General features: G+C 43.3%; 2 long non-coding RNA genes across 2 annotated transcripts; both read left to right on the forward strand.

Moving 5' to 3' along the window:
- The first annotated feature begins 12670 nt into the window (after positions 1-12670).
- Positions 12671-13280, forward strand: LOC144093908 (uncharacterized). Its single transcript, XR_013306347.1, has 3 exons — positions 12671-12828; positions 12934-13095; positions 13202-13280. It is a non-coding gene; the product is annotated as an uncharacterized LOC144093908 (long non-coding RNA).
- Positions 13281-24987: 11707 nt separating this feature from the next.
- Positions 24988-25599, forward strand: LOC144093915 (uncharacterized). The gene is made up of 3 exons (XR_013306352.1): positions 24988-25145; positions 25253-25414; positions 25521-25599. It is a non-coding gene; the product is annotated as an uncharacterized LOC144093915 (long non-coding RNA).
- The last annotated feature ends 46490 nt before the right edge of the window (positions 25600-72089 follow it).

Genomic DNA, 72089 nt, shown 5'->3' on the forward strand with positions numbered 1-72089 from the left:
GCCGTTGGCCAAAGACTCCCAGTTGTCCTTGCGAAAGCGCGTGACTTCTGGCACAGTTTTTGGCGTGCCGCTCGGATAGCGAGGGCCTCTCCTGAGCTTTCCTTCATGCAGGCCTTCGCCGCGCCACCTGCGCGGAAGCGCACTTTTTTTCGCGCTTTGAAGCGCATTAAATTAGCTTGCAGCAGCTTTTCTTAGCGGTATTTAACGCATTTTGTTAAAGGAACCCGATGCAGGTGCACATCTAAGAGGGCAGCAGCTGTTGCGACGCGGGGAGGTGGTGCCCGCAGTGGGGTCGCTGCACTTGTCTGCTTGAATAGGTGCAGTGGTGTTCAAAACGCGCTTGTCCCACATTAACGTGATATACCAGAAGAAAATTCCTGCGCATGCCGATACAAGCATTTTAACCTGTTCAGGAGATGTACATGTGTCTGGCCACTGGATTTACCGGTAATTTTCCAAGTGTCAATCCAGCGGCCATGTCAACAAAAGGTTTTTTTACTTTTTTGTTCGTGCTTCATTATTCAAAAAGTAAATGTAAGACACATGGTTTTAGTTTTCGTTTTAGCGACAGCCATATCACTCTTAATAACCAGGGTTTTAACGCCATGTTTTTCTGAGTTCTGTCATACTGTGCAAAACGAGTCAGCACTGAAGCAGAACGGGTATAATTATGCGCGATTAGTCACTTGTAATTTCGCAACTCTAAATGAGAGTGGACAACATTTATGCTTTACATTTGTTTTACTCTGCATTAGTCTCACAATACCGCAATTGAATCGGTCTGCGCTGTTTTGAGACGAGAAGTTCAACATTTACCACATGCATTTTAGCTGCGTTTTGCAATGAGGCGCAAAAGGTTGATGTTCCATTTTTAAGCTCATCAAAAGTTCAGGCTCATCTGTCTATTTTAGGCGAGGTTTCAAAATACGCGTAGAGTACATAAATAAAAATATTAAAAATATCGTGGCCACCGTCTCTATTTTGCAGCCTAAGAGCAATAAACCTCGGCAGTACAAGGAAGTTATGCCGCTTTCTTTAAATAAATCCCTGAGAAGCGCGTATGACCTGCGTTAAACCAGAATATCATTAGAGGCTGGAGGTTTTGAGCGTGCTGCGTTTTCACTGAAAAGTGATGAGTAATCTTGCTTTTAGGTTCGTTTCATGAAGCTTCAAGAAGTAGCCCGAGGTTGAAACGGACCGCGACCTTTCCTACAAATTAAGCTCCTTCAGCAGAACTTGATGGCAACTAAAAGGCGCTTCTGCATGGAGCGCCACGCTTAGTCTATGAAAATTTACGCGATGACAACTTACACTGACCTACAACGACAAGAAGCTAAATGCCGGCTGCCTCTCTAACCGGCTTCTACACGGTCCTTGTGTGGACCATTATACTTTTCCTGGTTTAGCGAAAATCGGCGCCATCTATTCGATGCACCTTCCACGGCATATGCGGTAATAAGAGAAAGCCCATCCGTACTATAAAACCTGAATACGTGAAGCGAAGAGCCGTGTGGCGATGCAAACAGCACCGCAAGCCGCGCACAGTCAACGCGTTGCGTCACCGCGCTCGCCAGCTGGAATACTACTACTCCCAGGGTGCATCGCGGCGGCGGTGGCGTAGCGAAACAGCATGTGTGAAATCGGTACAGTCCGACCAATCCGTTTTTCTGTATTCTTTGCAGCGATGGAGGAGCTGCAGCGCACCTCGCTTCGACAGGCAGAAGAAATGGAATATTTTTGTTTTAAAAATTCAATGCCCACTAAGGGCGCCACTTCTACTCTTCATGCGATGGCTCAAGGCATTGGGCACACATTGCATTTTCTAGTGCCCATAGGGAAATTTCGAAAACCAATTCCTTCAGGAAAACCTTGGGCAGAAGAACGGTAAGAGATTCCCTTTGCTATACTTTCCAACATTGCATTTACATGTGTCCAAAGACATTGCAAAAGTCAATCTGAACCATCCGGTTTTTGTATTGTTTACAGAGACGCAGGAGCAGCAAGGCGGCTAGCTTCGGCAGACAGAAGACATGCAATATTTTTGTTTAAAAATTCTTCGACCTCTTGAGAGTCGAGACTTCTGTTCTTCATGCGACGCATCATGGCGTCAAGCATACTCAGGAAAATCCTGAGTTCGAACAATGGTAATAGATTCGCGTTGCTTTATGTTGCAACATTGCATTTTACAGTGCAATTAGAGAGGTTTCAAAACACAATTCTGAAGCATACGTTTTTCTGTACTGTTTGCAGAGACATCGGAGCTGCGAGGTGGCTAGCTTCGCAGAGAGAAGGCATGGAATAATTTTCTTTAAAAAAATTCAACGACCAGTTGACAGTCGGCACTTCTGTTGTTCTTCATGAGACGCGTCATGGCGTGAAGCAGACCCAGGAAAAACCTTAGTCCGAACAATGGTAATAGATTCGCGTTGCTTTCTTTTGTAACAATGCATTTTCCATTGCCCTTAGAGACATTCCAAAACACTATTCTTAACCATACGTTTTTGTGTATTGTTTGCAGAGACGAAGGAGCTGCAAGACGGCTAGCTTCGGCAGAGAGAAGACAAGGAATATTTTTCTTTTAAAAATTCAGCGACCTCTTGAGAGTCGGCACTTCTGTTGTTCTTCATGCGACGGATCATGACGTCAAGAAGATCCAGGAAAATCATGGTCCCGATGAGTGGTAATTGATTCCTTTTGCTATATTTGCCAACATTGTATTTACTAGTGCCCTTAGAGATTATTCCAAAACACAACACTGAACCATTTGTTTTTCTACATTGTTTGCAGAGACGCAGGGGCTGCAAGGCGGCACTTCGGCAGACAGAAGACATGAAATATTTTTGTTTAAAAAATTCAATGAGCACATGAGAGTCGGCACTTCGGTTGTTCTTCATGCGATGCATCATAATGTCACACACCCAGGAAAACCTGGGCCAGAAGAACGGTAATAGATTCGCGTTGCTTTATTTTCAACATTGCACTTTCCAGTGCCCTTAGAGACATTTCAAAACACATTTCTGAACCATACGTTTTTCTGTAATATTTGCAGAGACGAAGGAGCTGCTGGCCGGCTAGCTTCGGCAGACAGAAGTCATGGAATATTTTTGTTTAAAAAATAATGCGATAACTTGAGAGGTGGCACTTCTGTTGTTCTTCATACGACGCATCGTGGCGTCAAAGACACCAAGGAAAACCTGGGCCAAAAGAACGGTAATAGATTCCTTTTGCTATATTTTCAAACATTGCATTTACATGTGTCCAAAGAGACATTCCAAAACACAATCGGAACCATCCGTTTTTCTGTACTGTTTGCAGAGACGCAGGAGCTGCAAGGCGGCTAGCTTCGGCAGACAGAAGACATGGAATAATTTTGTTTAAAAAAATTCAACAACCAGTTGACAGTCGGCACTTCAGTTGTTCTTCATGCGACGCATCATGGCGTCAAGCAGACACAGGAAAAACCTGAGTCCGAACAATGGTAATAGATTCGCGTTCCTTTATTTTGCAACATGGCATTTTCCAGTGCCCTTTGAGACGTTCCAAAACACAATTCTGAAACATACATTTTTCTGTATTGTTTGCAGAGACGCCGGATCTGCGAGGCGGCTAGCTTCGGAAGAAAGGTAACATGGAATAATTATGTTTAAAAAAATTCAACATCCCGTTGATAGTCGGCACTTCTGTTGTTCTTCATGCGACGCATCATGGTGTCAAGCAGACCCAGATAAAACTCCAGTCCGAACAATGGTATTAGATTCGCGTTGCTTTCTTTTGCAGCATTGCATTTTCCAGTGCCCTTAGAGACATTCGAAAACACAATTCTTTACCATCCGTATGTCTGTATTTTTTTGCAGAGACGAAGGAGCTGCAAGACGGCTAGCTTCGGCAGAGAGAAGACATAGAATATTTTTGTTCTAAAAATTCAGAGAGCACTTGAATGTTGCCACTTCTGTTGTTCTTCATGCGACGCATCATGGCGTCAAAGACACCCCGGAAAACCTGGGCCAGATGAAAGGTAATAGATTCTCTTTGCTATATTTCCCAGCATAGCATTTACGTGTGTCCTAATAGATATTCCAAAACACAATCCGAGCCACACGATTTTTCTGTTTTGTTTGCAGAGACGAAGGAGCTGCTGGCCGGCCTGCTGCGACAGACCGAACACATGGAATATTTTTGTTTAAAAATACAGCGACCACTTGAGAGTCGGGACTTCTGTTGTTCTTCATGCGACGCATCATGGCTTCAAAGACACCAAGGAAAACCTGTGCCAGAAGAACGGTAATAGATTTTCTTTGCTATATTTTCCAACGTTGAATTTACATGTGTCCAAAGAGACATTTGAGAACAAGATCTGAACCATCCGATTTTCTGTATTGTTTGCAGAGACGTAGGAGCAGCAAGGCAGCTAGCTTCGGCAGAAAGAAGACATGGATTAACTTTGTTTAAAAAATTCAACAACCAGTTTTTAGTCGGCACTTCTGTTGTTCTTCATGCGACGCATCATGGCATCAAGCAGACACAGGAAAAACCTGGGTCCGAACAATGGTAATAGATTCGCGTTCCTTTCTTTTGCAACATTGCATATACCAGTGCCGTTAGAGACGTTCCAAAACACAATTCTGAACCATACGTTTTTCTGTATTGTTTGCAGAGACGCTGGAGCTGCGAGGCGGCTTGCTTCGGAAGACAGAAGACATGGAATTATTTTGTTTAAAAAAATTCAACAACCACTTGACTGTCGGCACTTCTGTTCTTCATGCGACGCATCATAGCGTAAAGCAGACCCAGGAAAATCCTGAGCCCGAACAATGGTAATAGATTCGCGGTGCTTTATTTTGAAACCTTGTACTTTCAAGTGCCCTTAGAGACATTCCAAAACACAATTCTTTACCATCCGTATTTCTGTATTTTTTCAGACGAAGGAGCTGCAAGACGGCTAGCTTCGGCAGAGAGAAGACAAGGAATATTTTTGTTTTAAAAATTCAGCGACCACTTGAGAGTCGCCACTTCTGTTGCTGTTCATACGACGCATCGTGGCGTCAAAGACACCAAGGAAAACCTGGGCCAGAAGAACGGTAATAGATTCCCATTGCTATATTTTCCAACATTGCATTTTCATGTGTCCAAAGAGAGATTTCAAAACAATCTGAACCATCCGTTTTTCTGTATTGTTTGCAGAGACGAAGGAGCTGCTGGCCGGCCAGCTGCGGGAGACAGAAGACGTGCAATATTTTTGTTTAAAACTTCTTCGACCACTTGAGAGTCGGCACTTCTGTTGTTCTTCATAGGACGCATCATGGCGTCAAAGACACCCAGGAAATCCTGGGCCGGAAAAAAGGTAAGAGATTCCATTTGCTACATTTTTCAACATTGCATTTACATGTGTCCTAAGAGACATTCCAAAACACAATCGGAACCAACCGTTTTTCTCTACTGTTTGCAGAGACGCAGGAGCTGCAAGGCGGCTAGCTTCGGCAGAGAGAAGACATAGAATATTTTTGTTCTAAAAATTCAGAGAGCACTTGAAAGTTGCCACTTCTGTTGTTCTTCATGCGACGCATCATGGCGTCAAAGACACCCGGGAAAAGCTGGGCCAGAAGAACGGTAATAGATTCTCTTTTCTATATTTCCCAGCATTGCATTTACATGTGTCCTAATAGACATTCCAAAACACAATCTGAGCCACCCGTTTTTCTGTATTGTTTGCAGAGACGAAGGAGCTGCAAGGCAGCTAGCTTCGGCAGAAAGAAGACATGGATTAACTTTGTTTAAAAAAATTCAACAACCAGTTTACAGTCGGCACTTCTGTTCTTCATGCGACGCATCATGGCGTCAAGCAGACACAGGAAAAACCGGAGTCCGAACAATGGTAATAGATTCGCATTCCTTTCTTTTGCAACATTTCATATACCAGTGCCCTTAGAGACGTTCCAAAACACAATTCTGAATCATACGTTTTTCTAAATTGTTTGCAGAGACGCTGGAGCTGCGAGGCGGCTAGCTTCCAAAACACAATTCTGAATCATACGTTTTTCTGTATTGTTTGCAGAGACGCTGGAGCTGCGAGGCGGCTAGCTTCGGCAGAGAGAAGACATCGAATATTTTTGTTCTAAAAATTCAGAGAGCACTTGAATGTTGCCACTTCTGTTGTTCTTCATGCGACGAATCATGGCGTCAAAGACGCCCCGGAAAACCTGGGCCAGAAGAAAGGTAATAGATTCTCTTTGCTATATTTCCCAGCATTGCATTTACGTGTGTCCTAATAGACATTCCAAAACACAATCCGAACCACCCGTTTTTCTGTATTGTTTGCAGAGACGAAGGAGCTGCAAGGCAGCTAGCATCGGCAGAAAGAAGACATGGATTAACTTTGTTTAAAAAAATTCAACAACCAGTTTACAGTCGGCACTACTGTTGTTCTTCATGCGACGCATCATGGCGTCAAGCAGACACAGGAAAAACCTGGGTCCGAACAATGGTAATAGATTCGCGTTCTTTTCTTTTGCAACATTGCATATACCAGTGCCGTTAGAGACGTTCCAAAACACAATTCTGAACCATACGTTTTTCTGTATTGTTTGCAGAGACGCTGGAGCTGCGAGGCGGCTAGCTTCGGAAGACAGAAGACATGGAATTATTTTGTTTAAAAAGATTCAACAACCACTTGATTGTCGGCACTTCTGTTGTTCTTCATGCGACGCATCATAGCGTCAAGCAGACCCAGGAAAATCCTGAGCCCGAACAATGGTAATAGATTCGCGGTGCTTTATTTTGAAACCTTGCACTTTCAAGTGCCCTTAGAGACATTCCAAAACACAATTCTTTACCATCCGTATTTCTGTATTTTTTCAGACGATGGAGCTGCAAGACGGCTAGCTTCGGCAGAGAGAAGACAAGGAATATTTTTGTTTCAAAAATTCAGCGACCACTTGAGAGTCGCCACTTCTGTTGCTCTTCATACGACGCATCGTGGCGTCAGACACCAAGGAAAACCTGGGCCAGAAGAACGGTAATAGATTCCCATTGCTATATTTTCCAACATTGCATTTTGATGTGTCCAAAGAGAGATTTCAAAACAATCTGAAACATCCGTTTTTCTGTATTGTTTGCAGAGATGAAGGAGCTGCTGGCCGGCCAGCTGCGGCAGACAGAAGACGTGCAATATTTTTGTTTAAAAATTCTTCGACCACTTGAGAGTCGGCACTTCTGTCGTTCTTCATAGGACGCATCATGGCGTCAAAGACACCCAGGAAATCCTGGGCCGGATAAAAGGTAAGAGATTCCCTTTGCTACATTTTTCAACATTGCATTTACATGTGTCCTAAGAGACATTCCAAAACACAATCGGAACCATCCGTCTTTCTGTACTGTTTGCAGAGGCGCAGGAGCTGCAAGGCGGCTAGCTTCGGCATACAGAAGACATCGAATAATTTTGTTTAAAAATTTAAGCAACCCTTTGACAGTCGGCACTTGTGTTGTTCTTCATGCGACGCATCATGGTGTCAAGCAGCCCCAGGAAAAACCCCAGTCCGAACAATGGTATTAGTCTTCGCGTTGCTTTCTTTTGCAGCATTGCATTTTCCAGTGCCCTTAGAGACATTCGAAAACACAATTCTTTACCATCCGTATGTCTGTATTTTTTGCAGAGACCAAGGAGCTGCAAGATGGCTAGCTTCGGCAGAGAGAAGACAAGGAATATTTTTGTTTAAAAAATTCAGCGACCACTTGAGAGCCGGCACTTCTGTTGTTCTTCATGGGACGCATCATGGCGTCAAGCAGACACAGGAAAAACCTGAGTCCGAACAATGGTAATAGATTCGCATTCCTTTCTTTTGCAACATTGCATATACCAGTGCCCTTAGAGACGTTCCAAAACACAATTCTGAATCATACGTTTTTCTGAATTGTTTGCAGAGACGCTGGAGCTGCGAGGCGGCTAGCTTCCAAAACACAATTCTGAATCATACGTTTTTCTGTATTGTTTGCAGAGACGCTGGAGCTGCGAGGCGGCTAGCTTCGGCAGAGCGAATACATAGAATATTTTTGTTCTAAAAAATCAGAGAGCACTTGAATGTTGCCACTTCTGTTGTTCTTCATGCGACGCATCATGGCGTCAAAGACGCCCCGGAAAACCTGGGCCAGATGAAAGGTAATAGATTCTCTTTGCTATATTTCCCAGCATTGCATTTACGTGTGTCCTAATAGACATTCCAAAACACAATCTGAGCCACACGTTTTTCTGTTTTGTTTGCAGAGACGAAGGAGCTGCTGGATGGCCAGCTGCGACAGACAGAACACATGGGATATTTTTGTTTAAAAATACAGCGACCACTTGAGAGTCGGGACTTCTGTTGTTTTTCATGCGACGCATCATGGCGTCAAAGACACCAAGGAAAACCTGTGCCAGAAGAACGGTAATAGATTTTCTTTGCTATATTTTCCAACGTAAAATTTACATGTGTCCAAAGATACATTCCAAAACAAGATCTGAACCATCCGATTTTCTGTATTGTTTGCAGAGACGTAGGAGCAGCAAGGCAGCTAGCTTCGACAGAAAGAAGACATGGATTAACTTTGTTTAAAAAAATTCAACAACCAGTTTACAGTCGGCACTACTGTTGTTCTTCATGCGACGCATCATGGCGTCAAGCAGACAGGAAAAACCTGGGTCCGAACAATGGTAATAGATTCGCGTTCTTTTCTTTTGCAACATTGCATATACCAGTGCCGTTAGAGACGTTCCAAAACACAATTCTGAACCATACGTTTTTCTGTATTGTTTGCAGAGACGTTGGAGCTGCGAGGCGGCTAGCTTCGGAAGACAGAAGACATGGAATTATTTTGTTTAAAAAGATTCAACAACCACTTGATTGTCGGCACTTCTGTTGTTCTTCATGCGACGCATCATAGCGTCAAGCAGACCCAGGAAAATCCTGAGCCCGAACAATGGTAATCGATTCGCGGTGCTTTATTTTGAAACCTTGCACTTTCAAGTGCCCTTAGAGACATTCCAAAACACAATTCTTTACCATCCGTATTTCTGTATTTTTTTCAGACGAAGGAGCTGCTGGCCGGCCAGCTGCGGCAGACAGAAGACGTGCAATATTTTTGTTTAAAAATTCTTCGACCACTTGAGAGTCGGCACTTCTGTCGTTCTTCATAGGACGCATCATGGCGTCAAAGACACCCAGGAAATCCTGGGCCGGATGAAAGGTAAGAGATTCCCTTTGCTACATTTTTCAACATTGCATTTACATGTGTCCTAAGAGACATTCCGAAACACAATCGGAACCATCCGTCTTTCTGTACTGTTTGCAGAGGCGCAGGAGCTGCAAGGCGGCTAGCTTCGGCATACAAAAGACATGGAATAATTTTGTTTAAAAATTTAAGCAACCCTTTGACAGTCGGCACTTGTGTTGTTCCTCATGCGACGCATCATGGTGTCAAGCGGCCCCAGGAAAAACCCCAGTCCGAACAATGGTATTAGATTCGCGTTGCTTTCTTTTGCAGCATTGCATTTTCCAGTGCCCTTAGAGACATTCGAAAACGCAATTCTTTACCATCCGTATGTCTGTATTTTTTGCAGAGACCAAGGAGCTGCAAGATGGCTAGCTTCGGCAGAGAGAAGACAAGGAATATTTTTGTTTAAAAAATTCAGCGACCACTTGAGAGTCGGCACTTCTGTTGTTCTTCTTGGGACGCATCATGGCGTCAAGCAGACACAGGAAAAACCCGAGTCCGAACAATGGTAATAGATTCGCATTCCTTTCTTTTGCAACATTGCATATACCAGTGCCCTTAGAGACGTTCCAAAACACAATTCTGAATCATACGTTTTTCTGAATTGTTTGCAGAGACGCTGGAGCTGCGAGGCGGCTAGCTTCCAAAACACAATTCTGAATCATACGTTTTTCTGTATTGTTTGCAGAGACGCTGGAGCTGCGAGGCGGCTAGCTTCGGCAGAGAGAAGACATAGAATATTTTTGTTCTAAAAATTCAGAGAGCACTTGAATGTTGCCACTTCTGTTGTTCTTCATGCGACGCATCATGGCGTCAAAGACGCCCCGGAAAACCTGGGCCAGAAGAAAGGTAATAGATTCTCTTTGCTATATTTCCCAGCATTGCATTTACGTGTGTCCTAATAGACATTCCAAAACACAATCTGAGCCACACGTTTTTCTGTTTTGTTTGCAGAGACGAAGGAGCTGCTGGATGGCCAGCTGCGACAGACAGAACACATGGGATATTTTTGTTTAAAAATACAGCGACCACTTGAGAGTCGGGACTTCTGTTGTTTTTCATGCGACGCATCATGGCGTCAAAGACACCAAGGAAAACCTGTGCCAGAAGAACGGTAATAGATTTTCTTTGCTATATTTTCCAACGTAAAATTTACATGTGTCCAAAGATACATTCCAAAACAAGATCTGAACCATCCGATTTTCTGTATTGTTTGCAGAGACGTAGGAGCAGCAAGGCAGCTAGCTTCGACAGAAAGAAGACATGGATTAACTTTGTTTAAAAAAATTCAACAACCAGTTTACAGTCGGCACTACTGTTGTTCTTCATGCGACGCATCATGGCGTCAAGCAGACAGGAAAAACCTGGGTCCGAACAATGGTAATAGATTCGCGTTCTTTTCTTTTGCAACATTGCATATACCAGTGCCGTTAGAGACGTTCCAAAACACAATTCTGAACCATACGTTTTTCTGTATTGTTTGCAGAGACGTTGGAGCTGCGAGGCGGCTAGCTTCGGAAGACAGAAGACATGGAATTATTTTGTTTAAAAAGATTCAACAACCACTTGATTGTCGGCACTTCTGTTGTTCTTCATGCGACGCATCATAGCGTCAAGCAGACCCAGGAAAATCCTGAGCCCGAACAATGGTAATAGATTCGCGGTGCTTTATTTTGAAACCTTGCACTTTCAAGTGCCCTTAGAGACATTCCAAAACACAATTCTTTACCATCCGTATTTCTGTATTTTTTTCAGACGAAGGAGCTGCTGGCCGGCCAGCTGCGGCAGACAGAAGACGTGCAATATTTTTGTTTAAAAATTCTTCGACCACTTGAGAGTCGGCACTTCTGTCGTTCTTCATAGGACGCATCATGGCGTCAAAGACACCCAGGAAATCCTGGGCCGGATGAAAGGTAAGAGATTCCCTTTGCTACATTTTTCAACATTGCATTTACATGTGTCCTAAGAGACATTCCGAAACACAATCGGAACCATCCGTCTTTCTGTACTGTTTGCAGAGGCGCAGGAGCTGCAAGGCGGCTAGCTTCGGCATACAAAAGACATGGAATAATTTTGTTTAAAAATTTAAGCAACCCTTTGACAGTCGGCACTTGTGTTGTTCCTCATGCGACGCATCATGGTGTCAAGCAGCCCCAGGAAAAACCCCAGTCCGAACAATGGTATTAGATTCGCGTTGCTTTCTTTTGCAGCATTGCATTTTCCAGTGCCCTTAGAGACATTCGAAAACACAATTCTTTACCATCCGTATGTCTGTATTTTTTGCAGAGACCAAGGAGCTGCAAGATGGCTAGCTTCGGCAGAGAGAAGACAAGGAATATTTTTGTTTAAAAAATTCAGCGACCACTTGAGAGTCGGCACTTCTGTTGTTCTTCTTGGGACGCATCATGGCGTCAAGCAGACACAGGAAAAACCCGAGTCCGAACAATGGTAATAGATTCGCATTCCTTTCTTTTGCAACATTGCATATACCAGTGCCCTTAGAGACGTTCCAAAACACAATTCTGAATCATACGATTTTCTGAATTGTTTGCAGAGACGCTGGAGCTGCGAGGCGGCTAGCTTCCAAAACACAATTCTGAATCATACGTTTTTCTGTATTGTTTGCAGAGACGCTGGAGCTGCGAGGCGGCTAGCTTCGGAAGACAGAAGACATGGAATTATTTTGTTTAAAAAAATTCAACAACCAGTTGATAGTCGGCACTTCTGTTGTTCTTCATGCGACGCATCATGGCGTCAAGCAGACACAGAAAAATCCTGAGCCCGGACAATGGTAATAGATCCGCGGTGCTTTATTTTGAAACCTTGCACTTTCAAGTGCGCTTAGAGACATTTCAAAACACAATTCTTTACCATCCGTATTTCTGTATTTTTTCAGACGAAGCAGCTGCAAGGCGGCTAGCTTCGACAGAGAGAAGACAAGGAATATTTTTGTTTTAAAAATTCAGCGACCACTTGAGAGTCGGCACTTCTCTTATTCTTCATACGATGCATCGTGGCGTCAAAGACACCATGGAAAACCTGGGCCAGAAGAACGGTAATAGATTCCCTTTGCTATATTTTCCAACATTGCATTTACATGTGTCCAAAGAGATTTCAAAACACAATCTGAACCATCCGTTTTTCTGTATTGTTTGCAGAGACGAAGGAGCTGCTGGCCGGCCAGCTGCGGCAGACAGAAGACGTGCAATATTTTTGTTTAAAAATTCTTCGACCACTTGAAAGTCGGCACTTCTGTTGTTCTTCATAGGACGCATCATGGCGTCAAAGACACCCAGGAAAACCTGGGCCAGAAAAAAGGTAAGAGATTCCCTTTGCTATATTTTTCAACACTGCATTTACATGTGTCCTAAGAGACATTCCAAAACACAATCGGAACCATCCGTTTTTCTGTACTGTTTGCAGAGGCGCAGGAGCTGCAAGGCGGCTAGCTTCGGCAGACAGAAGACATGGAATAATTCTGTTTAAAAAATTCAGCAACCAGTTGACAGTCGGCACTTCTGTTGTTCTTCATGCGACGCATCATGGCGTCAAGCAGACAACGGAAAATTCTTAGTCCGAACAATGGTATTAGATTCGCGTTGCTTTCTTTTGCAGCATTGCATATACCAGTGCCCTTAAAGACATTCCAAAACACAATTCTTTACCATCCGTATTTCTATTTTTTTGCAGAGACCAAGGAGCTGCGAGACGGCTAGCTTCGGCAGAGAGAAGACAAGGAATATTTTTGTTTTAAAAACTCAGCGACCATTTGAGAATCGGCACTTCTGTTGTTCTTCATGCGACGGATGATGGCGTCAAGCAGACCCAGGAAAATCATGGTCCCGAAGAATGGTAATTCATTCCTTTTGCTATATTTTCCAACATTGCATTTACTAGTGCCCTAGAGATTATTCCAAAACACAACACTGAACCATTTGTTTTTCTACATTGTTTGCAGACACGCAGGGGCTGCAAGGCGGCACTTCGGCAGATAGAAGACATGAAATATTTTTGTTAAAAAAATTCAATGAATAAACCCTGTTGAATGTGTAGTGCTCGTCCTGTTCCCTTCCTCGTCCGTGTTGCCAGTTTGCGCACTTATGTATTTCACGAATATGCACCAACAAGCACAGTTGCAAGTACTTCTGAGCACTTGGAAGTCGGCACTTCGGTTGTTCTTCATGCGACGCATCATAATCTTAAACACACCCAGGAAAACCTGGGCCAGAAGAATGGTACTTGATTCCTTTTGCTTTATTTTCCAACATTGCATTTACCACTGCCCTTAGAGAATATTTCAAAACACAACACTGAACCATTTGTTTTTCTTCATTGTTTGCAGAGACGCAGGGGCTGCAAGGCGGCCAGCTTCAGCAGACAGAAGACATGAAGTATTTTGGTTTAAAAAATTCAGTGAGCACTTGAGAGTCGGCACTTCTGTTGTTCTTCATGCGACGCATCATGGCGTCAAAGACACCCAGGAAAACCTGGGCCAGATGACAGGTAAGGGATTCTCTTTGCTATATTTTTCAAGATTGCATTTACATGTGTCCTAAAAGACATTCCAAAACACAATCGGAACCATCCGTTTTTCTGTACTGTTTGCAGAAATGCAGGAGCTGCAAGGCGGCTAGCTTCGGCAGAGAGAAGAGAATGAATATTTTTGTTCCAAAAATTCAGTGAGCACTTGAGAGTCGGCACTTCTGTTGCCCTTCATGCAACGCATCATGGCGTCAAGCAGACCCAGGAAAATCCTGAGCCCGAACAATGGTAATAGATTCGCGGTGCTTTATTTTGCAACATTGCACTTTCCAGTGCCCTTAGAGACATTCCGAAACAATTCTTTACCATTAGTATTTCTGTATTTTTTTGCAGAGACGAAGGAGCTGCAAGACGGCTAGCGTCGGCAGAGAGAAGGCAAGGAATATTTTTGCTTTAAAAATTCAGTCACCACTTGAGAGTCGGCACTTCTTTTGTTCTTCATGAAACAGATCATGGCGTCAAAGACATCAAGGAAAATCTGTGCCAGAAGAACGGTAATAGATTCCCTTTGCTATATTTTCCAACGTTGAATTTACATGTGTCCAAAGAGACATTCCAAAATACGATCTGAACCATCCGATTTTCTGTATTGTTTGCAGAGACGTAGGAGCAGCAAAGCGGTTAGCTTCGGCAGAGAGAAGATAAGGAATATTTTTGGTTTAAAAATTCAGCGGCCACTTGAGAGTCGGCACTTCTGTTGTTTTTGATACGACGCATCGTGGCGTCAAAGACACCAAGGAAAACATGGGCCAGAAGAACGGTAATCGGTTCGTGTTGCTTTATTTTGACACATTGCTTTTCCAATGCCTTTAGGTGCATTCCAAAACACAATTTTGAACTAACCGCTTTTCTGTATTTTTTGCAGAGACGAAGGAGCTGCAAGGCGGCTAGCTTCGGCAGATACAAGACATGGAATATTTTTGTTTAAAAAATTCAGCGACCACTTGAGAGTCGGCACTTCTGTTGTTCTTCATGGGACGCATCATGGCGTCAAAGACACCCAGGAAAACCTGGGCCAGAAAAAGGTAAGAGATTCCCTTTGCTATATTTTTCAACATTGCTTTTACATGTGTCCTAAGAGACATTCGAAAACATAATCGGAACCATCCGTTTTTCTGTACTGTTTGCAGAGACGCAGGAGCTGCAAGGCGCCTAGCTTCGGCAGAGAGAAGACATAGGATATTTTTGTTCTAAAAATTCAGAGCGCACTTGAAAGTTGCCACTTCTGTTGTTCTTCATGCGACGCATAATGGCGTCAAAGACACCCAGGAAAACCTGGGCCAGAAGAACGGTAATAGATTCTGTTTGCTATATTCCCAGCATTGCATTTACATGTGTCCTAATAGACATTCCAAAACAGAATCTGAGCCACCCGTTTTTCTGTATTGTTTGCAGAGACGAAGGGGCTGCTGGCCGGCTAGCTGCGAGAGACAGAAGACATGGAATATTTTTGTTTAAAAACACAGCGACCACATGAGAGTCGGGACTTCTGTTGTTCTACATGCCACGCATCATGGCGTCAAAGACAATAAGGAAAACCTGTGCCAGAAGAACGGTAATAGATTTTCTTTGCTATATTTTCCAACATTGAATTTACATGTGTCCAAAGAGACATTTGAGAACAAGATCTGAACCATCCGATTTTCTGTATTGTTTGCAGAGACGTAGGAGCAGCAAGGCAGCTAGCTTCGGCAGAAAGAAGACATGGATTAACTTTGTTTAAAAAATTCAACAACCAGTTTACAGTCGGCACTTCTGTTGTTCTTCATGCGACGCATCATGGCATCAAGCAGACACAGGAAAAACCTGGGTCCGAACAATGGTAATAGATTCGCGTTCCTTTCTTTTGCAACATTGCATATACCAGTGCCGTTAGAGACGTTCCAAAACACAATTCTGAACCATACGTTTTTCTGTATTGTTTGCAGAGACGCTGGAGCTGCGAGGCGGCTTGCTTCGGAAGACAGAAGACATGGAATTATTTTGTTTAAAAAAATTCAACAACCACTTGACTGTCGGCACTTCTGTTCTTCATGCGACGCATCATAGCGTAAAGCAGACCCAGGAAAATCCTGAGCCCGAACAATGGTAATAGATTCGCGGTGCTTTATTTTGAAACCTTGTACTTTCAAGTGCCCTTAGAGACATTCCAAAACACAATTCTTTACCATCCGTATTTCTGTATTTTTTCAGACGAAGGAGCTGCAAGACGGCTAGCTTCGGCAGAGAGAAGACAAGGAATATTTTTGTTTTAAAAATTCAGCGACCACTTGAGAGTCGCCACTTCTGTTGCTGTTCATACGACGCATCGTGGCGTCAAAGACACCAAGGAAAACCTGGGCCAGAAGAACGGTAATAGATTCCCATTGCTATATTTTCCAACATTGCATTTTCATGTGTCCAAAGAGAGATTTCAAAACAATCTGAACCATCCGTTTTTCTGTATTGTTTGCAGAGACGAAGGAGCTGCTGGCCGGCCAGCTGCGGGAGACAGAAGACGTGCAATATTTTTGTTTAAAACTTCTTCGACCACTTGAGAGTCGGCACTTCTGTTGTTCTTCATAGGACGCATCATGGCGTCAAAGACACCCAGGAAATCCTGGGCCGGAAAAAAGGTAAGAGATTCCATTTGCTACATTTTTCAACATTGCATTTACATGTGTCCTAAGAGACATTCCAAAACACAATCGGAACCAACCGTTTTTCTCTACTGTCTGCAGAGACGCAGGAGCTGCAAGGCGGCTAGCATCGGCAGAGAGAAGACATCGAATATTTTTGTTCTAAAAATTCAGAGAGCACTTGAATGTTGCCACTTCTGTTGTTCTTCATGCGACGAATCATGGCGTCAAAGACGCCCCGGAAAACCTGGGCCAGAAGAAAGGTAATAGATTCTCTTTGCTATATTTCCCAGCATTGCATTTACGTGTGTCCTAATAGACATTCCAAAACACAATCCGAACCACCCGTTTTTCTGTATTGTTTGCAGAGACGAAGGAGCTGCAAGGCAGCTAGCATCGGCAGAAAGAAGACATGGATTAACTTTGTTTAAAAAAATTCAACAACCAGTTTACAGTCGGCACTACTGTTGTTCTTCATGCGACGCATCATGGCGTCAAGCAGACACAGGAAAAACCTGGGTCCGAACAATGGTAATAGATTCGCGTTCTTTTCTTTTGCAACATTGCATATACCAGTGCCGTTAGAGACGTTCCAAAACACAATTCTGAACCATACGTTTTTCTGTATTGTTTGCAGAGACGCTGGAGCTGCGAGGCGGCTAGCTTCGGAAGACAGAAGACATGGAATTATTTTGTTTAAAAAGATTCAACAACCACTTGATTGTCGGCACTTCTGTTGTTCTTCATGCGACGCATCATAGCGTCAAGCAGACCCAGGAAAATCCTGAGCCCGAACAATGGTAATAGATTCGCGGTGCTTTATTTTGAAACCTTGCACTTTCAAGTGCCCTTAGAGACATTCCAAAACACAATTCTTTACCATCCGTATTTCTGTATTTTTCAGACGATGGAGCTGCAAGACGGCTAGCTTCGGCAGAGAGAAGACAAGGAATATTTTTGTTTCAAAAATTCAGCGACCACTTGAGAGTCGCCACTTCTGTTGCTCTTCATACGACGCATCGTGGCGTCAGACACCAAGGAAAACCTGGGCCAGAAGAACGGTAATAGATTCCCATTGCTATATTTTCCAACATTGCATTTTGATGTGTCCAAAGAGAGATTTCAAAACAATCTGAAACATCCGTTTTTCTGTATTGTTTGCAGAGATGAAGGAGCTGCTGGCCGGCCAGCAGCGGCAGACAGAAGACGTGCAATATTTTTGTTTAAAAATTCTTCGACCACTTGAGAGTCGGCACTTCTGTCGTTCTTCATAGGACGCATCATGGCGTCAAAGACACCCAGGAAATCCTGGGCCGGATAAAAGGTAAGAGATTCCCTTTGCTACATTTTTCAACATTGCATTTACATGTGTCCTAAGAGACATTCCAAAACACAATCGGAACCATCCGTCTTTCTGTACTGTTTGCAGAGGCGCAGGAGCTGCAAGGCGGCTAGCTTCGGCATACAGAAGACATCGAATAATTTTGTTTAAAAATTTAAGCAACCCTTTGACAGTCGGCACTTGTGTTGTTCTTCATGCGACGCATCATGGTGTCAAGCAGCCCCAGGAAAAACCCCAGTCCGAACAATGGTATTAGTCTTCGCGTTGCTTTCTTTTGCAGCATTGCATTTTCCAGTGCCCTTAGAGACATTCGAAAACACAATTCTTTACCATCCGCATGTCTGTATTTTTTGCAGAGACCAAGGAGCTGCAAGATGGCTAGCTTCGGCAGAGAGAAGACAAGGAATATTTTTGTTTAAAAAATTCAGCGACCACTTGAGAGCCGGCACTTCTGTTGTTCTTCATGGGACGCATCATGGCGTCAAGCAGACACAGGAAAAACCTGAGTCCGAACAATGGTAATAGATTCGCATTCCTTTCTTTTGCAACATTGCATATACCAGTGCCCTTAGAGACGTTCCAAAACACAATTCTGAATCATACGTTTTTCTGAATTGTTTGCAGAGACGCTGGAGCTGCGAGGCGGCTAGCTTCGGCAGAGAGAAGACATAGAATATTTTTGTTCTAAAAATTCAGAGAGCACTTGAATGTTGCCACTTCTGTTGTTCTTCATGCGACGCATCATGGCGTCAAAGACGCCCCGGAAAACCTGGGCCAGAAGAAAGGTAATAGATTCTCTTTGCTATATTTCCCAGCATTGCATTTACGTGTGTCCTAATAGACATTCCAAAACACAATCTGAGCCACACGTTTTTCTGTTTTGTTTGCAGAGACGAAGGAGCTGCTGGATGGCCAGCTGCGACAGACAGAACACATGGGATATTTTTGTTTAAAAATACAGCGACCACTTGAGAGTCGGGACTTCTGTTGTTTTTCATGCGACGCATCATGGCGTCAAAGACACCAAGGAAAACCTGTGCCAGAAGAACGGTAATAGATTTTCTTTGCTATATTTTCCAACGTAAAATTTACATGTGTCCAAAGATACATTCCAAAACAAGATCTGAACCATCCGATTTTCTGTATTGTTTGCAGAGACGTAGGAGCAGCAAGGCAGCTAGCGTCGACAGAAAGAAGACATGGATTAACTTTGTTTAAAAAAATTCAACAACCAGTTTACAGTCGGCACTACTGTTGTTCTTCATGCGACGCATCATGGCGTCAAGCAGACAGGAAAAACCTGGGTCCGAACAATGGTAATAGATTCGCGTTCTTTTCTTTTGCAACATTGCATATACCAGTGCCGTTAGAGACGTTCCAAAACACAACTCTGAACCATACGTTTTTCTGTATTGTTTGCAGAGACGTTGGAGCTGCGAGGCGGCTAGCTTCGGAAGACAGAAGACATGGAATTATTTTGTTTAAAAAGATTCAACAACCACTTGATTGTCGGCACTTCTGTTGTTCTTCATGCGACGCATCATAGCGTCAAGCAGACCCAGGAAAATCCTGAGCCCGAACAATGGTAATAGATTCGCGGTGCTTTATTTTGAAACCTTGCACTTTCAAGTGCCCTTAGAGACATTCCAAAACACAATTCTTTACCATCCGTATTTCTGTATTTTTTTCAGACGAAGGAGCTGCTGGCCGGCCAGCTGCGGCAGACAGAAGACGTGCAATATTTTTGTTTAAAAATTCTTCGACCACTTGAGAGTCGGCACTTCTGTCGTTCTTCATAGGACGCATCATGGCGTCAAAGACACCCAGGAAATCCTGGGCCGGATGAAAGGTAAGAGATTCCCTTTGCTACATTTTTCAACATTGCATTTACATGTGTCCTAAGAGACATTCCGAAACACAATCGGAACCATCCGTCTTTCTGTACTGTTTGCAGAGGCGCAGGAGCTGCAAGGCGGCTAGCTTCGGCATACAAAAGACATGGAATAATTTTGTTTAAAAATTTAAGCAACCCTTTGACAGTCGGCACTTGTGTTGTTCCTCATGCGACGCATCATGGTGTCAAGCAGCCCCAGGAAAAACCCCAGTCCGAACAATGGTATTAGATTCGCGTTGCTTTCTTTTGCAGCATTGCATTTTCCAGTGCCCTTGGAGACATTCGAAAACACAATTCTTTACCATCCGTATGTCTGTATTTTTTGCAGAGACCAAGGAGCTGCAAGATGGCTAGCTTCGGCAGAGAGAAGACAAGGAATATTTTTGTTTAAAAAATTCAGCGACCACTTGAGAGTCGGCACTTCTGTTGTTCTTCTTGGGACGCATCATGGCGTCAAGCAGACACAGGAAAAACCCGAGTCCGAACAATGGTAATAGATTCGCATTCCTTTCTTTTGCAACATTGCATATACCAGTGCCCTTAGAGACGTTCCAAAACACAATTCCGAATCATACGTTTTTCTGAATTGTTTGCAGAGACGCTGGAGCTGCGAGGCGGCTAGCTTCCAAAACACAATTCTGAATCATACGTTTTTCTGTATTGTTTGCAGAGACGCTGGAGCTGCGAGGCGGCTAGCTTCGGCAGAGAGAAGACATAGAATATTTTTGTTCTAAAAATTCAGAGAGCACTTGAATGTTGCCACTTCTGTTGTTCTTCATGCGACGCATCATGGCGTCAAATACGCCCCGGAAAACCTGGGCCAGAAGAAAGGTAATAGATTCTCTTTGCTATATTTCCCAGCATTGCATTTACGTGTGTCCTAATAGACATTCCAAAACACAATCTGAGCCACACGTTTTTCTGTTTTGTTTGCAGAGACGAAGGAGCTGCTGGATGGCCAGCTGCGACAGACAGAACACATGGGATATTTTTGTTTAAAAATACAGCGACCACTTGAGAGTCGGGACTTCTGTTGTTTTTCATGCGACGCATCATGGCGTCAAAGACACCAAGGAAAACTTGTGCCAGAAGAACGGTAATAGATTTTCTTTGCTATATTTTCCAACGTAAAATTTACATGTTTCCAAAGATACATTCCAAAACAAGATCTGAACCATCCGATTTTCTGTATTGTTTGCAGAGACGTAGGAGCAGCAAGGCAGCTAGCTTCGACAGAAAGAAGACATGGATTAACTTTGTTTAAAAAAATTCAACAACCAGTTTACAGTCGGCACTACTGTTGTTCTTCATGCGACGCATCGTGGCGTCAAGCAGACAGGAAAAACCTGGGTCCGAACAATGGTAATAGATTCGCGTTCTTTTCTTTTGCAACATTGCATATACCAGTGCCGTTAGAGACGTTCCAAAACACAATTCTGAACCATACGTTTTTCTGTATTGTTTGCAGAGACGTTGGAGCTGCGAGGCGGCTAGCTTCGGAAGACAGAAGACATGGAATTATTTTGTTTAAAAAGATTCAACAACCACTTGATTGTCGGCACTTCTGTTGTTCTTCATGCGACGCATCATAGCGTCAAGCAGACCCAGGAAAATCCTGAGCCCGAACAATGGTAATAGATTCGCGGTGCTTTATTTTGAAACCTTGCACTTTCAAGTGCCCTTAGAGACATTCCAAAACACAATTCTTTACCATCCGTATTTCTGTATTTTTTTCAGACGAAGGAGCTGCTGGCCGGCCAGCTGCGGCAGACAGAAGACGTGCAATATTTTTGTTTAAAAATTCTTCGACCACTTGAGAGTCGGCACTTCTGTCGTTCTTCATAGGACGCATCATGGCGTCAAAGACACCCAGGAAATCCTGGGCCGGATGAAAGGTAAGAGATTCCCTTTGCTACATTTTTCAACATTGCATTTACATGTGTCCTAAGAGACATTCCGAAACACAATCGGAACCATCCGTCTTTCTGTACTGTTTGCAGAGGCGCAGGAGCTGCAAGGCGGCTAGCTTCGGCATACAAAAGACATGGAATAATTTTGTTTAAAAATTTAAGCAACCCTTTGACAGTCGGCACTTGTGTTGTTCCTCATGCGACGCATCATGGTGTCAAGCAGCCCCAGGAAAAACCCCAGTCCGAACAATGGTATTAGATTCGCGTTGCTTTCTTTTGCAGCATTGCATTTTCCAGTGCCCTTAGAGACATTCGAAAACACAATTCTTTACCATCCGTATGTCTGTATTTTTTGCAGAGACCAAGGAGCTGCAAGATGGCTAGCTTCGGCAGAGAGAAGACAAGGAATATTTTTGTTTAAAAAATTCAGCGACCACTTGAGAGTCGGCACTTCTGTTGTTCTTCTTGGGACGCATCATGGCGTCAAGCAGACACAGGAAAAACCCGAGTCCGAACAATGGTAATAGATTCGCATTCCTTTCTTTTGCAACATTGCATATACCAGTGCCCTTAGAGACGTTCCAAAACACAATTCTGAATCATACGTTTTTCTGAATTGTTTGCAGAGACGCTGGAGCTGCGAGGCGGCTAGCTTCCAAAACACAATTCTGAATCATACGTTTTTCTGTATTGTTTGCAGAGACGCTGGAGCTGCGAGGCGGCTAGCTTCGGCAGAGAGAAGACATAGAATATTTTTGTTCTAAAAATTCAGAGAGCACTTGAATGTTGCCACTTCTGTTGTTCTTCATGCGACGCATCATGGCGTCAAAGACGCCCCGGAAAACCTGGGCCAGAAGAAAGGTAATAGATTCTCTTTGCTATATTTCCCAGCATTGCATTTACGTGTGTCCTAATAGACATTCCAAAACACAATCTGAGCCACACGTTTTTCTGTTTTGTTTGCAGAGACGAAGGAGCTGCTGGATGGCCAGCTGCGACAGACAGAACACATGGGATATTTTTGTTTAAAAATACAGCGACCACTTGAGAGTCGGGACTTCTGTTGTTTTTCATGCGACGCATCATGGCGTCAAAGACACCAAGGAAAACCTGTGCCAGAAGAACGGTAATAGATTTTCTTTGCTATAATTTCCAACGTAAAATTTACATGTGTCCAAAGATACATTCCAAAACAAGATCTGAACCATCCGATTTTCTGTATTGTTTGCAGAGACGTAGGAGCAGCAAGGCAGCTAGCTTCGACAGAAAGAAGACATGGATTAACTTTGTTTAAAAAAATTCAACAACCAGTTTACAGTCGGCACTACTGTTGTTCTTCATGCGACGCATCATGGCGTCAAGCAGACAGGAAAAACCTGGGTCCGAACAATGGTAATAGATTCGCGTTCTTTTCTTTTGCAACATTGCATATACCAGTGCCGTTAGAGACGTTCCAAAACACAATTCTGAACCATACGTTTTTCTGTATTGTTTGCAGAGACGTTGGAGCTGCGAGGCGGCTAGCTTCGGAAGACAGAAGACATGGAATTATTTTGTTTAAAAAGATTCAACAACCACTTGATTGTCGGCACTTCTGTTGTTCTTCATGCGACGCATCATAGCGTCAAGCAGACCCAGGAAAATCCTGAGCCCGAACAATGGTAATAGATTCGCGGTGCTTTATTTTGAAACCTTGCACTTTCAAGTGCCCTTAGAGACATTCCAAAACACAATTCTTTACCATCCGTATTTCTGTATTTTTTTCAGACGAAGGAGCTGCTGGCCGGCCAGCTGCGGCAGACAGAAGACGTGCAATATTTTTGTTTAAAAATTCTTCGACCACTTGAGAGTCGGCACTTCTGTCGTTCTTCATAGGACGCATCATGGCGTCAAAGACACCCAGGAAATCCTGGGCCGGATGAAAGGTAAGAGATTCCCTTTGCTACATTTTTCAACATTGCATTTACATGTGTCCTAAGAGACATTCCGAAACACAATCGGAACCATCCGTCTTTCTGTACTGTTTGCAGAGGCGCAGGAGCTGCAAGGCGGCTAGCTTCGGCATACAAAAGACATGGAATAATTTTGTTTAAAAATTTAAGCAACCCTTTGACAGTCGGCACTTGTGTTGTTCCTCATGCGACGCATCATGGTGTCAAGCAGCCCCAGGAAAAACCCCAGTCCGAACAATGGTATTAGATTCGCGTTGCTTTCTTTTGCAGCATTGCATTTTCCAGTGCCCTTAGAGACATTCGAAAACACAATTCTTTACCATCCGTATGTCTGTATTTTTTGCAGAGACCAAGGAGCTGCAAGATGGCTAGCTTCGGCAGAGAGAAGACAAGGAATATTTTTGTTTAAAAAATTCAGCGACCACTTGAGAGTCGGCACTTCTGTTGTTCTTCTTGGGACGCATCATGGCGTCAAGCAGACACAGGAAAAACCCGAGTCCGAACAATGGTAATAGATTCGCATTCCTTTCTTTTGCAACATTGCATATACCAGTGCCCTTAGAGACGTTCCAAAACACAATTCTGAATCATACGTTTTTCTGAATTGTTTGCAGAGACGCTGGAGCTGCGAGGCGGCTAGCTTCCAAAACACAATTCTGAATCATACGTTTTTCTGTATTGTTTGCAGAGACGCTGGAGCTGCGAGGCGGCTAGCTTCGGAAGACAGAAGACATGGAATTATTTTGTTTAAAAAATTCAACAACCAGTTGATAGTCGGCACTTCTGTTGTTCTTCATGCGACGCATCATGGCGTCAAGCAGACACAGAAAAATCCTGAGCCCGGACAATGGTAATAGATCCGCGGTGCTTTATTTTGAAACCTTGCACTTTCAAGTGCGCTTAGAGACATTTCAAAACACAATTCTTTACCATCCGTATTTCTGTATTTTTTCAGACGAAGGAGCTGCAAGGCGGCTAGCTTCGACAGAGAGAAGACAAGGAATATTTTTGTTTTAAAAATTCAGCGACCACTTGAGAGTCGGCACTTCTCTTATTCTTCATACGATGCATCGTGGCGTCAAAGACACCATGGAAAACCTGGGCCAGAAGAACGGTAATAGATTCCCTTTGCTATATTTTCCAACATTGCATTTACATGTGTCCAAAGAGATTTCAAAACACAATCTGAACCATCCGTTTTTCTGTATTGTTTGCAGAGACGAAGGAGCTGCTGGCCGGCCAGCTGCGGCAGACAGAAGACGTGCAATATTTTTGTTTAAAAATTCTTCGACCACTTGAAAGTCGGTACTTCTGTTGTTCTTCATAGGACGCATCATGGCGTCAAAGACACCCAGGAAAACCTGGGCCAGAAAAAAGGTAAGAGATTCTCTTTGCTATATTTTTCAACACTGCATTTACATGTGTCCTAAGAGACATTCCAAAACACAATCGGAACCATCCGTTTTTCTGTACTGTTTGCAGAGGCGCAGGAGCTGCAAGGCGGCTAGCTTCGGCAGACAGAAGACATGGAATAATTCTGTTTAAAAAATTCAGCAACCAGTTGACAGTCGGCACTTCTGTTGTTCTTCATGCGACGCATCATGGCGTCAAGCAGACAACGGAAAATTCTTAGTCCGAACAATGGTATTAGATTCGCGTTGCTTTCTTTTGCAGCATTGCATATACCAGTGCCCTTAAAGACATTCCAAAACACAATTCTTTACCATCCGTATTTCTGTATTTTTTTGCAGAGACCAAGGAGCTGCGAGACGGCTAGCTTCGGCAGAGAGAAGACAAGGAATATTTTTGTTTTAAAAACTCAGCGACCATTTGAGAATCGGCACTTCTGTTGTTCTTCATGCGACGGATGATGGCGTCAAGCAGACCCAGGAAAATCATGGTCCCGAAGAATGGTAATTCATTCCTTTTGCTATATTTTCCAACATTGCATTTACTAGTGCCCTAGAGATTATTCCAAAACACAACACTGAACCATTTGTTTTTCTACATTGTTTGCAGACACGCAGGGGCTGCAAGGCGGCACTTCGGCAGATAGAAGACATGAAATATTTTTGTTAAAAAAATTCAATGAATAAACCCTGTTGAATGTGTAGTGCTCGTCCTGTTCCCTTCCTCGTCCGTGTTGCCAGTTTGCGCACTTATGTATTTCACGAATATGCACCAACAAGCACAGTTGCAAGTACTTCTGAGCACTTGGAAGTCGGCACTTCGGTTGTTCTTCATGCGACGCATCATAATCTTAAACACACCCAGGAAAACCTGGGCCAGAAGAATGGTACTTGATTCCTTTTGCTTTATTTTCCAACATTGCATTTACCACTGCCCTTAGAGAATATTTCAAAACACAACACTGAACCATTTGTTTTTCTTCATTGTTTGCAGAGACGCAGGGGCTGCAAGGCGGCCAGCTTCAGCAGACAGAAGACATGAAGTATTTTGGTTTAAAAAATTCAGTGAGCACTTGAGAGTCGGCACTTCTGTTGTTCTTCATGCGACGCATCATGGCGTCAAAGACACCCAGGAAAACCTGGGCCAGATGACAGGTAAGGGATTCTCTTTGCTATATTTTTCAAGATTGCATTTACATGTGTCCTAAAAGACATTCCAAAACACAATCGGAACCATCCGTTTTTCTGTACTGTTTGCAGAAATGCAGGAGCTGCAAGGCGGCTAGCTTCGGCAGAGAGAAGAGAATGAATATTTTTGTTCCAAAAATTCAGTGAGCACTTGAGAGTCGGCACTTCTGTTGCCCTTCATGCAACGCATCATGGCGTCAAGCAGACCCAGGAAAATCCTGAGCCCGAACAATGGTAATAGATTCGCGGTGCTTTATTTTGCAACATTGCACTTTCCAGTGCCCTTAGTGACATTCCGAAACAATTCTTTACCATTAGTATTTCTGTATTTTTTTGCAGAGACGAAGGAGCTGCAAGACGGCTAGCGTCGGCAGAGAGAAGGCAAGGAATATTTTTGCTTTAAAAATTCAGTCACCACTTGAGAGTCGGCACTTCTTTTGTTCTTCATGAAACAGATCATGGCGTCAAAGACATCAAGGAAAATTTGTGCCAGAAGAACGGTAATAGATTCCCTTTGCTATATTTTCCAACGTTGAATTTACATGTGTCCAAAGAGACATTCCAAAATACGATCTGAACCATCCGATTTTCTGTATTGTTTGCAGAGACGTAGGAGCAGCAAAGCGGTTAGCTTCGGCAGAGAGAAGATAAGGAATATTTTTGGTTTAAAAATTCAGCGGCCACTTGAGAGTCGGCACTTCTGTTGTTTTTGATACGACGCATCGTGGCGTCAAAGACACCAAGGAAAACATGGGCCAGAAGAACGGTAATCGGTTCGTGTTGCTTTATTTTGACACATTGCTTTTCCAATGCCTTTAGGTGCATTCCAAAACACAATTTTGAACTAACCGCTTTTCTGTATTTTTTGCAGAGACGAAGGAGCTGCAAGGCGGCTAGCTTCGGCAGATACAAGACATGGAATATTTTTGTTTAAAAAATTCAGCGACCACTTGAGAGTCGGCACTTCTGTTGTTCTTCATGGGACGCATCATGGCGTCAAAGACACCCAGGAAAACCTGGGCCAGAAAAAGGTAAGAGATTCCCTTTGCTATATTTTTCAACATTGCTTTTACATGTGTCCTAAGAGACATTCCAAAACATAATCGGAACCATCCGTTTTTCTGTACTGTTTGCAGAGACGCAGGAGCTGCAAGGCGCCTAGCTTCGGCAGAGAGAAGACATAGGATATTTTTGTTCTAAAAATTCAGAGAGCACTTGAAAGTTGCCACTTCTGTTGTTCTTCATGCGACGCATAATGGCGTCAAAGACACCCAGGAAAACCTGGGCCAGAAGAACGGTAATAGATTCTGTTTGCTATATTCCCAGCATTGCATTTACATGTGTCCTAATAGACATTCCAAAACAGAATCTGAGCCACCCGTTTTTCTGTATTGTTTGCAGAGACGAAGGGGCTGCTGGCCGGCTAGCTGCGAGAGACAGAAGACATGGAATATTTTTGTTTAAAAACACAGCGACCACTTGAGAGTCGGGACTTCTGTTGTTCTACATGCCACGCATCATGGCGTCAAAGACAATAAGGAAAACCTGTGCCAGAAGAACGGTAATAGATTTTCTTTGCTATATTTTCCAACATTGAATTTACATGTGTCCAAAGAGACATTTGAGAACAAGATCTGAACCATCCGATTTTCTGTATTGTTTGCAGAGACGTAGGAGCAGCAAGGCAGCTAGCTTCGGCAGAAAGAAGACATGGATTAACTTTGTTTAAAAAATTCAACAACCAGTTTACAGTCGGCACTTCTGTTGTTCTTCATGCGACGCATCATGGCATCAAGCAGACACAGGAAAAACCTGGGTCCGAACAATGGTAATAGATTCGCGTTCCTTTCTTTTGCAACATTGCATATACCAGTGCCGTTAGAGACGTTCCAAAACACAATTCTGAACCATACGTTTTTCTGTATTGTTTGCAGAGACGCTGGAGCTGCGAGGCGGCTTGCTTCGGAACACAGAAGACATGGAATTATTTTGTTTAAAAAAATTCAACAACCACTTGACTGTCGGCACTTCTGTTCTTCATGCGACGCATCATAGCGTAAAGCAGACCCAGGAAAATCCTGAGCCCGAACAATGGTAATAGATTCGCGGTGCTTTATTTTGAAACCTTGTACTTTCAAGTGCCCTTAGAGACATTCCAAAACACAATTCTTTACCATCCGTATTTCTGTATTTTTTCAGACGAAGGAGCTGCAAGACGGCTAGCTTCGGCAGAGAGAAGACAAGGAATATTTTTGTTTTAAAAATTCAGCGACCACTTGAGAGTCGCCACTTCTGTTGCTGTTCATACGACGCATCGTGGCGTCAAAGACACCAAGGAAAACCTGGGGCAGAAGAACGGTAATAGATTCCCATTGCTATATTTTCCAACATTGCATTTTCATGTGTCCAAAGAGAGATTTCAAAACAATCTGAACCATCCGTTTTTCTGTATTGTTTGCAGAGACGAAGGAGCTGCTGGCCGGCCAGCTGCGGGAGACAGAAGACGTGCAATATTTTTGTTTAAAACTTCTTCGACCACTTGAGAGTCGGCACTTCTGTTGTTCTTCATAGGACGCATCATGGCGTCAAAGACACCCAGGAAATTCTGGGCCGGAAAAAAGGTAAGAGATTCCATTTGCTACATTTTTCAACATTGCATTTACATGTGTCCTAAGAGACATTCCAAAACACAATCGGAACCAACCGTTTTTCTCTACTGTTTGCAGAGACGCAGGAGCTGCAAGGCGGCTAGCTTCGGCAGAGAGAAGACATAGAATATTTTTGTTCTAAAAATTCAGAGAGCACTTGAAAGTTGCCACTTCTGTTGTTCTTCATGCGACGCATCATGGCGTCAAAGACACCCGGGAAAAGCTGGGCCAGAAGAACGGTAATAGATTCTCTTTTCTATATTTCCCAGCATTGCATTTACATGTGTCCTAATAGACATTCCAAAACACAATCTGAGCCACCCGTTTTTCTGTATTGTTTGCAGAGACGAAGGAGCTGCAAGGCAGCTAGCTTCGGCAGAAAGAAGACATGGATTAACTTTGTTTAAAAAATTCAACAACCAGTTTACAGTCGGCACTTCTGTTGTTCTTCATGCGACGCATCATGGCGTCAAGCAGACACAGGAAAAACCGGAGTCCGAACAATGGTAATAGATTCGCATTCCTTTCTTTTGCAACATTTCATATACCAGTGCCCTTAGAGACGTTCCAAAACACAATTCTGAATCATACGTTTTTCTGAATTGTTTGCAGAGACGCTGGAGCTGCGAGGCGGCTAGCTTCCAAAACACAATTCTGAATCATACGTTTTTCTGTATTGTTTGCAGAGACGCTGGAGCTGCGAGGCGGCTAGCTTCGGCAGAGAGAAGACATCGAATATTTTTGTTCTAAAAATTCAGAGAGCACTTGAATGTTGCCACTTCTGTTGTTCTTCATGCGACGAATCATGGCGTCAAAGACGCCCCGGAAAACCTGGGCCAGAAGAAAGGTAATAGATTCTCTTTGCTATATTTCCCAGCATTGCATTTACGTGTGTCCTAATAGACATTCCAAAACACAATCCGAACCACCCGTTTTTCTGTATTGTTTGCAGAGACGAAGGAGCTGCAAGGCAGCTAGCATCGGCAGAAAGAAGACATGGATTAACTTTGTTTAAAAAAATTCAACAACCAGTTTACAGTCGGCACTACTGTTGTTCTTCATGCGACGCATCATGGCGTCAAGCAGACACAGGAAAAACCTGGGTCCGAACAATGGTAATAGATTCGCGTTCTTTTCTTTTGCAACATTGCATATACCAGTGCCGTTAGAGACGTTCCAAAACACAATTCTGAACCATACGTTTTTCTGTATTGTTTGCAGAGACGCTGGAGCTGCGAGGCGGCTAGCTTCGGAAGACAGAAGACATGGAATTATTTTGTTTAAAAAGATTCAACAACCACTTGATTGTCGGCACTTCTGTTGTTCTTCATGCGACGCATCATAGCGTCAAGCAGACCCAGGAAAATCCTGAGCCCGAACAATGGTAATAGATTCGCGGTGCTTTATTTTGAAACCTTGCACTTTCAAGTGCCCTTAGAGACATTCCAAAACACAATTCTTTACCATCCGTATTTCTGTATTTTTTCAGACGATGAAGCTGCAAGACGGCTAGCTTCGGCAGAGAGAAGACAAGGAATATTTTTGTTTCAAAAATTCAGCGACCACTTGAGAGTCGCCACTTCTGTTGCTCTTCATACGACGCATCGTGGCGTCAGACACCAAGGAAAACCTGGGCCAGAAGAACGGTAATAGATTCCCATTGCTATATTTTCCAACATTGCATTTTGATGTGTCCAAAGAGAGATTTCAAAACAATCTGAAACATCCGTTTTTCTGTATTGTTTGCAGAGATGAAGGAGCTGCTGGCCGGCCAGCTGCGGCAGACAGAAGACGTGGAATATTTTTGTTTAAAAATTCTTCGACCACTTGAGAGTCGGCACTTCTGTCGTTCTTCATAGGACGCATCATGGCGTCAAAGACACCCAGGAAATCCTGGGCCGGATAAAAGGTAAGAGATTCCCTTTGCTACAGTTTTCAACATTGCATTTACATGAGTCCTAAGAGACATTCCAAAACACAATCGGAACCATCCGTCTTTCTGTACTGTTTGCAGAGGCGCAGGAGCTGCAAGGCGGCTAGCTTCGGCATACAGAAGACATCGAATAATTTTGTTTAAAAATTTAAGCAACCCTTTGACAGTCGGCACTTGTGTTGTTCTTCATGCGACGCATCATGGTGTCAAGCAGCCCCAGGAAAAACCCCAGTCCGAACAATGGTATTAGTCTTCGCGTTGCTTTCTTCTGCAGCATTGCATTTTCCAGTGCCCTTAGAGACATTCGAAAACACAATTCTTTACCATCCGTATGTCTGTATTTTTTGCAGAGACCAAGGAGCTGCAAGATGGCTAGCTTCGGCAGAGAGAAGACAAGGAATATTTTTGTTTAAAAAATTCAGCGACCACTTGAGAGCCGGCACTTCTGTTGTTCTTCATGGGACGCATCATGGCGTCAAGCAGACACAGGAAAAACCTGAGTCCGAACAATGGTAATAGATTCGCATTCCTTTCTTTTGCAACATTGCATATACCAGTGCCCTTAGAGACGTTCCAAAACACAATTCTGAATCATACGTTTTTCTGAATTGTTTGCAGAGACGCTGGAGCTGCGAGGCGGCTAGCTTCCAAAACACAATTCTGAATCATACGTTTTTCTGTATTGTTTGCAGAGACGCTGGAGCTGCGAGGCGGCTAGCTTCGGCAGAGAGAAGACATAGAATATTTTTGTTCTAAAAATTCAGAGAGCACTTGAATGTTGCCACTTCTGTTGTTCTTCATGCGACGCATCATGGCGTCAAAGACGCCCCGGAAAACCTGGGCCAGAAGAAAGGTAATAGATTCTCTTTGCTATATTTCCCAGCATTGCATTTACGTGTGTCCTAATAGACATTCCAAAACACAATCTGAGCCACACGTTTTTCTGTTTTGTTTGCAGAGACGAAGGAGCTGCTGGATGGCCAGCTGCGACAGACAGAACACATGGGATATTTTTGTTTAAAAATACAGCGACCACTTGAGAGTCGGGACTTCTGTTGTTTTTCATGCGACGCATCATGGCGTCAAAGACACCAAGGAAAACCTGTGCCAGAAGAACGGTAATAGATTTTCTTTGCTATATTTTCCAACGTAAAATTTACATGTGTCCAAAGATACATTCCAAAACAAGATCTGAACCATCCGATTTTCTGTATTGTTTGCAGAGACGTAGGAGCAGCAAGGCAGCTAGCTTCGACAGAAAGAAGACATGGATTAACTTTGTTTAAAAAAATTCAACAACCAGTTTACAGTCGGCACTACTGTTGTTCTTCATGCGACGCATCATGGCGTCAAGCAGACAGGAAAAACCTGGGTCCGAACAATGGTAATAGATTCGCGTTCTTTTCTTTTGCAACATTGCATATACCAGTGCCGTTAGAGACGTTCCAAAACACAATTCTGAACCATACGTTTTTCTGTATTGTTTGCAGAGACGTTGGAGCTGCGAGGCGGCTAGCTTCGGAAGACAGAAGACATGGAATTATTTTGTTTAAAAAGATTCAACAACCACTTGATTGTCGGCACTTCTGTTGTTCTTCATGCGACGCATCATAGCGTCAAGCAGACCCAGGAAAATCCTGAGCCCGAACAATGGTAATAGATTCGCGGTGCTTTATTTTTAAACCTTGCACTTTCAAGTGCCCTTAGAGACATTCCAAAACACAATTCTTTACCATCCGTATTTCTGTATTTTTTTCAGACGAAGGAGCTGCTGGCCGGCCAGCTGCGGCAGACAGAAGACGTGCAATATTTTTGTTTAAAAATTCTTCGACCACTTGAGAGTCGGCACTTCTGTCGTTCTTCATAGGACGCATCATGGCGTCAAAGACACCCAGGAAATCCTGGGCCGGATGAAAGGTAAGAGATTCCCTTTGCTACATTTTTCAACATTGCATTTACATGTGTCCTAAGAGACATTCCGAAACACAATCGGAACCATCCGTCTTTCTGTACTGTTTGCAGAGGCGCAGGAGCTGCAAGGCGGCTAGCTTCGGCATACAAAAGACATGGAATAATTTTGTTTAAAAATTTAAGCAACCCTTTGACAGTCGGCACTTGTGTTGTTCCTCATGCGACGCATCATGGTGTCAAGCAGCCCCAGGAAAAACCCCAGTCCGAACAATGGTATTAGATTCGCGTTGCTTTCTTTTGCAGCATTGCATTTTCCAGTGCCCTTAGAGACATTCGAAAACACAATTCTTTACCATCCGTATGTCTGTATTTTTTGCAGAGACCAAGGAGCTGCAAGATGGCTAGCTTCGGCAGAGAGAAGACAAGGAATATTTTTGTTTAAAAAATTCAGCGACCACTTGAGAGTCGGCACTTCTGTTGTTCTTCTTGGGACGCATCATGGCGTCAAGCAGACACAGGAAAAACCCGAGTCCGAACAATGGTAATAGATTCGCATTCCTTTCTTTTGCAACATTGCATATACCAGTGCCCTTAGAGACGTTCCAAAACACAATTCTGAATCATACGTTTTTCTGAATTGTTTGCAGAGACGCTGGAGCTGCGAGGCGGCTAGCTTCCAAAACACAATTCTGAATCATACGTTTTTCTGTATTGTTTGCAGAGACGCTGGAGCTGCGAGGCGGCTAGCTTCGGCAGAGAGAAGACATAGAATATTTTTGTTCTAAAAATTCAGAGAGCACTTGAATGTTGCCACTTCTGTTGTTCTTCATGCGACGCATCATGGCGTCAAAGACGCCCCGGAAAACCTGGGCCAGAAGAAAGGTAATAGATTCTCTTTGCTATATTTCCCAGCATTGCATTTACGTGTGTCCTAATAGACATTCCAAAACACAATCTGAGCCACACGTTTTTCTGTTTTGTTTGCAGAGACGAAGGAGCTGCTGGATGGCCAGCTGCGACAGACAGAACACATGGGATATTTTTGTTTAAAAATACAGCGACCACTTGAGAGTCGGGACTTCTGTTGTTTTTCATGCGACGCATCATGGCGTCAAAGACACCAAGGAAAACTTGTGCCAGAAGAACGGTAATAGATTTTCTTTGCTATATTTTCCAACGTAAAATTTACATGTGTCCAAAGATACATTCCAAAACAAGATCTGAACCATCCGATTTTCTGTATTGTTTGCAGAGACGTAGGAGCAGCAAGGCAGCTAGCTTCGACAGAAAGAAGACATGGATTAACTTTGTTTAAAAAAATTCAACAACCAGTTTACATTCGGCACTACTGTTGTTCTTCATGCGACGCATCATGGCGTCAAGCAGACAGGAAAAACCTGGGTCCGAACAATGGTAATAGATTCGCGTTCTTTTCTTTTGCAACATTGCATATACCAGTGCCGTTAGAGACGTTCCAAAACACAATTCTGAACCATACGTTTTTCTGTATTGTTTGCAGAGACGTTGGAGCTGCAAGGCGGCTAGCTTCGGAAGACAGAAGACATGGAATTATTTTGTTTAAAAAGATTCAACAACCACTTGATTGTCGGCACTTCTGTTGTTCTTCATGCGACGCATCATAGCGTCAAGCAGACCCAGGAAAATCCTGAGCCCGAACAATGGTAATAGATTCGCGGTGCTTTATTTTGAAACCTTGCACTTTCAAGTGCCCTTAGAGACATTCCAAAACACAATTCTTTACCATCCGTATTTCTGTATTTTTTTCAGACGAAGGAGCTGCTGGCCGGCCAGCTGCGGCAGACAGAAGACGTGCAATATTTTTGTTTAAAAATTCTTCGACCACTTGAGAGTCGGCACTTCTGTCGTTCTTCATAGGACGCATCATGGCGTCAAAGACACCCAGGAAATCCTGGGCCGGATGAAAGGTAAGAGATTCCCTTTGCTACATTTTTCAACATTGCATTTACATGTGTCCTAAGAGACATTCCGAAACACAATCGGAACCATCCGTCTTTCTGTACTGTTTGCAGAGGCGCAGGAGCTGCAAGGCGGCTAGCTTCGGCATACAAAAGACATGGAATAATTTTGTTTAAAAATTTAAGCAACCCTTTGACAGTCGGCACTTGTGTTGTTCCTCATGCGACGCATCATGGTGTCAAGCAGCCCCAGGAAAAACCCCAGTCCGAACAATGGTATTAGATTCGCGTTGCTTTCTTTTGCAGCATTGCATTTTCCAGTGCCCTTAGAGACATTCGAAAACACAATTGTTTACCATCCGTATGTCTGTATTTTTTGCAGAGACCAAGGAGCTGCAAGATGGCTAGCTTCGGCAGAGAGAAGACAAGGAATATTTTTGTTTAAAAAATTCAGCGACCACTTGAGAGCCGGCACTTCTGTTGTTCTTCATGGGACGCATCATGGCGTCAAGCAGACACAGGAAAAACCTGAGTCCGAACAATGGTAATAGATTCGCATTCCTTTCTTTTGCAACATTGCATATACCAGTGCCCTTAGAGACGTTCCAAAACACAATTCTGAATCATACGTTTTTCTGAATTGTTTGCAGAGACGCTGGAGCTGCGAGGCGGCTAGCTTCCAAAACACAATTCTGAATCATACGTTTTTCTGTATTGTTTGCAGAGACGCTGGAGCTGCGAGGCGGCTAGCTTCGGCAGAGAGAAGACATAGAATATTTTTGTTCTAAAAATTCAGAGAGCACTTGAATGTTGCCACTTCTGTTGTTCTTCATGCGACGCATCATGGCGTCAAAGACGCCCCGGAAAACCTGGGCCAGAAGAAAGGTAATAGATTCTCTTTGCTATATTTCCCAGCATTGCATTTACGTGTGTCCTAATAGACATTCCAAAACACAATCTGAGCCACACGTTTTTCTGTTTTGTTTGCAGAGACGAAGGAGCTGCTGGATGGCCAGCTGCGACAGACAGAACACATGGGATATTTTTGTTTAAAAATACAGCGACCACTTGAGAGTCGGGACTTCTGTTGTTTTTCATGCGACGCATCATGGCGTCAAAGACACCAAGGAAAACCTGTGCCAGAAGAACGGTAATAGATTTTCTTTGCTATATTTTCCAACGTAAAATTTACATGTGTCCAAAGATACATTCCAAAACAAGATCTGAACCATCCGATTTTCTGTATTGTTTGCAGAGACGTAGGAGCAGCAAGGCAGCTAGCTTCGACAGAAAGAAGACATGGATTAACTTTGTTTAAAAAAATTCAACAACCAGTTTACAGTCGGCACTACTGTTGTTCTTCATGCGACGCATCATGGCGTCAAGCAGACAGGAAAAACCTGGGTCCGAACAATGGTAATAGATTCGCGTTCTTTTCTTTTGCAACATTGCATATACCAGTGCCGTTAGAGACGTTCCAAAACACAATTCTGAACCATACGTTTTTCTGTATTGTTTGCAGAGACGTTGGAGCTGCGAGGCGGCTAGCTTCGGAAGACAGAAGACATGGAATTATTTTGTTTAAAAAGATTCAACAACCACTTGATTGTCGGCACTTCTGTTGTTCTTCATGCGACGCATCATAGCGTCAAGCAGACCCAGGAAAATCCTGAGCCCGAACAATGGTAATCGATTCGCGGTGCTTTATTTTGAAACCTTGCACTTTCAAGTGCCCTTAGAGACATTCCAAAACACAATTCTTTACCATCCGTATTTCTGTATTTTTTTCAGACGAAGGAGCTGCTGGCCGGCCAGCTGCGGCAGACAGAAGACGTGCAATATTTTTGTTTAAAAATTCTTCGACCACTTGAGAGTCGGCACTTCTGTCGTTCTTCATAGGACGCATCATGGCGTCAAAGACACCCAGGAAATCCTGGGCCGGATGAAAGGTAAGAGATTCCCTTTGCTACATTTTTCAACATTGCATTTACATGTGTCCTAAGAGACATTCCGAAACACAATCGGAACCATCCGTCTTTCTGTACTGTTTGCAGAGGCGCAGGAGCTGCAAGGCGGCTAGCTTCGGCATACAAAAGACATGGAATAATTTTGTTTAAAAATTTAAGCAACCCTTTGACAGTCGGCACTTGTGTTGTTCCTCATGCGACGCATCATGGTGTCAAGCGGCCCCAGGAAAAACCCCAGTCCGAACAATGGTATTAGATTCGCGTTGCTTTCTTTTGCAGCATTGCATTTTCCAGTGCCCTTAGAGACATTCGAAAACACAATTCTTTACCATCCGTATGTCTGTATTTTTTGCAGAGACCAAGGAGCTGCAAGATGGCTAGCTTCGGCAGAGAGAAGACAAGGAATATTTTTGTTTAAAAAATTCAGCGACCACTTGAGAGTCGGCACTTCTGTTGTTCTTCTTGGGACGCATCATGGCGTCAAGCAGACACAGGAAAAACCCGAGTCCGAACAATGGTAATAGATTCGCATTCCTTTCTTTTGCAACATTGCATATACCAGTGCCCTTAGAGACGTTCCAAAACACAATTCTGAATCATACGTTTTTCTGAATTGTTTGCAGAGACGCTGGAGCTGCGAGGCGGCTAGCTTCCAAAACACAATTCTGAATCATACGTTTTTCTGTATTGTTTGCAGAGACGCTGGAGCTGCGAGGCGGCTAGCTTCGGCAGAGAGAAGACATAGAATATTTTTGTTCTAAAAATTCAGAGAGCACTTGAATGTTGCCACTTCTGTTGTTCTTCATGCGACGCATCATGGCGTCAAAGACGCCCCGGAAAACCTGGGCCAGAAGAAAGGTAATAGATTCTCTTTGCTATATTTCCCAGCATTGCATTTACGTGTGTCCTAATAGACATTCCAAAACACAATCTGAGCCACACGTTTTTCTGTTTTGTTTGCAGAGACGAAGGAGCTGCTGGATGGCCAGCTGCGACAGACAGAACACATGGGATATTTTTGTTTAAAAATACAGCGACCACTTGAGAGTCGGGACTTCTGTTGTTTTTCATGCGACGCATCATGGCGTCAAAGACACCAAGGAAAACCTGTGCCAGAAGAACGGTAATAGATTTTCTTTGCTATATTTTCCAACGTAAAATTTACATGTGTCCAAAGATACATTCCAAAACAAGATCTGAACCATCCGATTTTCTGTATTGTTTGCAGAGACGTAGGAGCAGCAAGGCAGCTAGCTTCGACAGAAAGAAGACATGGATTAACTTTGTTTAAAAAAATTCAACAACCAGTTTACAGTCGGCACTACTGTTGTTCTTCATGCGACGCATCATGGCGTCAAGCAGACAGGAAAAACCTGGGTCCGAACAATGGTAATAGATTCGCGTTCTTTTCTTTTGCAACATTGCATATACCAGTGCCGTTAGAGACGTTCCAAAACACAATTCTGAACCATACGTTTTTCTGTATTGTTTGCAGAGACGTTGGAGCTGCGAGGCGGCTAGCTTCGGAAGACAGAAGACATGGAATTATTTTGTTTAAAAAGATTCAACAACCACTTGATTGTCGGCACTTCTGTTGTTCTTCATGCGACGCATCATAGCGTCAAGCAGACCCAGGAAAATCCTGAGCCCGAACAATGGTAATAGATTCGCGGTGCTTTATTTTGAAACCTTGCACTTTCAAGTGCCCTTAGAGACATTCCAAAACACAATTCTTTACCATCCGTATTTCTGTATTTTTTTCAGACGAAGGAGCTGCTGGCCGGCCAGCTGCGGCAGACAGAAGACGTGCAATATTTTTGTTTAAAAATTCTTCGACCACTTGAGAGTCGGCACTTCTGTCGTTCTTCATAGGACGCATCATGGCGTCAAAGACACCCAGGAAATCCTGGGCCGGATGAAAGGTAAGAGATTCCCTTTGCTACATTTTTCAACATTGCATTTACATGTGTCCTAAGAGACATTCCGAAACACAATCGGAACCATCCGTCTTTCTGTACTGTTTGCAGAGGCGCAGGAGCTGCAAGGCGGCTAGCTTCGGCATACAAAAGACATGGAATAATTTTGTTTAAAAATTTAAGCAACCCTTTGACAGTCGGCACTTGTGTTGTTCCTCATGCGACGCATCATGGTGTCAAGCAGCCCCAGGAAAAACCCCAGTCCGAACAATGGTATTAGATTCGCGTTGCTTTCTTTTGCAGCATTGCATTTTCCAGTGCCCTTAGAGACATTCGAAAACACAATTCTTTACCATCCGTATGTCTGTATTTTTTGCAGAGACCAAGGAGCTGCAAGATGGCTAGCTTCGGCAGAGAGAAGACAAGGAATATTTTTGTTTAAAAAATTCAGCGACCACTTGAGAGTCGGCACTTCTGTTGTTCTTCTTGGGACGCATCATGGCGTCAAGCAGACACAGGAAAAACCCGAGTCCGAACAATGGTAATAGATTCGCATTCCTTTCTTTTGCAACATTGCATATACCAGTGCCCTTAGAGACGTTCCAAAACACAATTCTGAATCATACGTTTTTCTGAATTGTTTGCAGAGACGCTGGAGCTGCGAGGCGGCTAGCTTCCAAAACACAATTCTGAATCATACGTTTTTCTGTATTGTTTGCAGAGACGCTGGAGCTGCGAGGCGGCTAGCTTCGGCAGAGAGAAGACATAGAATATTTTTGTTCTAAAAATTCAGAGAGCACTTGAATGTTGCCACTTCTGTTGTTCTTCATGCGACGCATCATGGCGTCAAAGACGCCCCGGAAAACCTGGGCCAGAAGAAAGGTAATAGATTCTCTTTGCTATATTTCCCAGCATTGCATTTACGTGTGTCCTAATAGACATTCCAAAACACAATCTGAGCCACACGTTTTTCTGTTTTGTTTGCAGAGACGAAGGAGCTGCTGGATGGCCAGCTGCGACAGACAGAACACATGGGATATTTTTGTTTAAAAATACAGCGACCACTTGAGAGTCGGGACTTCTGTTGTTTTTCATGCGACGCATCATGGCGTCAAAGACACCAAGGAAAACTTGTGCCAGAAGAACGGTAATAGATTTTCTTTGCTATATTTTCCAACGTAAAATTTACATGTGTCCAAAGATACATTCCAAAACAAGATCTGAACCATCCGATTTTCTGTATTGTTTGCAGAGACGTAGGAGCAGCAAGGCAGCTAGCTTCGACAGAAAGAAGACATGGATTAACTTTGTTTAAAAAAATTCAACAACCAGTTTACATTCGGCACTACTGTTGTTCTTCATGCGACGCATCATGGCGTCAAGCAGACAGGAAAAACCTGGGTCCGAACAATGGTAATAGATTCGCGTTCTTTTCTTTTGCAACATTGCATATACCAGTGCCGTTAGAGACGTTCCAAAACACAATTCTGAACCATACGTTTTTCTGTATTGTTTGCAGAGACGTTGGAGCTGCGAGGCGGCTAGCTTCGGAAGACAGAAGACATGGAATTATTTTGTTTAAAAAGATTCAACAACCACTTGATTGTCGGCACTTCTGTTGTTCTTCATGCGACGCATCATAGCGTCAAGCAGACCCAGGAAAATCCTGAGCCCGAACAATGGTAATAGATTCGCGGTGCTTTATTTTGAAACCTTGCACTTTCAAGTGCCCTTAGAGACATTCCAAAACACAATTCTTTACCATCCGTATTTCTGTATTTTTTTCAGACGAAGGAGCTGCTGGCCGGCCAGCTGCGGCAGACAGAAGACGTGCAATATTTTTGTTTAAAAATTCTTCGACCACTTGAGAGTCGGCACTTCTGTCGTTCTTCATAGGACGCATCATGGCGTCAAAGACACCCAGGAAATCCTGGGCCGGATGAAAGGTAAGAGATTCCCTTTGCTACATTTTTCAACATTGCATTTACATGTGTCCTAAGAGACATTCCGAAACACAATCGGAACCATCCGTCTTTCTGTACTGTTTGCAGAGGCGCAGGAGCTGCAAGGCGGCTAGCTTCGGCATACAAAAGACATGGAATAATTTTGTTTAAAAATTTAAGCAACCCTTTGACAGTCGGCACTTGTGTTGTTCCTCATGCGACGCATCATGGTGTCAAGCAGCCCCAGGAAAAACCCCAGTCCGAACAATGGTATTAGATTCGCGTTGCTTTCTTTTGCAGCATTGCATTTTCCAGTGCCCTTAGAGACATTCGAAAACACAATTGTTTACCATCCGTATGTCTGTATTTTTTGCAGAGACCAAGGAGCTGCAAGATGGCTAGCTTCGGCAGAGAGAAGACAAGGAATATTTTTGTTTAAAAAATTCAGCGACCACTTGAGAGCCGGCACTTCTGTTGTTCTTCATGGGACGCATCATGGCGTCAAGCAGACACAGGAAAAACCTGAGTCCGAACAATGGTAATAGATTCGCATTCCTTTCTTTTGCAACATTGCATATACCAGTGCCCTTAGAGACGTTCCAAAACACAATTCTGAATCATACGTTTTTCTGAATTGTTTGCAGAGACGCTGGAGCTGCGAGGCGGCTAGCTTCCAAAACACAATTCTGAATCATACGTTTTTCTGTATTGTTTGCAGAGACGCTGGAGCTGCGAGGCGGCTAGCTTCGGCAGAGAGAAGACATAGAATATTTTTGTTCTAAAAATTCAGAGAGCACTTGAATGTTGCCACTTCTGTTGTTCTTCATGCGACGCATCATGGCGTCAAAGACGCCCCGGAAAACCTGGGCCAGAAGAAAGGTAATAGATTCTCTTTGCTATATTTCCCAGCATTGCATTTACGTGTGTCCTAATAGACATTCCAAAACACAATCTGAGCCACACGTTTTTCTGTTTTGTTTGCAGAGACGAAGGAGCTGCTGGATGGCCAGCTGCGACAGACAGAACACATGGGATATTTTTGTTTAAAAATACAGCGACCACTTGAGAGTCGGGACTTCTGTTGTTTTTCATGCGACGCATCATGGCGTCAAAGACACCAAGGAAAACCTGTGCCAGAAGAACGGTAATAGATTTTCTTTGCTATATTTTCCAACGTAAAATTTACATGTGTCCAAAGATACATTCCAAAACAAGATCTGAACCATCCGATTTTCTGTATTGTTTGCAGAGACGTAGGAGCAGCAAGGCAGCTAGCTTCGACAGAAAGAAGACATGGATTAACTTTGTTTAAAAAAATTCAACAACCAGTTTACAGTCGGCACTACTGTTGTTCTTCATGCGACGCATCATGGCGTCAAGCAGACAGGAAAAACCTGGGTCCGAACAATGGTAATAGATTCGCGTTCTTTTCTTTTGCAACATTGCATATACCAGTGCCGTTAGAGACGTTCCAAAACACAATTCTGAACCATACGTTTTTCTGTATTGTTTGCAGAGACGTTGGAGCTGCGAGGCGGCTAGCTTCGGAAGACAGAAGACATGGAATTATTTTGTTTAAAAAGATTCAACAACCACTTGATTGTCGGCACTTCTGTTGTTCTTCATGCGACGCATCATAGCGTCAAGCAGACCCAGGAAAATCCTGAGCCCGAACAATGGTAATCGATTCGCGGTGCTTTATTTTGAAACCTTGCACTTTCAAGTGCCCTTAGAGACATTCCAAAACACAATTCTTTACCATCCGTATTTCTGTATTTTTTTCAGACGAAGGAGCTGCTGGCCGGCCAGCTGCGGCAGACAGAAGACGTGCAATATTTTTGTTTAAAAATTCTTCGACCACTTGAGAGTCGGCACTTCTGTCGTTCTTCATAGGACGCATCATGGCGTCAAAGACACCCAGGAAATCCTGGGCCGGATGAAAGGTAAGAGATTCCCTTTGCTACATTTTTCAACATTGCATTTACATGTGTCCTAAGAGACATTCCGAAACACAATCGGAACCATCCGTCTTTCTGTACTGTTTGCAGAGGCGCAGGAGCTGCAAGGCGGCTAGCTTCGGCATACAAAAGACATGGAATAATTTTGTTTAAAAATTTAAGCAACCCTTTGACAGTCGGCACTTGTGTTGTTCCTCATGCGACGCATCATGGTGTCAAGCGGCCCCAGGAAAAACCCCAGTCCGAACAATGGTATTAGATTCGCGTTGCTTTCTTTTGCAGCATTGCATTTTCCAGTGCCCTTAGAGACATTCGAAAACACAATTCTTTACCATCCGTATGTCTGTATTTTTTGCAGAGACCAAGGAGCTGCAAGATGGCTAGCTTCGGCAGAGAGAAGACAAGGAATATTTTTGTTTAAAAAATTCAGCGACCACTTGAGAGTCGGCACTTCTGTTGTTCTTCTTGGGACGCATCATGGCGTCAAGCAGACACAGGAAAAACCCGAGTCCGAACAATGGTAATAGATTCGCATTCCTTTCTTTTGCAACATTGCATATACCAGTGCCCTTAGAGACGTTCCAAAACACAATTCTGAATCATACGTTTTTCTGAATTGTTTGCAGAGACGCTGGAGCTGCGAGGCGGCTAGCTTCCAAAACACAATTCTGAATCATACGTTTTTCTGTATTGTTTGCAGAGACGCTGGAGCTGCGAGGCGGCTAGCTTCGGCAGAGAGAAGACATAGAATATTTTTGTTCTAAAAATTCAGAGAGCACTTGAATGTTGCCACTTCTGTTGTTCTTCATGCGACGCATCATGGCGTCAAAGACGCCCCGGAAAACCTGGGCCAGAAGAAAGGTAATAGATTCTCTTTGCTATATTTCCCAGCATTGCATTTACGTGTGTCCTAATAGACATTCCAAAACACAATCTGAGCCACACGTTTTTCTGTTTTGTTTGCAGAGACGAAGGAGCTGCTGGATGGCCAGCTGCGACAGACAGAACACATGGGATATTTTTGTTTAAAAATACAGCGACCACTTGAGAGTCGGGACTTCTGTTGTTTTTCATGCGACGCATCATGGCGTCAAAGACACCAAGGAAAACCTGTGCCAGAAGAACGGTAATAGATTTTCTTTGCTATATTTTCCAACGTAAAATTTACATGTGTCCAAAGATACATTCCAAAACAAGATCTGAACCATCCGATTTTCTGTATTGTTTGCAGAGACGTAGGAGCAGCAAGGCAGCTAGCTTCGACAGAAAGAAGACATGGATTAACTTTGTTTAAAAAAATTCAACAACCAGTTTACAGTCGGCACTACTGTTGTTCTTCATGCGACGCATCATGGCGTCAAGCAGACAGGAAAAACCTGGGTCCGAACAATGGTAATAGATTCGCGTTCTTTTCTTTTGCAACATTGCATATACCAGTGCCGTTAGAGACGTTCCAAAACACAATTCTGAACCATACGTTTTTCTGTATTGTTTGCAGAGACGTTGGAGCTGCGAGGCGGCTAGCTTCGGAAGACAGAAGACATGGAATTATTTTGTTTAAAAAGATTCAACAACCACTTGATTGTCGGCACTTCTGTTGTTCTTCATGCGACGCATCATAGCGTCAAGCAGACCCAGGAAAATCCTGAGCCCGAACAATGGTAATAGATTCGCGGTGCTTTATTTTGAAACCTTGCACTTTCAAGTGCCCTTAGAGACATTCCAAAACACAATTCTTTACCATCCGTATTTCTGTATTTTTTTCAGACGAAGGAGCTGCTGGCCGGCCAGCTGCGGCAGACAGAAGACGTGCAATATTTTTGTTTAAAAATTCTTCGACCACTTGAGAGTCGGCACTTCTGTCGTTCTTCATAGGACGCATCATGGCGTCAAAGACACCCAGGAAATCCTGGGCCGGATGAAAGGTAAGAGATTCCCTTTGCTACATTTTTCAACATTGCATTTACATGTGTCCTAAGAGACATTCCGAAACACAATCGGAACCATCCGTCTTTCTGTACTGTTTGCAGAGGCGCAGGAGCTGCAAGGCGGCTAGCTTCGGCATACAAAAGACATGGAATAATTTTGTTTAAAAATTTAAGCAACCCTTTGACAGTCGGCACTTGTGTTGTTCCTCATGCGACGCATCATGGTGTCAAGCAGCCCCAGGAAAAACCCCAGTCCGAACAATGGTATTAGATTCGCGTTGCTTTCTTTTGCAGCATTGCATTTTCCAGTGCCCTTAGAGACATTCGAAAACACAATTCTTTACCATCCGTATGTCTGTATTTTTTGCAGAGACCAAGGAGCTGCAAGATGGCTAGCTTCGGCAGAGAGAAGACAAGGAATATTTTTGTTTAAAAAATTCAGCGACCACTTGAGAGTCGGCACTTCTGTTGTTCTTCTTGGGACGCATCATGGCGTCAAGCAGACACAGGAAAAACCCGAGTCCGAACAATGGTAATAGATTCGCATTCCTTTCTTTTGCAACATTGCATATACCAGTGCCCTTAGAGACGTTCCAAAACACAATTCTGAATCATACGTTTTTCTGAATTGTTTGCAGAGACGCTGGAGCTGCGAGGCGGCTAGCTTCCAAAACACAATTCTGAATCATACGTTTTTCTGTATTGTTTGCAGAGACGCTGGAGCTGCGAGGCGGCTAGCTTCGGAAGACAGAAGACATGGAATTATTTTGTTTAAAAAAATTCAACAACCAGTTGATAGTCGGCACTTCTGTTGTTCTTCATGCGACGCATCATGGCGTCAAGCAGACACAGAAAAATCCTGAGCCCGGACAATGGTAATAGATCCGCGGTGCTTTATTTTGAAACCTTGCACTTTCAAGTGCGCTTAGAGACATTTCAAAACACAATTCTTTACCATCCGTATTTCTGTATTTTTTCAGACGAAGGAGCTGCAAGGCGGCTAGCTTCGACAGAGAGAAGACAAGGAATATTTTTGTTTTAAAAATTCAGCGACCACTTGAGAGTCGGCACTTCTCTTATTCTTCATACGATGCATCGTGGCGTCATAGACACCATGGAAAACCTGGGCCAGAAGAACGGTAATAGATTCCCTTTGCTATATTTTCCAACATTGCATTTACATGTGTCCAAAGAGATTTCAAAACACAATCTGAACCATCCGTTTTTCTGTATTGTTTGCAGAGACGAAGGAGCTGCTGGCCGGCCAGCTGCGGCAGACAGAAGACGTGCAATATTTTTGTTTAAAAATTCTTCGACCACTTGAAAGTCGGCACTTCTGTTGTTCTTCATAGGACGCATCATGGCGTCAAAGACACCCAGGAAAACCTGGGCCAGAAAAAAGGTAAGAGATTCCCTTTGCTATATTTTTCAACACTGCATTTACATGTGTCCTAAGAGACATTCCAAAACACAATCGGAACCATCCGTTTTTCTGTACTGTTTGCAGAGGCGCAGGAGCTGCAAGGCGGCTAGGTTCGGCAGACAGAAGACATGGAATAATTCTGTTTAAAAAATTCAGCAACCAGTTGACAGTCGGCACTTCTGTTGTTCTTCATGCGACGCATCATGGCGTCAAGCAGACAACGGAAAATTCTTAGTCCGAACAATGGTATTAGATTCGCGTTGCTTTCTTTTGCAGCATTGCATATACCAGTGCCCTTAAAGACATTCCAAAACACAATTCTTTACCATCCGTATTTCTGTATTTTTTTGCAGAGACCAAGGAGCTGCGAGACGGCTAGCTTCGGCAGAGAGAAGACAAGGAATATTTTTGTTTTAAAAACTCAGCGACCATTTGAGAATCGGCACTTCTGTTGTTCTTCATGCGACGGATGATGGCGTCAAGCAGACCCAGGAAAATCATGGTCCCGAAGAATGGTAATTCATTCCTTTCGCTATATTTTCCAACATTGCATTTACTAGTGCCCTTAGAGATTATTCCAAAACACAACACTGAACCATTTGTTTTTCTACATTGTTTGCAGACACGCAGGGGCTGCAAGGCGGCGCTTCGGCAGATAGAAGACATGAAATATTTTTGTTAAAAAAATTCAATGAATAAACCCTGTTGAATGTGTAGTGCTCGTCCTGTTCCCTTCCTCGTCCGTGTTGCCAGTTTGCGCACTTATGTATTTCACGAATATGCACCAACAAGCACAGTTGCAAGTACTTCTGAGCACTTGGAAGTCGGCACTTCGGTTGTTCTTCATGCGACGCATCATAATCTTAAACACACCCAGGAAAACCTGGGCCAGAAGAATGGTACTTGATTCCTTTTGCTTTATTTTCCAACATTGCATTTACCACTGCCCTTAGAGAATATTTCAAAACACAACACTGAACCATTTGTTTTTCTTCATTGTTTGCAGAGACGCAGGGGCTGCAAGGCGGCCAGCTTCAGCAGACAGAAGACATGAAGTATTTTGGTTTAAAAAATTCAGTGAGCACTTGAGAGTCGGCACTTCTGTTGTTCTTCATGCGACGCATCATGGCGTCAAAGACACCCAGGAAAACCTGGGCCAGATGACAGGTAAGGGATTCTCTTTGCTATATTTTTCAAGATTGCATTTACATGTGTCCTAAAAGACATTCCAAAACACAATCGGAACCATCCGTTTTTCTGTACTGTTTGCAGAAATGCAGGAGCTGCAAGGCGGCTAGCTTCGGCAGAGAGAAGAGAATGAATATTTTTGTTCCAAAAATTCAGTGAGCACTTGAGAGTCGGCACTTCTGTTGCCCTTCATGCAACGCATCATGGCGTCAAGCAGACCCAGGAAAATCCTGAGCCCGAACAATGGTAATAGATTCGCGGTGCTTTATTTTGCAACATTGCACTTTCCAGTGCCCTTAGAGACATTCCGAAACAATTCTTTACCATTAGTATTTCTGTATTTTTTTGCAGAGACGAAGGAGCTGCAAGACGGCTAGCGTCGGCAGAGAGAAGGCAAGGAATATTTTTGCTTTAAAAATTCAGTCACCACTTGAGAGTCGGCACTTCTTTTGTTCTTCATGAAACAGATCATGGCGTCAAAGACATCAAGGAAAATCTGTGCCAGAAGAACGGTAATAGATTCCCTTTGCTATATTTTCCAACGTTGAATTTACATGTGTCCAAAGAGACATTCCAAAATACGATCTGAACCATCCGATTTTCTGTATTGTTTGCAGAGACGTAGGAGCAGCAAAGCGGTTAGCTTCGGCAGAGAGAAGATAAGGAATATTTTTGGTTTAAAAATTCAGCGGCCACTTGAGAGTCGGCACTTCTGTTGTTTTTGATACGACGCATCGTGGCGTCAAAGACACCAAGGAAAACATGGGCCAGAAGAACGGTAATCGGTTCGTGTTGCTTTATTTTGACACATTGCTTTTCCAATGCCTTTAGGTGCATTCCAAAACACAATTTGAACTAACCGCTTTTCTGTATTTTTTGCAGAGACGAAGGAGCTGCAAGGCGGCTAGCTTCGGCAGATACAAGACATGGAATATTTTTGTTTAAAAAATTCAGCGACCACTTGAGAGTCGGCACTTCTGTTGTTCTTCATGGGACGCATCATGGCGTCAAAGACACCCAGGAAAACCTGGGCCAGAAAAAGGTAAGAGATTCCCTTTGCTATATTTTTCAACATTGCTTTTACATGTGTCCTAAGAGACATTCCAAAACATAATCGGAACCATCCGTTTTTCTGTACTGTTTGCAGAGACGCAGGAGCTGCAAGGCGGCTAGCTTCGGCAGAGAGAAGACTTAGGATATTTTTGTTCTAAAAATTCAGAGAGCACTTGAAAGTTGCCACTTCTGTTGTTCTTCATGCGACGCATAATGGCGTCAAAGACACCCAGGAAAACCTGGGCCAGAAGAACGGTAATAGATTCTGTTTGCTATATTCCCAGCATTGCATTTACATGTGTCCTAATAGACATTCCAAAACAGAATCTGAGCCACCCGTTTTTCTGTATTGTTTGCAGAGACGAAGGGGCTGCTGGCCGGCTAGCTGCGAGAGACAGAAGACATGGAATATTTTTGTTTAAAAACACAGCGACCACTTGAGAGTCGGGACTTCTGTTGTTCTACATGCCACGCATCATGGCGTCAAAGACAATAAGGAAAACCTGTGCCAGAAGAACGGTAATAGATTTTCTTTGCTATATTTTCCAACATTGAATTTACATGTGTCCAAAGAGACATTCAGTAACAAGATCTGAACCGTCCGATTTTCTGTATTGTTTGCAGAGGCATAGGAGCAGCAAGGAAGCTTGCTTCAGCAGAAAGAAGACATGGATTAACTTTGTTTAAAAAAATTCAGCAACCAGTTTACAGTCGGCACTTCTGTTGTTCTTCATGCGACGCATCATGGCGTCAGAGACACCCAGGTAAACCTGGGCCTGAAGAACGGTAATAGATTCTCTTTGCTATATTTCCCAGCATTGCATTTACATGTGTCCTAATAGACATTCCAAAACACAATCCGAACCACCCGTTTTTCTGTATTGCTTGCAGAGACGAAGGAGCTGCAAGGCAGCTAGCTTCGGCAGAAAGAAGACATGGATAACTTTGTTTAAAAAATTTCAACAACCAGTTTACAGTCGGCACTACTGTTGTTCTTCATGCGACGCATCATGGCGTCAAGCAGACACAGGAAAAACCTGGGTCCGAAATATAGTAATAGATTCGCGTTCTTTTCTTTTGCAACATTGCATATACCAGTGCCGTTAGAGACGTTCGAAAACACAATTCTGAACCATACGTTTTTCTGTATTGTTTGCAGAGACGCTGGAGCTGCGAGGCGGCTAGCTTCGGAAGACAGAAGACATGGAATTATTTTGTTTAAAAAGATTCAACAACCACTTGATTGTCGGCACTTCTGTTGTTCTTCATGCGACGCATCATAGCGTCAAGCAGACCCAGGAAAATCCTGAGCCCGAACAATGGTAATAGATTCGCGGTGCTTTATTTTGAAACATTGCACTTTCAAGTGCCCTTAGAGACATTCCAAAACACAATTCTTTACCATCCGTATTTCTGTATTTTTTCAGAAGAAGGAGCTGCAAGACGGCTAGCTTCGGCAGAGAGAAGACAAGGAATATTTTTGTTTCAAAAATTAAGCGACCACTTGAGAGTCGCTACTTCTGTTGCTCTTCATACGACGCATCGTGGCGTCAAAGACACCAAGGAAAACCTGGGCCAGAAGAACGGTAATAGATTCCCATTGCTATATTTTCCAACATTGCATTTTCATGTGTCCAAAGAGAGATTTCAAAACAATCTGAAACATCCGTTTTTCTGTATTGTTTGCAGAGACGAAGGAGCTGCTGGCCGGCCAGCTGCGGCAGACAGAAGACGTGCAATATTTTTGTTTAAAAAATCTTCGACCACTTGAGAGTCGGCACTTCTGTCGTTCTTCATAGGACGCATCATGGCGTCAAAGACACCCAGGAAATCCTGTGCCGGAAAAAAGGTAAGAGATTCCCTTTGCTACATTTTTCAACATTGCATTTACATGTGTCCTAAGAGACATTCCAATACACAATCGGTACCATCCGTCTTTCTGTACTGTTTGCAGAGGCGCAGGAGCTGCAAGGCGGCTAGCTTCGGCATACAGAAGACATGGAATAATTTTGTTTAAAAATTTAAGCAACCCTTTGACAGTCGGCACTTGTGTTGTTCTTCATGCGACGCATCAATGTGTCAAGCAGACCCAGGAAAAACTCCAGTCCGAACAATGGTATTAGATTCGCGTTGCTTGCTTTTGCAGCATTGCATTTTCCAGTGCCCTTAGAGACATTCGAAAACACAATTCTTTACCATCCGTATGTCTGTATTTTTTTGCAGAGACGAAGGAGCTGCAAGACGGCTAGCTTCGGCAGAGAGAAGACATAGAATATTTTTGTTCTAATAATTCAGAGAGCACTTGAATGTTGCCACTTCTGTTGTTCTTCATGCGACGCATCATGGCGTCAAAGACACCCCGGAAAACCTGGGCCAGATAAAAGGTAATAGATTCTCTTTGCTATATTTCCCAGCATAGCATTTACGTGTGTCCTAATAGACATTCCAAAACACAATCCGAGCCACACGTTTTTCTGTTTTGTTTGCAGAGACGAAGGAGCTGCTGGCCGGCCAGCTGCGACAGACCGAACACATGGAATATTTTTGTTTAAAAATACAGCGACCACTTGAGAGTCGGGACTTCTGTTGTTCTTCATGCGACGCATCATGGCGTCAAAGACACCAAAGAAAACCTGTGCCAGAAGAACGGTAATAGATTTTCTTTGCTTTATTTTCCAACGTTGAATTTACATGTGTCCAAAGAGACATTCCAAAACAAGATCTGAACCATCCGATTTTCTGTATTGTTTGCAGAGACGTAGGAGCAGCAAGGCAGCTAGCTTCGGCAGAAAGAAGACATGGATTAACTTTGTTTAAACAATTCAACAACCCGTTTACAGTCGGCACTTCTGTTGTTCTTCATGCGACGCATCATGGCATCAAGCAGACACAGGAAAAACCTGAGTCCGAACAATGGTAATAGATTCGCGTTCCTTTCTTTTGCAACATTGCATATACCAGTGCCGTTAGAGACGTTCCAAAACACAATTCTGAACCATACGTTTTTCTGTATTGTTTGCAGAGACGCTGGAGCTGCGAGGCGGCTAGCTTCGGAAGACAGAAGACATGGAATTATTTTGTTTAAAAAGATTCAACAACCACTTGATTGTCGGCACTTCTGTTGTTCTTCATGCGACGCATCATAGCGTCAAGCAGACCCAGGAAAATCCTGAGCCCGAACAATGGTAAGTGATTCGCGGTGCTTTATTTTGAAACCTTGCACTTTCAAGTGCCCTTAGAGACATTCCAAAACACAATTCTTTACCATCCGTATTTCTGTATTTTTTCAGACGAAGGAGCTGCAAGACGGCTAGCTTCGGCAGAGAGAAGACAAGGAATATTTTTGTTTCAAAAATTCAGCGACCACTTGAGAGTCGCCACTTCTGTTGCTCTTCATACGACGCATCGTGGCGTCAAAGACACCAAGGAAAACCTGGGCCAGAAGAACGGTAATAGATTCCCATTGCTATATTTTCCATCATTGCATTTTCATGTGTCCAAAGAGAGATTTCAAAACAATCTGAAACATCCGTTTTTCTGTACTGTTTGCAGAGGCGCAGGAGCTGCAAGGCGGCTAGCTTCGGCATACAGAAGACATGGAATAATTTTGTTTAAAAATTTAAGCAACCATATGACAGTCGGCACTTGTGTTGTTCTTCATGCGACGCATCATGGTGTCAAGCAGCCCCAGGAAAAACCCCAGTCCGAACAATGGTATTAGATTCGCGTTGCTTTCTTTTGCAGCATTGCATTTTCCAGTGCCCATAGAGACATTCTAAAACACAATTCTTTACCATCCGTATGTCTGTATTTTTTGCAGAGACCAAGGAGCTGAGAGATGGCTAGCTTCGGCAGAGAGAAGACAAGGAATATTTTTGTTTAAAAATTCAGCGACCACTTGAGAGTCGGCACTTCTGTTGTTCTTCATGGGACGCATCATGGCATCAAAGACACCTAGGAAAACCTGGGCCAGAAAAAAGGTAAGAGATTCTCTTTGCTATATTTTTTAACATTGCATTTACATGTGTCCTAAGAGACATTCCAAAACACAATCGGAACCAACCGTTATTCTGTACTGTTTGCACAGACGCAGGAGCTTCAAGGCGCCTAGCTTCGGCAGAGAGAAGACATAGAATATTTTTGTTCTAAAAATTCAGAGAGCACTTGAAAGTTGCCACTTCTGTTGTTCTTCATGCGACGCATCATGGCGTCAGACACCCGGGAAAAGCTGGGCCAGAAGAACGGTAATAGATTCTCTTTGCTATATTTCCCAGCATTTCATTCACATGTGTCCTAATAGACATTCCAAAACACAATCTGAGCCACCTGTTTTTCTGTATTGTTTGCAGAGACGAAGGAGCTGCAAGGCAGCTAGCTTCGGCAGAAAGAAGACGGATTAACTTTGTTTAAAAAAATTCAACAACCAGTTTACAGTCGGCACTTCTGTTGTTGTTCATGCGACGCATCATGGCGTCAAGCAGACACAGGAAAAACCTGAGTCCGAACAATGGTAATAGATTCGCATTCCTTTCTTTTGCAACATTGCATATACCAGTGCCCTTAGAGACGTTCCAAAACACAATTCTGAATCATACGTTTTTCTGAATTGTTTGCAGAGACGCTGGAGCTGCGAGGCGGCTAGCTTCCAAAACACAATTCTGAATCATACGTTTTTCTGTATTGTTTGCAGAGACGCTGGAGCTGCGAGGCGGCTAGCTTCGGAAGACAGAAGACATGGAATTATTTTGTTTAAAAAAATTCAACAACCAGTTGATAGTCGGCACTTCTGTTGTTCTTCATGCGACGCATCATAGCGTCAAGCAGACACAGAAAAATCCTGAGCCCGAACAATGGTAATAGATTCGCGGTGCTTTATTTTGAAACCTTGCACTTTCAAGTGCGCTTAGAGACATTTCAAAACACAATTCTTTACCATCCGTATTTCTGTAATTTTTCAGACGAAGGAGCTGCAAGACGGCTAGCTTCGGCAGAGAGAAGACAAGGAATATTTTTGTTTTAAAAATTCAGCGACCACTTGAGAGTCGGCACTTCTCTTATTCTTCATACGATGCATCGTGGCGTCAAAGACACCATGGAAAACCTGCGCCAGAAGAACGGTAATAGATTCCCTTTGCTATATTTTCCAACATTGCATTTACATGTGTCCAAAGAGATTTCAAAACACAATCTGAACCATCCGTTTTTCTGTATTGTTTGCAGAGACGAAGGAGCTGCTGGCCGGCCAGCTGCGGCAGACAGAAGACGTGCAATATTTTTGTTTAAAAATTCTTCGACCACTTGAGAGTCGGCACTTCTGTTGTTCTTCATAGGACGCATCATGGCGTCAAAGACACCCAGGAAAACCTGGGCCAGAAAAAAGGTAAGAGATTCCCTTTGCTATATTTTTCAACACTGCATTTACATGTGTCCTAAGAGACATTCCAAAACACAATCGGAACCATCCGTTTTTCGGTACTGTTTGCAGAGGCGCAGGAGCTGCAAGGCGGCTAGCTTCGGCAGACAGAAGACATGGAATAATTCTGTTTAAAAAATTCAGCAACCAGTTGACAGTCGGCACTTCTGTTGTTCTTCATGCGACGCATCATGGCGTCAAGCAGACAACGGAAAATTCTTAGTCCGAACTATGGTATTAGATTCGCGTTGCTTTCTTTTGCAGCATTGCATATATCAGTGCCCTTAAAGACATTCCAAAACACAATTCTTTACCATCGGTATTTCTGTATTTTTTTTGCAGAGACCAAGGAGCTGCGAGACGGCTAGCTTCGGCAGAGAGAAGACAAGGAATATTTTTGTTTTAAAAACTCAGCGACCATTTGAGAATCGGCACTTCTGTTGTTCTTCATGCGACGGATTATGGCGTCAAGCAGAACCAGGAAAATCATGGTCCCGAAGAATGGTAATTCATTCCTTTTGCTATATTTTCCAACATTGCATTTACTAGTGCCCTTAGAGATTATTCCAAAACACAACACTGAACCATTTGTTTTTCTACATTGTTTGCAGAGACGCAGGGGCTGCAAGGCGGCACTTCGGCAGACAGAAGACATGAAATATTTTTGTTAAAAAATTCAATGAATAAACCCTGTTGAATGTGTAGTGCTCGTCCTGTTCCCTTCCTCGTCCGTGTTGCCAGTTTGCGCACTTATGTATTTCACGAATATGCACCAACAAGCCCAGTTGCAAGTACTTCTGAGCACTTGGAAGTCGGCACTTCGGTTGTTCTTCATGCGACGCATCATAATCTCAAACACACCAAGGAAAACCTGGGCCAGAAGAATGGTACTTGATTCCTTTTGCTTTATTTTCCAACATTGCATTTACCACTGCCCTTAGAGAATATTTCAAAACACAACACTGAACCATTTGTTTTTCTTCATTGTTTGCAGAGACGCAGGGGCTGCAAGGCGGCTAGCTTCAGCAGACAGAAGACATGAAATATTTTGGTTTAAAAAATTCAGTGAGCACTTGAGAGTCGGCATTTCTGTTCTTCATGCGACGCATCATGGCGTCAAAGACACCCAGGAAAACCTGGGCCAGATGACAGGTAAGAGATTCTCTTTGCTATATTTTTCAACATTGCATTTACATGTGTCCTGAGAGACATTCCAAAACACAATCGGAACCATCCGTTTTTCTGTACTGTTTGCAGAAACGCAGGAGCTGCAAGGCGGCTAGCTTCGGCAGAGAGAAGAGAATGAATATTTTTGTTCCAAAAATTCAGTGAGCACTTGAGAGTCGGCACTTCTGTTGTCCTTCATGCAACGCATCATGGCGTCAAGCAGACTCAGGAAAATCCTGAGCCCGAACAATGGTAATAGATTCGCGGTGCTTTATTTTGCAACATTGCACTTTCCAGTGCCCTTAGAGAAATTCCAAAACAATTCTTTACCATTAGTATTTCTGTATTTTTTTGCAGAGACGAAGGAGCTGCAAGATGGCTAGCGTCGGCAGAGAGAAGGCAAGGAATATTTTTGCTTTAAAAATTCAGTCAGCACTTGAGCGTCGGCACTTCTTTTGTTCTTCATGAAACAGATCATGGCGTCAAAGACATCAAGGAAAATCTGTGCCAGAAGAACGGTAATAGATTCCCTTTGCGATATTTTCCAACGTTCAATTTACATGTGTCCAAAGAGACATTCCAAAATACGATCTGAACCATCCGATTTTCTGTATTGTTTGCAGAGACGTAGGAGCAGCAAAGCGGTTAGCTTCGGCAGAGAGAAGATAAGGAATATTTTTGCTTTAAAAATTCAGCGGCCACTTGAGAGTCGGCACTTCTGTTGTTTTTGATACGACGCATCGGGGCGTAAAAGACACCAAGGAAAACCTGGGCCAGAAGAACGGTAATCGATTCGTGTTGCTTTATTTTGACACATTGCATTTTCCGATGCCTTTAGGTGCATTCCAAAAGACAATTCTGAACTAACCGCTTTTCTGTATTTTTTGCAGAGACGAAGGAGCTGCAAGGCGGCTAGCTTCGGCAGATACAAGACATGGAATATTTTTGTTTAAAAAATTCAGCGACTACTTGAGAGTCGGCACTTCTGTTGTTCTTCATGGGACGCATCATGGCGTCAAAGACATCCATCAAAACCTAGGCCAGAAAAAAGGTAAGAGATTCCCTTTGCTATATTTTTCAACATTGCATTTACATGTGTCCTAAGAGACATTCCAAAACACAATCGGAACCATCCGTTTTTATGTACTGTTTGCAGAGACGCAGGAGCTGCATGGCGGCTAGCTTCGGCAGAGAGAAGACATAGGATATTTTTGTTCTAAATATTCAGAGAGCACTTGAAAGTTGCCACTTCTGTTGTTCTTCATGCGACGCATCATGGCGTCAGACACCCGGGAAAAGCTGGGCCAGAAGAACGGTAATAGATTCTCTTTGCTATATTTCCCAGCATTGCATTCCCATGTGTCCTAATAGACATTCCAAAACACAATCTGAGCCACCCGTTTTTCTGCATTGTTTGCAGAGACGAAAGAGCGGCAAGGCAGCTAGCTTCGGCAGAAAGAAGACGGATTAACTTTGTTTAAAAAAATTCAACAACCAGTTTACAGTCGGCACTTCTGTTGTTCTTCATGCGACGCATCATGGCGTCAAGCAGACACAGGAAAAACCTGAGTCCGAACAATGGTAATAGATTCGCATTCCTTTCTTTTGCAACATTGCATATACCAGTGCCCTTAGAGACGTTCCAAAACACAATTCTGAATCATACGTTTTTCTGAATTGTTTGCAGAGACGTTGGATCTGCAAGGCGGCTAGCTTCCAAAACACAATTCTGAATCATACGTTTTTCTGTATTGTTTGCAGAGACGCTGGAGCTGCGAGGCGGCTAGCTTCGGCAGAGAGAAGACATAGAATATTTTTGTTCTAAAAATTCAGAGAGCACTTGAATGTTGCCACTTCTGTTGTTCTTCATGCGACGCATCATGGCGTCAAAGACGCCCTGGAAAACCTGGTCCAGAAGAAAGGTAATAGATTATCTTTGCTATATTTCCCAGCATTGCATTTACGTGTGTCCTAATAGACATTCCAAAACACAATCTGAGCCACATGTTTTTCTGTTTTGTTTGCAGAGACGAAGGAGCTGCTGGCCGGCCAGATGCGACAGACAGAACACATGGGATATTTTTGTTTAAAAATACAGCGACCACTTGAGAGTCGGGACTTCTGTTGTTCTTCATGCGACGCATCATGGCGTCAAAGACACCAAGGAAAACCTGTGCCAGAAGAACGGTAATAGATTTTCTTTGCTATATTTTCCAACGTAGAATTTACATGTGTCCAAAGAGACATTCCAAAACAAGATCTGAGCCACCCGTTTTTCTGTATTGTTTGCAGAGACGAAGGAGCTGCAAGGCAGCTAGCTTCGGCAGAAAGAAGACATGGATTAACTTTGTTTAAAAAAATTCAACAACCAGTTTACAGTCGGCACTTCTGTTGTTCTTCATGCGACGCATCATAGAGTCAAGCAGACACAGGAAAAACCTGAGTCCGAACAATGGTAATAGATTCGCATTCCTTTCTTTTGCAACATTTCATATACCAGTGCCCTTAGAGACGTTCCAAAACACAATTCTGAATCATACGTTTTTCTGAATTGTTTGCAGAGACGCTGGAGCTGCGAGGCGGCTAGCTTCCAAAACACAATTCTGAATCATACGTTTTTCTGTATTGTTTGCAGAGACGCTGGAGCTGCGAGGCGGCTAGCTTCGGCAGAGAGAAGACAAGGAATATTTTTGTTTCAAAAATTAAGCGACCACTTGAGAGTCGCTACTTCTGTTGCTCTTCATACGACGCATCGTGGCGTCAAAGACACCAAGGAAAACCTGGGCCAGAAGAACGGTAATAGATTCCCATTGCTATATTTTCCAACATTGCATTTTCATGTGTCCAAAGAGAGATTTCAAAACAATCTGAAACATCCGTTTTTCTGTATTGTTTGCAGAGACGAAGGAGCTGCTGGCCGGCCAGCTGCGGCAGACAGAAGACGTGCAATATTTTTGTTTAAAAAATCTTCGACCACTTGAGAGTCGGCACTTCTGTCGTTCTTCATAGGACGCATCATGGCGTCAAAGACACCCAGGAAATCCTGTGCCGCAAAAAAGGTAAGAGATTCCCTTTGCTACATTTTTCAACATTGCATTTACATGTGTCCTAAGAGACATTCCAATACACAATCGGAACCATCCGTCTTTCTGTACTGTTTGCAGATGCGCAGGAGCTGCAAGGCGGCTAGCTTCGGCATACAGAAGACATGGAATAATTTTGTTTAAAAATTTAAGCAACCCTTTGACAGTCGGCACTTGTGTTGTTCTTCATGCGACGCATCAATGTGTCAAGCAGACCCAGGAAAAACTCCAGTCCGAACAATGGTATTAGATTCGCGTTGCTTTCTTTTGCAGCATTGCATTTTCCAGTGCCCTTAGAGACATTCGAAAACACAATTCTTTACCATCCGTATGTCTGTATTTTTTTGCAGAGACGAAGGAGCTGCAAGACGGCTAGCTTCGGCAGAGAGAAGACATAGAATATTTTTGTTCTAATAATTCAGAGAGCACTTGAATGTTGCCACTTCTGTTGTTCTTCATGCGACGCATCATGGCGTCAAAGACACCCCGGAAAACCTGGGCCAGATGAAAGGTAATAGATTCTCTTTGCTATATTTCCCAGCATAGCATTTACGTGTGTCCTAATAGACATTCCAAAACACAATCCGAGCCACACGTTTTTCTGTTTTGTTTGCAGAGACGAAGGAGCTGCTGGCCGGCCAGCTGCGACAGACCGAACACATGGAATATTTTTGTTTAAAAATACAGCGACCACTTGAGAGTCGGGACTTCTGTTGTTCTTCATGCGACGCATCATGGCGTCAAAGACACCAAAGAAAACCTGTGCCAGAAGAACGGTAATAGATTTTCTTTGCTATATTTTCCAACGTTGAATTTACATGTGTCCAAAGAGACATTCCAAAACAAGATCTGAACCATCCGATTTTCTGTATTGTTTGCAGAGACGTAGGAGCAGCAAGGCAGCTAGCTTCGGCAGAAAAAAGACATGGATTAACTTTGTTTAAACAATTCAAGAACCAGTTTACAGTCGGCACTTCTGTTGTTCTTCATGCGACGCATCATGGCATCAAGCAGACACAGGAAAAACCTGAGTCCGAACAATGGTAATAGATTCGCGTTCCTTTCTTTTGCAACATTGCATATACCAGTGCCGTTAGAGACGTTCCAAAACACAACTCTGAACCATACGTTTTTCTGTATTGTTTGCAGAGACGCTGGAGCTGCGAGGCGGCTAGCTTCGGAAGACAGAAGACATGGAATTATTTTGTTTAAAAAGATTCAACAACCACTTGATTGTCGGCACTTCTGTTGTTCTTCATGCGACGCATCATAGCGTCAAGCAGACCCAGGAAAATCCTGAGCCCGAACAATGGTAAGAGATTCGCGGTGCTTTATTTTGAAACCTTGCACTTTCAAGTGCCCTTAGAGACATTCCAAAACACAATTCTTTACCATCCGTATTTCTGTATTTTTTCAGACGAAGGAGCTGCAAGACGGCTAGCTTCGGCAGAGAGAAGACAAGGAATATTTTTGTTTCAAAAATTCAGCGACCACTTGAGAGTCGCCACTTCTGTTGCTCTTCATACGACGCATCGTGGCGTCAAAGACACCAAGGAAAACCTGGGCCAGAAGAACGGTAATAGATTCCCATTGCTATATTTTCCATCATTGCATTTTCATGTGTCCAAAGAGAGATTTCAAAACAATCTGAAACATCCGTTTTTCTGTACTGTTTGCAGAGGCGCAGGAGCTGCAAGGCGGCTAGCTTCGGCATACAGAAGACATGGAATAATTTTGTTTAAAAATTTAAGCAACCCTATGACAGTCGGCACTTGTGTTGTTCTTCATGCGACGCATCATGGTGTCAAGCAGCCCCAGGAAAAACCCCAGTCCGAACAATGGTATTAGATTCGCGTTGCTTTCTTTTGCAGCATTGCATTTTCCAGTGCCCATAGAGACATTCGAAAACACAATTCTTTACCATCCGTATGTCTGTATTTTTTGCAGAGACCAAGGATCTGCAAGATGGCTAGCTTCGGCAGAGAGAAGACAAGGAATATTTTTGTTTAAAAAATTCAGCGACCACTTGAGAGTCGGCACTTCTGTTGTTCTTCATTGGACGCATCATGGCATCAAAGACACCTAGGAAAACCTGGGCCAGAAAAAAGGTAAGAGATTCTCTTTGCTATATTTTTTAACATTGCATTTACATGTGTCCTAAGAGACATTCCAAAACACAATCGGAACCAACCGTTATTCTGTACTGTTTGCACAGACGCAGGAGCTTCAAGGCGCCTAGCTTCGGCAGAGAGAAGACATAGAATATTTTTGTTCTAAAAATTCAGAGAGCACTTGAAAGTTGCCACTTCTGTTGTTCTTCATGCGACGCATCATGGCGTCAGACACCCGGGAAAAGCTGGGCCAGAAGAACGGTAATAGATTCTCTTTGCTATATTTCCCAGCATTGCATTCACATGTGTCCTAATAGACATTCCAAAACACAATCTGAGCCACCTGTTTTTCTGTATTGTTTGCAGAGACGAAGGAGCTGCAAGGCAGCTAGCTTCGTCAGAAAGAAGACGGATTAACTTTGTTTAAAAAAATTCAACAACCAGTTTACAGTCGGCACTTCTGTTGTTGTTCATGCGACGCATCGTGGCGTCAAGCAGACACAGGAAAAACATGAGTCCGAACAATGGTAATAGATTCGCATTCCTTTCTTTTGCAACATTGCATATACCAGTGCCCTTAGAGACGTTCCAAAACACAATTCTGAATCATACGTTTTTCTGAATTGTTTGCAGAGACGCTGGAGCTGCGAGGCGGCTAGCTTCCAAAACACAATTCTGAATCATACGTTTTTCTGTATTGTTTGCAGAGACGCTGGAGCTGCGAGGCGGCTAGCTTCGGAAGACAGAAGACATGGAATTATTTTGTTTAAAAAAATTCAACAACCAGTTGATAGTCGGCACTTCTGTTGTTCTTCATGCGACGCATCATAGCGTCAAGCAGACACAGAAAAATCCTGAGCCCGAACAATGGTAATAGATTCGCGGTGCTTTATTTTGAAACCTTGCACTTTCAAGTGCGCTTAGAGACATTTCAAAACACAATTCTTTACCATCCGTATTTCTGTAATTTTTCAGACGAAGGAGCTGCAAGACGGCTAGCTTCGGCAGAGAGAAGACAAGGAATATTTTTGTTTTAAAAATTCAGCGACCACTTGAGAGTCGGCACTTCTCTTATTCTTCATACGATGCATCGTGGCGTCAAAGACACCATGGAAAACCTGCGCCAGAAGAACGGTAATAGATTCCCTTTGCTATATTTTCCAACATTGCATATACATGTGTCCAAAGAGATTTCAAAACACAATCTGAACCATCCGTTTTTCTGTATTGTTTGCAGAGACGAAGGAGCTGCTGGCCGGCCAGCTGCGGCAGACAGAAGACGTGCAATATTTTTGTTTAAAAATTCTTCGACCACTTGAGAGTCGGCACTTCTGTTGTTCTTCATAGGACGCATCATGGCGTCAAAGACACCCAGGAAAACCTGGGCCAGAAAAAAGGTAAGAGATTCCCTTTGCTATATTTTTCAACACTGCATTTACATGTGTCCTAAGAGACATTCCAAAACACAATCGGAACCATCCGTTTTTCGGTACTGTTTGCAGAGGCGCAGGAGCTGCAAGGCGGCTAGCTTCGGCAGACAGAAGACATGGAATAATTCTGTTTAAAAAATTCAGCAACCAGTTGACAGTCGGCACTTCTGTTGTTCTTCATGCGACGCATCATGGCGTCAAGCAGACAACGGAAAATTCTTAGTCCGAACAATGGTATTAGATTCGCGTTGCTTTCTTTTGCAGCATTGCATATATCAGTGCCCTTAAAGACATTCCAAAACACAATTCTTTACCATCGGTATTTCTGTATTTTTTTGCAGAGACCAAGGAGCTGCGAGACGGCTAGCTTCGGCAGAGAGAAGACAAGGAATATTTTTGTTTTAAAAACTCAGCGACCATTTGAGAATCGGCACTTCTGTTGTTCTTCATGCGACGGATTATGGCGTCAAGCAGAACCAGGAAAATCATGGTCCCGAAGAATGGTAATTCATTCCTTTTGCTATATTTTCCAACATTGCATTTACTAGTGCCCTTAGAGATTATTCCAAAACACAACACTGAACCATTTGTTTTTCTACATTGTTTGCAGAGACGCAGGGGCTGCAAGGCGGCACTTCGGCAGACAGAAGACATGAAATATTTTTGTTAAAAAAATTCAATGAATAAACCCTGTTGAATGTGTAGTGCTCGTCCTGTTCCCTTCCTCGTCCGTGTTGCCAGTTTGCGCACTTATGTATTTCACGAATATGCACCAACAAGCCCAGTTGCAAGTACTTCTGAGCACTTGGAAGTCGGCACTTCGGTTGTTCTTCATGCGACGCATCATAATCTCAAACACACCCAGGAAAACCTGGGCCAGAAGAATGGTACTTGATTCCTTTTGCTTTATTTTCCAACATTGCATTTACCACTGCCCTTAGAGAATATTTCAAAACACAACACTGAACCATTTGTTTTTCTTCATTGTTTGCAGAGACGCAGGGGCTGCAAGGCGGCTAGCTTCAGCAGACAGAAGACATGAAATATTTTGGTTTAAAAAAAGACACCCAGGAAAACCTGGGCCAGATGACAGGTAAGAGATTCTCTTTGCTATATTTTTCAACATTGCATTTACATGTGTCCTAAGAGACATTCCAAAACACAATTCTGAATCATACGTTTTTCTGTATTGTTTGCAGAGACGCTGGAGCTGCGAGGCGGCTAGCTTCGGCAGAGAGAAGACATAGAATATTTTTGTTCTAAAAATTCAGAGAGCACTTGAATGTTGCCACTTCTGTTGTTCTTCATGCGACGCATCATGGCGTCAAAGACGCCCTGGAAAACCTGGTCCAGAAGAAAGGTAATAGATTATCTTTGCTATATTTCCCAGCATTGCATTTACGTGTGTCCTAATAGACATGCCAAAACGCAATCTGAGCCACATGTTTTTCTGTTTTGTTTGCAGAGACGAAGGAGCTGCTGGCCGGCCAGCTGCGACAGACAGAACACATGGGATATTTTTGTTTAAAAATAATGCGATAACTTGAGAGGTGGCACTTCTGTTGTTCTTCATACGACGCATCGTGGCGTCAAAGACACCAAGGAAAACCTGGGCCAAAAGAACGGTAATAGATTCCTTTTGCTATAGTTTCAAACATTGCATTTACATGTGTCCAAAGAGACATTCCAAAACACAATCGGAACCATCCGTTTTTCTGTACTGTTTGCAGAGACGCAGGAGCTGCAAGGCGGCTAGCTTCGGCAGACAGAAGACATGGAATAATTTTGTTTAAAAAAATTCAACAACCAGTTGACAGTCGGCACTTCAGTTGTTCTTCATGCGACGCATCATGGCGTCAAGCAGACACAGGAAAAACCTGAGTCCGAACAATGCTAATAGATTCGCGTTCCTTTATTTTGCAACATGGCATTTTCCAGTGCCCTTTGAGACGTTCCAAAACCCAATTCTGAAACATACGTTTTTCTGTATTGTTTGCAGAGACGTTGGAGCTGCGAGGCGGCTAGCTTCGGAAGACAGAAGACATGGAATTATTTTGTTTAAAAAGATTCAACAACCACTTGATTGTCGGCACTTCTGTTGTTCTTCATGCGACGCATCATAGCGTCAAGCAGACCCAGGAAAATCCTGAGCCCGAACAATGGTAATAGATTCGCGGTGCTTTATTTTGAAACCTTGCACTTTCAAGTGCCCTTAGAGACATTCCAAAACACAATTCTTTACCATCCGTATTTCTGTATTTTTTTCAGACGGAGCTGCTGGCCGGCCAGCTGCGGCAGACAGAAGACGTGCAATATTTTTGTTTAAAAATTCTTCGACCACTTGAGAGTCGGCACTTCTGTCGTTCTTCATAGGACGCATCATGGCGTCAAAGACACCCAGGAAATCCTGGGCCGGATGAAAGGTAAGAGATTCCCTTTGCTACATTTTTCAACATTGCATTTACATGTGTCCTAAGAGACATTCCGAAACACAATCGGAACCATCCGTCTTTCTGTACTGTTTGCAGAGGCGCAGGAGCTGCAAGGCGGCTAGCTTCGGCATACAAAAGACATGGAATAATTTTGTTTAAAAATTTAAGCAACCCTTTGACAGTCGGCACTTGTGTTGTTCCTCATGCGACGCATCATGGTGTCAAGCAGCCCCAGGAAAAACCCCAGTCCGAACAATGGTATTAGATTCGCGTTGCTTTCTTTTGCAGCATTGCATTTTCCAGTGCCCTTAGAGACATTCGAAAACACAATTCTTTACCATCCGTATGTCTGTATTTTTTGCAGAGACCAAGGAGCTGCAAGATGGCTAGCTTCGGCAGAGAGAAGACAAGGAATATTTTTGTTTAAAAAATTCAGCGACCACTTGAGAGTCGGCACTTCTGTTGTTCTTCTTGGGACGCATCATGGCGTCAAGCAGACACAGGAAAAACCCGAGTCCGAACAATGGTAATAGATTCGCATTCCTTTCTTTTGCAACATTGCATATACCAGTGCCCTTAGAGACGTTCCAAAACACAATTCTGAATCATACGTTTTTCTGAATTGTTTGCAGAGACGCTGGAGCTGCGAGGCGGCTAGCTTCCAAAACACAATTCTGAATCATACGTTTTTCTGTATTGTTTGCAGAGACGCTGGAGCTGCGAGGCGGCTAGCTTCGGCAGAGAGAAGACATCGAATATTTTTGTTCTAAAAATTCAGAGAGCACTTGAATGTTGCCACTTCTGTTGTTCTTCATGCGACGAATCATGGCGTCAAAGACGCCCAGGAAAACCTGGGCCAGAAGAAAGGTAATAGATTCTCTTTGCTATATTTCCCAGCATTGCATTTACGTGTGTCCTAATAGACATTCCAAAACACAATCCGAACCACCCGTTTTTCTGTATTGTTTGCAGAGACGAAGGAGCTGCAAGGCAGCTAGCATCGGCAGAAAGAAGACATGGATTAACTTTGTTTAAAAAAATTCAACAACCAGTTTACAGTCGGCACTACTGTTGTTCTTCATGCGACGCATCATGGCGTCAAGCAGACACAGGAAAAACCTGGGTCCGAACAATGGTAATAGATTCGCGTTCTTTTCTTTTGCAACATTGCATATACCAGTGCCGTTAGAGACGTTCCAAAACACAATTCTGAACCATACGTTTTTCTGTATTGTTTGCAGAGACGCTGGAGCTGCGAGGCGGCTAGCTTCGGAAGACAGAAGACATGGAATTATTTTGTTTAAAAAGATTCAACAACCACTTGATTGTCGGCACTTCTGTTGTTCTTCATGCGACGCATCATAGCGTCAAGCAGACCCAGGAAAATCCTGAGCCCGAACAATGGTATTAGATTCGCGTTGCTTTCTTTTGCAGAATTGCATTTTCCAGTGCCCTTAGAGACATTCGAAAACACAATTCTTTACCATCCGTATGTCTGTATTTTTTGCAGAGACCAAGGAGCTGCAAGATGGCTAGCTTCGGCAGAGAGAAGACAAGGAATATTTTTGTTTAAAAAATTCAGCGACCACTTGAGAGCCGGCACTTCTGTTGTTCCTCATGGGACGCATCATGGCGTCAAGCAGACACAGGAAAAACCTGAGTCCGAACAATGGTAATAGATTCGCATTCCTTTCTTTTGCAACATTGCATATACCAGTGCCCTTAGAGACGTTCCAAAACACAATTCTGAATCATACGTTTTTCTGAATTGTTTGCAGAGACGCTGGAGCTGAGAGGCGGCTAGCTTCCAAAACACAATTCTGAATCATACGTTTTTCTGTATTGTTTGCAGAGACGCTGGAGCTGCGAGGCGGCTAGCTTCGGCAGAGAGAAGACATAGAATATTTTTGTTCTAAAAATTCAGAGAGCACTTGAATGTTGCCACTTCTGTTGTTCTTCATGCGACGCATCATGGCGTCAAAGACGCCCCGGAAAACCTGGGCCAGAAGAAAGGTAATAGATTCTCTTTGCTATATTTCCCAGCATTGCATTTACGTGTGTCCTAATAGACATTCCAAAACAGAATCTGAGCCACCCGTTTTTCTGTATTGTTTGCAGAGACGAAGGGGCTGCTGGCCGGCTAGCTGCGAGAGACAGAAGACATGGAATATTTTTGTTTAAAAACACAGCGACCACTTGAGAGTCGGGACTTCTGTTGTTCTACATGCCACGCATCATGGCGTCAAAGACAATAAGGAAAACCTGTGCCAGAAGAACGGTAATAGATTTTCTTTGCTATATTTTCCAACATTGAATTTACATGTGTCCAAAGAGACATTCAGTAACAAGATCTGAACCGTCCGATTTTCTGTATTGTTTGCAGAGGCATAGGAGCAGCAAGGAAGCTTGCTTCAGCAGAAAGAAGACATGGATTAACTTTGTTTAAAAAAATTCAGCAACCAGTTTACAGTCGGCACTTCTGTTGTTCTTCATGCGACGCATCATGGCGTCAGAGACACCCAGGTAAACCTGGGCCTGAAGAACGGTAATAGATTCTCTTTGCTATATTTCCCAGCATTGCATTTACATGTGTCCTAATAGACATTCCAAAACACAATCCGAACCACCCGTTTTTCTGTATTGTTTGCAGAGACGAAGGAGCTGCAAGGCAGCTAGCTTCGGCAGAAAGAAGACATGGATAACTTTGTTTAAAAAATTTCAACAACCAGTTTACAGTCGGCACTACTGTTGTTCTTCATGCGACGCATCATGGCGTCAAGCAGACACAGGAAAAACCTGGGTCCGAACAATAGTAATAGATTCGCGTTCTTTTCTTTTGCAACATTGCATATACCAGTGCCGTTAGAGACGTTCCAAAACACAATTCTGAACCATACGTTTTTCTGTATTGTTTGCAGAGACGCTGGAGCTGCGAGGCGGCTAGCTTCGGAAGACAGAAGACATGGAATTATTTTGTTTAAAAAGATTCAACAACCACTTGATTGTCGGCACTTCTGTTGTTCTTCATGCGACGCATCATAGCGTCAAGCAGACCCAGGAAAATCCTGAGCCCGAACAATGGTAATAGATTCGCGGTGCTTTATTTTGAAACCTTGCACTTTCAAGTGCCCTTAGAGACATTCCAAAACACAATTCTTTACCATCCGTATTTCTGTATTTTTTCAGAAGAAGGAGCTGCAAGACGGCTAGCTTCGGCAGAGAGAAGACAAGGAATATTTTTGTTTCAAAAATTAAGCGACCACTTGAGAGTCGCTACTTCTGTTGCTCTTCATACGACGCATCGTGGCGTCAAAGACACCAAGGAAAACCTGGGCCAGAAGAACGGTAATAGATTCCCATTGCTATATTTTCCAACATTGCATTTTCATGTGTCCAAAGAGAGATTTCAAAACAATCTGAAACATCCGTTTTTCTGTATTGTTTGCAGAGACGAAGGAGCTGCTGGCCGGCCAGCTGCGGCAGACAGAAGACGTGCAATATTTTTGTTTAAAAAATCTTCGACCACTTGAGAGTCGGCACTTCTGTCGTTCTTCATAGGACGCATCATGGCGTCAAAGACACCCAGGAAATCCTGTGCCGGAAAAAAGGTAAGAGATTCCCTTTGCTACATTTTTCAACATTGCATTTACATGTGTCCTAAGAGACATTCCAATACACAATCGGAACCATCCGTCTTTCTGTACTGTTTGCAGAGGCGCAGGAGCTGCAAGGCGGCTAGCTTCGGCATACAGAAGACATGGAATAATTTTGTTTAAAAATTTAAGCAACCCTTTGACAGTCGGCACTTGTGTTGTTCTTCATGCGACGCATCAATGTGTCAAGCAGACCCAGGAAAAACTCCAGTCCGAACAATGGTATTAGATTCGCGTTGCTTTCTTTTGCAGCATTGCATTTTCCAGTGCCCTTAGAGACATTCGAAAACACAATTCTTTACCATCCGTATGTCTGTATTTTTTTGCAGAGACGAAGGAGCTGCAAGACGGCTAGCTTCGGCAGAGAGAAGACATAGAATATTTTTGTTCTAATAATTCAGAGAGCACTTGAATGTTGCCACTTCTGTTGTTCTTCATGCGACGCATCATGGCGTCAAAGACACCCCGGAAAACCTGGGCCAGATGAAAGGTAATAGATTCTCTTTGCTATATTTCCCAGCGTAGCATTTACGTGTGTCCTAATAGACATTCCAAAACACAATCCGAGCCACACGTTTTTCTGTTTTGTTTGCAGAGACGAAGGAGCTGCTGGCCGGCCAGCTGCGACAGACCGAACACATGGAATATTTTTGTTTAAAAATACAGCGACCACTTGAGAGTCGGGACTTCTGTTGTTCTTCATGCGACGCATCATGGCGTCAAAGACACCAAAGAAAACCTGTGCCAGAAGAACGGTAATAGATTTTCTTTGCTATATTTTCCAACGTTGAATTTACATGTGTCCAAAGAGACATTCCAAAACAAGATCTGAACCATCCGATTTTCTGTATTGTTTGCAGAGACGTAGGAGCAGCAAGGCAGCTAGCTTCGGCAGAAAGAAGACATGGATTAACTTTGTTTAAACAATTCAAGAACCAGTTTACAGTCGGCGCTTCTGTTGTTCTTCATGCGACGCATCATGGCATCAAGCAGACACAGGAAAAACCTGAGTCCGAACAATGGTAATAGATTCGCGTTCCTTTCTTTTGCAACATTGCATATACCAGTGCCGTTAGAGACGTTCCAAAACACAACTCTGAACCATACGTTTTTCTGTATTGTTTGCAGAGACGCTGGAGCTACGAGGCGGCTAGCTTCGGAAGACAGAAGACATGGAATTATTTTGTTTAAAAAGATTCAACAACCACTTGATTGTCGGCACTTCTGTTGTTCTTCATGCGACGCATCATAGCGTCAAGCAGACCCAGGAAAATCCTGAGCCCGAACAATGGTAAGAGATTCGCGGTGCTTTATTTTGAAACCTTGCACTTTCAAGTGCCCTTAGAGACATTCCAAAACACAATTCTTTACCATCCGTATTTCTGTATTTTTTCAGACGAAGGAGCTGCAAGACGGCTAGCTTCGGCAGAGAGAAGACAAGGAATATTTTTGTTTCAAAAATTCAGCGACCACTTGAGAGTCGCCACTTCTGTGGCTCTTCATACGACGCATCGTGGCGTCAAAGACACCAAGGAAAACCTGGGCCAGAAGAACGGTAATAGATTCCCATTGCTATATTTTCCATCATTGCATTTTCATGTGTCCAAAGAGAGATTTCAAAACAATCTGAAACATCCGTTTTTCTGTACTGTTTGCAGAGGCGCAGGAGCTGCAAGGCGGCTAGCTTCGGCATACAGAAGACATGGAATAATTTTGTTTACAAATTTAAGCAACCCTATGACAGTCGGCACTTGTGTTGTTCTTCATGCGACGCATCATGGTGTCAAGCAGCCCCAGGAAAAACCCCAGTCCGAACAATGGTATTAGATTCGCGTTGCTTTCTTTTGCAGCATTGCATTTTCCAGTGCCCATAGAGACATTCGAAAACACAATTCTTTACCATCCGTATGTCTGTATTTTTTGCAGAGACCAAGGAGCTGCAAGATGGCTAGCTTCGGCAGAGAGAAGACAAGGAATATTTTTGTTTAAAAAATTCAGCGACCACTTGAGAGTCGGCACTTCTGTTGTTCTTCATTGGACGCATCATGGCATCAAAGACACCTAGGAAAACCTGGGCCAGAAAAAAGGTAAGAGATTCTCTTTGCTATATTTTTTAACATTGCATTTACATGTGTCCTAAGAGACATTCCAAAACACAATCGGAACCAACCGTTATTCTGTACTGTTTGCACAGACGCAGGAGCTTCAAGGCGCCTAGCTTCGGCAGAGAGAAGACATAGAATATTTTTGTTCTAAAAATTCAGAGAGCACTTGAAAGTTGCCACTTCTGTTGTTCTTCATGCGACGCATCATGGCGTCAGACACCCGGGAAAAGCTGGGCCAGAAGAACGGTAATAGATTCTCTTTGCTATATTTCCCAGCATTGCATTCACATGTGTCCTAATAGACATTCCAAAACACAATCTGAGCCACCTGTTTTTCTGTATTGTTTGCAGAGACGAAGGAGCTGCAAGGCAGCTAGCTTCGGCAGAAAGAAGACGGATTAACTTTGTTTAAAAAAATTCAACAACCAGTTTACAGTCGGCACTTCTGTTGTTGTTCATGCGACGCATCATGGCGTCAAGCAGACACAGGAAAAACATGAGTCCGAACAATGGTAATAGATTCGCATTCCTTTCTTTTGCAACATTGCATATACCAGTGCCCTTAGAGACGTTCCAAAACACAATTCTGAATCATACGTTTTTCTGAATTGTTTGCAGAGACGCTGGAGCTGCGAGGCGGCTAGCTTCCAAAACACAATTCTGAATCATACGTTTTTCTGTATTGTTTGCAGAGACGCTGGAGCTGCGAGGCGGCTAGCTTCGGAAGACAGAAGACATGGAATTATTTTGTTTAAAAAAATTCAACAACCAGTTGATAGTCGGCACTTCTGTTGTTCTTCATGCGACGCATCATAGCGTCAAGCAGACACAGAAAAATCCTGAGCCCGAACAATGGTAATAGATTCGCGGTGCTTTATTTTGAAACCTTGCACTTTCAAGTGCGCTTAGAGACATTTCAAAACACAATTCTTTACCATCCGTATTTCTGTAATTTTTCAGACGAAGGAGCTGCAAGACGGCTAGCTTCGGCAGAGAGAAGACAAGGAATATTTTTGTTTTAAAAATTCAGCGACCACTTGAGAGTCGGCACTTCTCTTATTCTTCATACGATGCATCGTGGCGTCAAAGACACCATGGAAAACCTGCGCCAGAAGAACGGTAATAGATTCCCTTTGCTATATTTTCCAACATTGCATTTACATGTGTCCAAAGAGATTTCAAAACACAATCTGAACCATCCGTTTTTCTGTATTGTTTGCAGAGACGAAGGAGCTGCTGGCCGGCCAGCTGCGGCAGACAGAAGACGTGCAATATTTTTGTTTAAAAATTCTTCGACCACTTGAGAGTCGGCACTTCTGTTGTTCTTCATAGGACGCATCATGGCGTCAAAGACACCCAGGAAAACCTGGGCCAGAAAAAAGGTAAGAGATTCCCTTTGCTATATTTTTCAACACTGCATTTACATGTGTCCTAAGAGACATTCCAAAACACAATCGGAACCATCCGTTTTTCGGTACTGTTTGCAGAGGCGCAGGAGCTGCAAGGCGGCTAGCTTCGGCAGACAGAAGACATAGAATAATTCTGTTTAAAAAATTCAGCAACCAGTTGACAGTCGGCACTTCTGTTGTTCTTCATGCGACGCATCATGGCGTCAAGCAGACAACGGAAAATTCTTAGTCCGAACAATGGTATTAGATTCGCGTTGCTTTCTTTTGCAGCATTGCATATATCAGTGCCCTTAAAGACATTCCAAAACACAATTCTTTACCATCGGTATTTCTGTATTTTTTTTGCAGAGACCAAGGAGCTGCGAGACGGCTAGCTTCGGCAGAGAGAAGACAAGGAATATTTTTGTTTTAAAAACTCAGCGACCATTTGAGAATCGGCACTTCTGTTGTTCTTCATGCGACGGATTATGGCGTCAAGCAGAACCAGGAAAATCATGGTCCCGAAGAATGGTAATTCATTCCTTTTGCTATATTTTCCAACATTGCATTTACTAGTGCCCTTAGAGATTATTCCAAAACACAACACTGAACCATTTGTTTTTCTACATTGTTTGCAGAGACGCAGGGGCTGCAAGGCGGCACTTCGGCAGACAGAAGACATGAAATATTTTTGTTAAAAAAATTCAATGAATAAACCCTGTTGAATGTGTAGTGCTCGTCCTGTTCCCTTCCTCGTCCGTGTTGCCAGTTTGCGCCCTTATGTATTTCACGAATATGCACCAACAAGCCCAGTTGCAAGTACTTCTGAGCACTTGGAAGTCGGCACTTCGGTTGTTCTTCATGCGACGCATCATAATCTCAAACACACCCAGGAAAACCTGGGCCAGAAGAATGGTACTTGATTCCTTTTGCTTTATTTTCCAACACTGCATTTACCACTGCCCTTAGAGAATATTTCAAAACACAACACTGAACCATTTGTTTTTCTTCATTGTTTGCAGAGACGCAGGGGCTGCAAGGCGGCTAGCTTCAGCAGACAGAAGACATGAAATATTTTGGTTTAAAAAAAGACACCCAGGAAAACCTGGGCCAGATGACAGGTAAGAGATTCTCTTTGCTATATTTTTCAACATTGCATTTACATGTGTCCTAAGAGACATTCCAAAACACAATTCTGAATCATACGTTTTTCTGTATTGTTTGCAGAGACGCTGGAGCTGCGAGGCGGCTAGCTTCGGCAGAGAGAAGACATAGAATATTTTTGTTCTAAAAATTCAGAGAGCACTTGAATGTTGCCACTTCTGTTGTTCTTCATGCGACGCATCATGGCGTCAAAGACGCCCTGGAAAACCTGGTCCAGAAGAAAGGTAATAGATTATCTTT

This window comes from Amblyomma americanum, chromosome 1 (assembly GCF_052857255.1).
Source record: "Amblyomma americanum isolate KBUSLIRL-KWMA chromosome 1, ASM5285725v1, whole genome shotgun sequence".
NCBI lineage: Eukaryota > Metazoa > Arthropoda > Arachnida > Ixodida > Ixodidae > Amblyomma > Amblyomma americanum.